Source organism: Diadema antillarum, unplaced genomic scaffold, assembly GCF_040938485.1.
Source record: "Diadema antillarum isolate AM-2024a unplaced genomic scaffold, OU_Dant_1.0 seq00001454_RagTag, whole genome shotgun sequence".
NCBI lineage: Eukaryota > Metazoa > Echinodermata > Echinoidea > Diadematoida > Diadematidae > Diadema > Diadema antillarum.
In genome coordinates, this window is record NW_027272200.1 from 534,491 (window position 1) to 605,347 (window position 70,857).

Here is a 70,857-nt window from a genome sequence, read left to right on the forward strand (position 1 = left end):
ACTGATATGGGTTGTGTGCAGTCAAATCTGTTTGCCCTGCAACTATACACTACCAGTTGCTAACAGCCTGTCTTGCAGTTGCATCAGACTTCCTTCAGGAGTTCCTTTATAGCTGCAGCTTTGTCTGTAGTGATCAGAACATAATTATTTTTGACTAAACATCTTCCTCAAATCGTCCCAATTCCAATGATTGTATAATTTCCCTTCCACTGTTTAACTCGGAGAAAAGCTGCTGCTGAAGTGGAGATAAGGGACCTTTTGGAAGTGTTAGGAACAGAAAATGATGTTATGTATTTTTTTTTTATCAGACTTCTGGCTGCTTTTTCGCCTGCAAAATTGAATTCAGCCTTCATGCTGCTCGCATTTCCGAAAAAAAAAAATTGTGTGTTGATGAAAATGTTATTAATGCGAAGCCTCAATGTAATAGGAAACATTTCTTTTAATAAAGGTGCAGATACAACACGAAAAACATTTGAAAAATGGTAAAAGTAACACTTATCTGAATTTATAAGCATTTTATGAGCTTGAAGCCAATGAGAATGATGCTGTTTGTATTGATCGACTGATGAATACAGAGTACTAGGAATACAAATGTTAAGGCATTTCCTTTTTCTTTTCTTTTTTTTTTTTTTTTGGTTGTATCTGGCTGTTTTCTGTAAGTCATTGGGTGAAACCGCGCAAAAATAATTATGACAAAATCCACTTCCATACAAATTATCACGGTCATATGTTGCTCATTGATTAACATGCCTTTGCCAAAAGTTTTGCAACAAAAGACACAAGTATCAACTAAACATGGATGCAAAACATCGCAGGTAAGGAAAAAGATGTTTGAAAAAATCTGCTGAATGATTTAAGACCAATTTTTGTGTGGTTACACCTTAAGCACACTTTGAAAGCTATATGAGATAATATGACAAGAACATCCTCTAAACAAATGTCCAAACTCATGAAACTTTTGTAGAGTAGCTTATGGATAATCATGATCTTGATGACTTTCCCCCTCCCCCTCCCTTTGCCCCCCCCCCCAAAAAAAAAGAAGAAAAGTATTGCAATATAGACACAAGTATAAGCAGTAAACATGAGGGCAAATTACACGATATAATACATTAAATATCATGCAATCATAAAAATCTTTTTAACGATTCCTACTACATAATTTGAGACTTTGCTGTTGTGTACCTATTGAGCACACTTTGGAAGCTAAGTTGAGATTACAGTTAAATAAAGATATGTTCTATTCGATGCTCCTTACAGTTGTTTTCTGTTCTGAGGTTTTATCTAAAGAAAATGTGAGTTTAATGTAACACAATACTTTTAATCAATGCAAGAATATAAAACTGGATGTAAGGATAATCATTAAGGTTGTGAATGGAATTCTAACAACTTTGCCCTTGAAATATTGGATGTAGAAATTACAGTACAATTAACGTTCTGTAGCTCGTATTCGTATATCTGAAACTATATTCACGATAAAAATTTAAATGGATTTATGCATAAATATAGCTATGCAAATTTTTAGTGAAATATAGGTAATTATTCCTGAGTGGAACGTATTCTACATCAGTGATTCTCAGCAGTAAAATTAAGACCACAGACACCATCACTGAGTACCTTTTACAGATAGAGATATAAGCCTGTAGAGGCATTGTGGCGGCCAATTTGCATTTAATTAAATGCAAATATATGCAGAAAATGTATAAAGGGAAGCTTGAAAGTTACTGCTTATATCATAATTATATTCCCTGACCTAAAAAACATAGGATTAGACACCAGAATCTATTTTCTACGTGTTTTATGTCCAGATATATAGCGACTTATTCTTGAGCGTACTACATTAATGATATACGAAGATACGGGCTTGCACAGGCAATATGGCGGCTATTTTGTATGTAATTATATGCAAATATAAGCAAAAACTATATAAAGGGATGCTTGAAAGTTGCTAAAGATAACGTATTTCTATTCCTTGACCTAAAATACATAGGTTTAGACACCGGAATTTACTTTCTGTGGGTTATATGTCCCGAGATATAGGCATAAATAGGTTGTATGGCGGCCATTTTGAATTTATGCAAATTAGACACTGATCCACCACTCGAATTTTAGGGAACTTTTAATATGTTATTTTAATAGCTCCTCCGGGTCAAATGCAAGTGGAATCGTTTCTGTTGCAATTAGTTGTGGGTCATTTCATATTTTGACTGGACTATTATCGTACGTTTTCGTCTAAGTCATTGTAAGGAAATCATTAATTTCTTGTTTGTTATAATATGTTAAACTAAAAATAAAATATATGAATAATAGTCCAGATCTTTAACATGGGGTGACAGAAGAAGTGGTTAAGAATAGCAATATTATCATTGTATACCCAAAGGTGTCTATGATCTTGAAAATATTAATTCAGCAATTGTCTGCTACATTCATGACACACATTTTCAAGACAATTTCCACTGCAGTGCACAGAAAAATAACATGATATCGTGACATTCAATCTGTTCCTCACAAAAATGAGAAATCTCACTTTCCTTTACACGCGACTACCAGATGGTAGTCGATGAGTTGAGATAATTATTGCCGTTTATACAGTAAGAGCAGTACTGCATTCGCATTCACAGCAGCGATAATTGTAAAATGTCATTAACCGTAATCGAGATCACGTTTGTAGCGAAACTATATACGATCACATTGGTCATTATTGTTACCCGACATTGAAGTAGAACACTGCAGTACAGTAATACATCAAATGACGCTCTGCTTAAAGAAATAATAGAATACGTGTCGCAAATAGGTTTTGTGTGCGTCACTGAGCATAGTCTATATCATACCATTAGGTCCGTCATTGCCCGATGTTCAGGACACAGGATTAGGTATCTCCCTTGCCATTTAGTCCCACGCATGTAGCGAGGGATGTTGGTCATTAGTGCGGCTGGTAGGAGTAACACAACGGAGAATGTACGTTCGAGGTTTAGTCTTCAGCTTCTGTTTTTCAACTAACCATGCATCCGTCAATTCCCCACCCCCCCCCCATAAAAAAATAACGGCAACAATAACAACAAGATCTCAAAATAATGCATTGTTGTTCCGTTATCATTTCGGCAAAGTGGGATAGCTGATGAGAAAACTGATTGAGTGAAATTGGATGGAATTTGGAAAAGCATTTCCGCCAGTCATATCATAACACATATTTTTTTTTTCAAGAGTGCAGTACATTAATACTGAAACCCACAGACTGTCATCGACGTTGTTATAGCTTACTTCAGTATATGGGCTTCCGCTTTTTCCCGTCAAATCACACTTTGTTCTTATCACCTCGCCATAAAGTCAGTCGTGAATGCATATTTTTTTTTTGTCTTATCTTGTTCCAGGATACACAAATGCATTATACCTGGTATATATTTTGTTATTTCCTTGCTTTTCTGGCAGTTCCCACAAACGCGCATTTCATTTGATATGATGCCACTGTTTTTCCACTGTTTTTTCTTTTTTTTCCGTCCTTTCTTTTCACTTCCCATCTTTCATCCTTTTTCGCTTTTTCGCTCTCCCATCAGATTTTTTTTTTCTGTGAGAATCACATCATAACCTTCACATAATGATATCTCTTTTTCTATTTTTTTTTTACTTTTGCCTTTGAATTCATATTTCAGACCTATTCTATATGTGCAGCCAATCAAATCGTCGTATTGCTCAGGATGTACATAACTCGAATAGCTTGATAAAATCGCCGAACATGGATTGATTTTCTTTTTTCTTTTTCATTTCTGTCTCTCTCACAGACTCCCAAATTTCAAATTGTCCCATGTTATCAAAAAAAAAAACATAAAAAGGGCAAGAAAGCTGTCAGCCAGATAAATACAGTTTGTTAGAAAATCGGCTTCGAAATTCAGAGCAGGTGAGCACCTAGGATGTTATCATTGCGACACATAACAGGGCAAGTCAAAATTGCATAGTCATGAAAATTATTTTGTTATGAAAACTGAAATGTAATTCAAATCATTCTTTGACATTAACCCAATCCATGCCGAATTCTGAAATCCCCATAGATTTAATACACAGGCCGCCAGGTTCCCGTATAGGAATGGGTTAATAGTTGGAGAGCAAGCAGCTAAGATGTCATGATTTGAACATTTGGCGAAATAACATATTTCCAGTTCTTCGGGCAGACTACATACTCTGTAACTTTGCAGTTATCTCAGCTTTGATGTCTGCGGCTTTACCAAGAAAATGCGGCGACGATTCTCGTGTCCGCCTACGTAGTATGAGATATGCGAACGCCGTGAGACTGAGCCATATGCATTTGTTTTCTTCTTCTTCTCTTCCTTTTTAAATGCATTGCAGGGTGCACAATGATGGGGCGACACCTATCACAATGACAAGGAGAATCTACCGGAATCAAGTCACCGAGAGAGAGCTCCTTCAGGCGCGGCAGAGAATTATAGTCAAAAGGTGTGAAAAAGCGTCAACGGACATTATCGGCGGACTCGTTGGGAGATGCATTAAACTCCGTCACGCCCTCACCGACAAATGATCAGAATCTCATTAGCGGGAAGATGACGATTTACTGGAAGATGAGATTGTGAGTGACAAGACGAGGTGAGGAGTTTGCAAGGACACGGTGCCGCCTGGTCGGAGGCAAGATGCGCTCTTGGTGGCGAAGGTTGACATCGTGTAAGGTGAGTGATCGTCCTTCTCGTTACTGTGGCTAGAAAATCTCGCAACTTACGAGACCAGTGACGAGACTAGACACGCTCATTTAGCATCCATGGCATGAACGATCAGAACGTGACGCCGTCTATAAAGAGGAAATCCACCAACGCCCCCCCCCCCCAAAAAAAAAAAAAAATAAAAATAAAAAATAATGATAATAATAAACAAACCCCAAAAGAAAGAGAAAAAAAATTCCCTAAGAACGTTCGAACAATGACAAAAATCGGATAAGAAATAAGGAATTTCAGAAAACATTTCTTGAACAGTCCTCATGAAAATTTAAATGTGTGAGTTGATGATGTCATGCCCTCACAATTTTTCATGTACATACGAAATAAAAAACAACAACAGGCAGATTATTACAATATATTGTACAACTTAGATATGAGATTTTTTTCATTTCTGCATAATGAAATGAATGAATTGTGAGAACATGACTTCATCAATTTACTGATTTGAATATTCATAGCAACTAGGCAAGAAGTGTTTTCCGCAAAAAAAAAAAAAAAAAAAAATCAGAATGTCGTAACTTCCTTATTTCTTATCCGATTTTGATCATTTTTACACCGTGCTGCAGAGATTTTTATGAAATTGATAAGATTTTGGAGTGGATTTCTTCTTTAAGTAATTGACTATACGGGAGTCTTGTGGCTCCTATGTAAAATCAGTGGAAATACAAATGTACTAGAATATCGTATTGAATGGGTTCCGTGCAATCATTTTATGGAGGTTGTACCGTAAAGTGATGCGGAAGGCAAAGGCATATAGCTGACACTACGTACGCGTTTGTAAATTACATGGGCGTCACCAGGGGGGGTGCGTTGGGTGCGAACGCACCCCCCTTCAGATCCTTAAAAAAAAAAAAAAAAAAATCAGTCTGCGAGCGACCTCAACGCCGGACGCTAAATAATTACTCTTTTCTATTTTTTTTTTTATATTTTGCACCAGGGACACACACACACACACACACACACACGCACACACACAAACATCGTCGGCAAAAACAATTCGCACCCCTGGTTCTGGCAGCACTGAATTTATACATATCTATTAGTATTCTACAGTGTTACTATTTATCGATACTGTACATCCGTACGATACGGAGCACTTATACACGTTTGCATGTACGTGTGCTACTTACAAGTATGTAGGGACTATGAACGTTACTTCTGACCAATCCATATTGCCAGCCCAAGAGCGAGCCTTAGCCTCATTAAAAAAAGAAATGAAAAAAAAATGGAGGGGCAAGCATACCATTTTGCCCACCCCCCTCCATAATTCCAGAGAGGAGAAGATTGTCTTATCTTTTTTTTGGACAGAAAAACAAGAAGTTAACACCATAGAAATATTGGAGGGGCAAGCATATTTTAATTTTGCCCCCCCCCCCCTAATTAATAATTCCCGAAATGAGAAGATTTTCTTGCTTTTGAAAGAAAACAAAAATGTTGCCCCCATTGAAATATTGGAGGACAAGCGCACCATTTACCCCACCCCACATAATCATAATTCCCGCAATGAAAAGATTTTCTTGCTTTTTTGTTAGAATTCAAGAAATCTGTCCAATCATTTCACCCAAAAGCAGTGGGGTAACTACGGAGGGGGGGGGGGGGGGGGGGCCCTCCCAATCCGCTGGTAAAAAAAAAAAGACTTACCGAAATAGTAGTTCAAGTGTTAGTAAACTGCTTTTGAATGAAAGGGTGATCAAGAAATAAGATATTTTTCTATGATTTATTTTAACCATAATTAAATAGGTATATAGTGTGAAACATTGTTCAAAAAGACTTGACCTGGGCTAATTCCTAACTTTTCCATGTACATGTATATAATATACACACATTTAACACGCACAATTAGTTTAGGGGATGCTCTAAAGTGCCGATTTTGGACATCCTTTCCCCGCTTGGTCACTTCGACGCCACCTCGCTGGTCATACCTCCCCCAGTCATGAACATAAACCCACACTCTTGACTACCAGTGGCGGATCCAGGGGGAGGGGCGCACCGGGCGCCCCCCCCCCCCCTTAATTTCCAAAGCGAAAAAAAAATAATATAGCTTCAAACGGCAGTTTTTGGACAGTAAAATGTCAAATTTTTCAAGCTCGATCGCTCCTCTCGCTCGCATTTAGTCGTAATGCCATTTTCCTGAGGTTGCTGCCAGTAATTGCCGGCAGATGCGCCTGGTGCGCTCCCCCCCTTAATTTCCAAAGCGAAAAAATATAGCTACAAACGGCAGTTTGGGGACTGTAAAATGTCAAAATTTTCAAACTCGCTCGCTCCGTTCCCTTGCATTTAATCTTTATGCCATTCTTCTGATGTTGCTGCCAGTAATTGCCTGCAGTTGCGCCCGGTGCGCCCCCCCTTAATTTCCAAAGCGAAAAAAATATGGCTAAGAACGGCAGTTTTGGGACTGTAAAATGTAAAGTTTTCAAGCTCGCTCTCTTCGCTCGCTCGCATTTAATCGTTATGCAATTCACCTGATGTTGCTGCCAGTAATTGCCAGCAGTTCCGCCCGGTGCCCCTCCCCCCTTAATTTCCAAAGCGAAAAAAATATGGCTAAGAACGGCAGTTTTTGGACTGTAAAATGTAAAGTTTTCAAGCTCGCTCTCTTCGCTCGCTCGCATTTAATCGTTATGCAATTCACCTGATGTTGCTGCCAGTAATTGCCAGCAGTTCCGCCCGGTGCCCCTCCCCCCCTTAATTTCCAAAGCGAAAAAATATGGCTAAGAACAGCAGTTTTGGGACTGTAAAATGTAAAATTTTCAAGCTCGCTCGTTCCGCTCGCTCGAATGTAATCATATTCTCTCCTGATATTGCTGCCAGTATTTGCCCGCAGTTGCGCCCGATGCGCCATCTTAAATTCTAAAGCGAAGAAACATATAGCTACAAACGGCAGTTTGTTTTTTTACTGTAAAATGTCAATATTTTCAAGCTCGCTCGCATTTAATTGTTACGCAATTCTCCTGATGTTGCTGCCAGTAATTGCTGGCAGTTGCGTCCGGTGCACCCCCCCCCCCTCCTTTATTTCCAAAGCGAAAAGATATGGCCCCAAATGGCAGTTTTGGGACTGTAAAATGTCAAAATTTTCAAGCTCGCTCTCTACGCTCGCTCGCATTTAATTGTTATGCCATTCACCTGATGTTGCTGCCAGTAATTGCCAGCAGTTGCGCCCGATGCGCCCCCCCCTTAATTTACGAAGCAAAAAAATATGGCTACAAACGGCAGTTTTTGGACTGTAAAATGTCAAAATTTTCAAGCTCGCTCTCTTCGCTCGCTCGCATTTAATTGTTATGCCATTCACCTGATGTTGCTGCTAGTAATTGCCAGCAGTTGCGCCCGGTGCCCCCCTTAATTTCCAAACAAAAAAAAATATGGCTACAAACGGCAGTTTGGGGATTGTAAAATGTCAAAATTTTCAAGCTCGCTTGCTCGCTCGCTTGCATTTAATTGATGTGCAATTCTCCTGATGTTGCTGCCAGTAATTACCGGCAGTTGCGCCCATTGCACCCCCACCCCTCCTTTATTTCCAAAGCGAAAAAATATGGCTCCAAATGGCAGTTTTTGGACTGTAAAATGTCAAAATTTTCAAGCTCGCTCTCTTCGCTCGCTCGCATTTCATTGTTATGCCATTCACCTGATGTTGCTGCCAGTAATTGCCAGCAGTTGCGCTCAGTGCGCCCCCCTTAATTTCCAAAGCAAAAAAAAAATATGGCTACAAACGGCAGTTTTTGGACTGTAAAATGTCAAAATTTTCAAGCTCGCTCGCTCGCTCGCTCGCATTTAATTGTTATGCCATTCTTCTGATGTTGCTGCCAGTAATTACCGGCAGTTGCGCCCGGTGCGCCCCCCCCCCCCTTAATTTACAAAGCAAAAAAATATGGCTGCAAACGGCAGTTTTCGGACTGTAAAATGTCAAAAATTTTCAAGCTCGCTCGCTCCGCTCGCTCGCATGTAGTCGTTATGCCATTCTCCTGATATCGCTGCCAGTAATTTGTCGTTTCACACCGTCATTCCATAATCCTTTTATAGGGGGTACAACCCCCTCCGGCACTTCCACACCCTTGCTCGCTCCCTCGCATACTAACCCCCCCCCCCCCCACCCCCACCCACCCCCAAGATGAAATCCTGGCTACGCCGGTGCCCTTTCCCCGCTTGGTTTCCCTCAAAAAACAGTAAAAGTCTAGGGATTGAGAGCTTCCTATATTCCAAATGTCTGTCCAAAAAATCTCGTAAACATTTAGTGTCAAAACGCACCCCCCTTGAAAAAAAGATGGTGACGCCCCTGAATTACCGTACTATGAATTATTCTATAATGATGCAGACTTGTGCGGAAAGGAGTTGGGCACTCTCCCAGCTCTTTCGTTTTTCCCTCTCAGTGTATTGTAATTTGATGACAGCAATTATCATACGTAATAAAAACATTTTAGCACATTGCAGAAGGTAGTCTGGTGCCCCGGGCAAGAATGCCTTGCATGTTGCATGAGCGTGCAGCTCCTCAGCAAAACTTAGCCACGGAACATTATGTCTATACATTCACGTAGGTGTTGGAGCAAAGAAAACCAACAACTTTGACCGTGTTTGCACTGATGGAGGCCATATTCCCCGTGCCCAATCCTCACTTGCCCGTGAACATCTTCGCTTTTCAGAGTGTGGAGGCTAAATATTGCATGGGGTAAAAGGCTATAAAGCAGGGAGGTGGAAGAGAGATTCCACCTCCCTGATCAAAAAATATTATAGTGAATGAAATCGCGACGACAATTTGTGATGCGTGATACCCCTCTCTCGCCTCCCTCTCCCTCTCTAATGTTATCTTTCTATCTCTCTTTCTCTCTCTCCCTCCATCGCTGTATCTTCAATCTCCCTTTCTATCTTTCTCTCTCTCTCTCTCTCTCTCTCTCTCTCTCTCTCTTTCCATCATTCCGTGAGCATTAAGTGGTAGCGGAACGCCACGATTTTGGAATCTCGATTGAGCGTTATTGGAAAGTGACTGGCTTGATATCTCATCCATTATATTTCGTTACCATCCACTCCCGTGCACACGGAGAGGAAACAGAGAACAAGGCACATTACAGGAAGAAATAAAATTATCCGGCGCCATCATGTTCACTAAAGCATATGTTGCAACAAAAAAAAAGGATTAAGTTAACGGTCATAGAAATGAAATCAGTTCCGTTTCAGCTGTTATAATAGCAAAAAGCTTTTTAGGAGTCCAAAAGAGTTGCGCCGACTTTGATGCAAACATTGATTGGCCACAAAATGATCCTCTTCCGCTTTGACGCGCCGGCTAATTTTAAATTCTTAGTATGTTTGATTGTACCGTTTGACTTTTTCCAAAAATCATTTCTGTGTGACAAAAACAGGCACAGTATATTAACCGTTTTGTCTAGTTTTGTTTTCATTTCTTTGATTGTTTGCTTGATGGCGACAGAAATAACAGGCAGACAGTTTACAGGGTGCTATGTGATACCAAGATAGGAGGCAGTTTTAATGTAGCTCTGGTAATATGCATTCTGATTTTCGATGCCGTCTATGGCTGATAGTATCAATGACATTAAGGGGGGAGGGGGATACCTTTAAGAATGACGTCATAGTAGTGTAACTTGAATAAAATCCTTCCTCCACCTCCCTTCACTGCCGCCTTTTCCTATGAAAATTAACATGCAGCATCTTGGCAAAATCGGTATAAAAAAGTTCGTACGCTTCCTCTTGTGCAGAATGATCTTCTTATTTCATTATGATAATCATTGATTATCAATAATAAGTATGCTTAAAAGGGGGATATTTCCGTGTCTGTCAGATAAATTGTTTAAAGAGCCACACAGTGCGATCTCCAATCAAGCTGAATTCACGAATTTCATGTTAATGGGTTGCAGGGCCAGAAAAGAAGAGGACAAACTAATAATAATGAACATTATTTTCTACGTCATCTCCCAAATCCTCTAGTTCATCGATCCTTTATTGCTTTCACGTTAGAAAAGTTAGAAGCAGAACGCCAGTTTCAGATCTGCCATCTAGTTTGGGAAGGATTTTTTTTTCTGTTTTGCTGTTTTCCTCATATTTTTCGGTGTTTTCGGCAGATTGGAAGACGCAATCAGTTTCCCAATTTTCAGGTTTTATCATAACCTTGAAAGGGATGAGACTGCCATAATATAGGCCCTAATTCATTGTGAAAATTATTTCAACTTTCATCAAAGAGGGCGGTCCTTTAGCAGAAAATCTTGCCGTTATGTTTTTGTTGTTGTTTCTGTTGTTTTGATAACGGCAGGCTTTTGCCTGTGATACCCTTTCGGTGTGATATTCTTCACCGACAAAGACAGCAATATCTTCCGTTCTTTATCGTATAGACCTTAAGTCTGCGGTCTCGGATAACAACCACATGACAGATTATAGTGCTCTGCTCGGATAAATTCAGTTGAAATCGTGGCTGTGGAGTATTGCATGTGGGCGTATATTATTACCAGTATACTGACTCTCGCGTGCTAGATATGGAAATAAATTCGACATCGCGATTGCAGCTCGACGCGAGCTATTTGCAGTCAGGGGAAGATGGCTTTGATATCGAACGATTTGCGCTTCCCGATATAGGTGTTGTTATTTCATGCCCCCCCCCCCCCCCGTCTCTCTCTTCTCCCTCTCTTCCCCCTCACTCGGTCGCCATTCCGAGTGGTGAATGTTTCTAGAATACGGCGACTGATCTGGAATTTCGTTCACTTGGGAATTATCCAATATTCTTCAACTATGACAGTCAAGGAAAGCAAAAATCAGCCTGCATTGTCTTCTCATCTGTCATCTATATTGCGGTTAATGAACGACTCTGCTACAGTATCTCTCAGAATGTGGAGCCGGTGTGGAATCGATACTCGATATCGATATAAACATCTGCAACACACACACACACACACACACCACAAAAAGCCGCACAGTCCTGGGTGTTTTTGTTGGTCTAATTATTTTGATAATTTAAAGAAGTAAAACGAAATTTCAGCTAGAAAAGAAAAAGAACAGAAATTATGTCTTATCAGGGTCTTGTGGGCCAGAGTTTTTAACGCACTATAAGGCGGTGATACATCGCTCGTGTTAGTGAACAAAAGAGCCAAGGCCAATATCATCTCTATGACACCCCAACGCACGGGAGAAATATTGCCCACCCTGCCTTTCCCGTTCTCGTATAATATTCTCCGTACTGCCCGATCTCAGTGCATGATATTATATCAACGAGCTTCAAACAGTGTGTTAGAAGCGCCTTGCTAATATTTCTATGGTTTGTAAGTAACACTTTCTGCTGAAGGTTCCGCTTTCTGCATCAAGCGTTACCGAATGCGAGAGGGCTGCAGCACATTGTTGTATGGTACACAGTCTGGCTGACGATATTAACAGTACAGGTATATAGCATTGAGTGCTGTGACGTAAATTGCTTAACTCTCTCTATTTGAAGTTATTACAGTATTTCGTCACAGCCTCGTTCCCAGTGAATGTCTGTATTTTAAGGGCACTAGAGAGAAATGTGAGGCAGAGCGTGGTGTATAGGTGGATGCGACTGTCGCCGAAGATAGCACTCCAGGAAATAATAATAATAACAGTAATAATAATAATAATAATAATAATAATAATTTACAATATTTATATGGCGCATTATCACATGAAATGTTTCTAAGCGCTACGGGAAAAAAACACGCTTTTTAAACGTATATATTGAGTATTTGATTATAGAAAATAGTCAGAATCCGCTGCGATCACGGTAATAGCATATAGCTATGATAATGATCAACCCTACTTATATTAGCAATGGAAATTATAGATATTCTTCTTCATGTTATCATCATTATTTTTATCATCTTTTGTTGTCATTATTATTATAATTATTATTATCATTATTATTATTATTATTATTATCATTATTATTATCATTATAATTATTGTTATTATTATTATTATTATTATTATTATTATTATTATCATTATTATTATTATTATTATTATCATCATTGTCATCATCATCATCATTATTATTGCAAAGATAGCAGTATGCAGTCTTTTATACCTCTATAGATATTTGAAGAATGATTAAAATGGACTGAAAGTAACCTTTTTTTTCTGCAGTTCGCGCCATTTCCCCGCCATGGTTTCCCTATTTTTCTCTTGGAAGTGTATTCCAGAATGAAAATAAAAATCACATGTGGGAGCTCAGCCGTAGAAAGGCCAATGGCCTCTGCTGGCTCCTTCATTATCATTCTCTTAAAGCCTTCCCTTTTTTGTCCTCATGTTCTATACTATGATAGAGGTTTGATCGTAAAGTCTATACATAGAATCTATGTCAATTTGTAAACCTACTCTGGCTTGTTAACTTGTGATTGCCTGGAATATGACGTACAAAAAAAAATGCTTGCGTTTGAGATAAAGTCAATTGGGTACGGGGCGAGCTCGAAAGTTATCATTCTAATCAAGCAAAGTTTGATGTAGCCTAATACCATAACCAATGACATCACTCAGTGCAATCTAACCAATCCGCACCCGTCACTGCAAGTCCCTAGGACTGAATTCATCGGATCAGGGATAGGGCATCCATCCCATGCTGACACTGCCAGACCGTAAGCAAACACGGAGTAATGTATGCGCCGCTGTTGGGGCGGGAGGGAAGCACGGAATAGGGCGTGAGAGAGTGATGCTAAATCTGGCGTCTCAAGCGCGCTGTCGCACGGAGGGACCAGCTGTACATTCATCAAATTTAGCAGAAGAAGGGGGATGATGCCGTGATCTACCGCCGAGCTCAATCTCATTTTTATCCTTTCCCTCTCCCAATCTCTCTCCCCCTCCATAAGAATGTCACGCTTTGAAAGGTCACGGCAGTGTTCTCTCGCACAAACTTCGTCCCTCATTTCCTCAGATTTTCTTTTTGTGTCTGATGTGGATAGCTGTATAGCAACAACCATCTTGGTAGCAAAACGTCCACCTAGTTTTAAATGCAAGATGACATCCCCTGGACTTTGTGTCTTTACTGTGAGAAGGAAACTTTTTATGTGACTGTATATCAGTGGATATAGCCTAACGAACTTGACTGAGTATAAGGTCTGCCCATGAGTACATAGTCTAATATAATCAAACAAAGAAGACTGATTAAAAAGAGAACAACAACGATTTTTGCCGTCCGTATAGCATAGTAATCATAAGACGATGCTGTCCTCACCGTAATGCTATGGATTCAGATTCTGCTCATTTAACAGAATGATATATTTTTAGTAGTTTTTGTATGTCTTTCTGGGTATTCCTATAATGGTCTTGAGGTGCTGTATGTGTTCTTTTATTATAATCGGAATTTTGGAGTGTCAGTCGATCAGATTTTACTAGGTGTGGGTGCAGCCTGAAAGATATCTACCAAAATGATAACACTAACGCAGCACATTCGTTACCTTTTTCGATGTGGATAATGATGTTTATCACCCTCTCCCCCCCCCCCCCCCACTCTATCTATCTGTCTCTCATTTTGTGAGAAAGGCTGCTATATATTTGGCGAGTGAAATTTAGATGTCGCTAAACAAACTTATTACGTGACAAGGGTCATGATTTTGATAGCAAAAGAACACATAGTTTGATGATTTTTTTACAATGTTTCATTATTTTGGTGTTCCGCTATTGTTGTATTCTGTTCATATCACAATGTATGGTATGGTCTACATTATTTCTTTGTTGTAAAGTGAAAAAGTGAAGTTCACATGCTATTATATTTCGTCGAAAATGAAGATAGATTTGAATCGAATTAAATTCAGTTGAATGAGTTATCACTGCTTATTTTCGATTATGATTACAAAAGTAAGACAGGGGATTATAGCTTTTCTTACGCTCTGATGTGAGCTGTTGTTCAAACATCAAAGCGAATTAAAGAGGGACAGAATCTCTGTGCATACTGCAATGACTAGTCCTGATTACTTGATGATTATTTCATCTCATACTCTGTCACAATAACATCATGACACTTAAATGCTCTATCAGTAGAAGTATTCATTTCTGAAAAAGAAAGAAAGAAAGAAAGATCTACTCCCTGGTTAACTAACTTTGTATAGGCCATTGTAGGCCGTGTGAAGTCGCTAGCTCAATCATTGCATACAACATGAGTTAGAAAAATACAAGGATATAAAGTTGAATCTTCTTCATCAAGCACCAGTCTACCAAAGCCTCTAAAAAGACGCAGACCTACTCAATATAACACTTCTTTTTATTTTTGGTCTGATTTTGTTCTTTTGATGTTGTTTTTGTTCTTCGTTTTGAAATGAAATGTACCTTTATTGTCATTTCAGACACGGGGTCGCCTGGTACTGCTCACGTTGTGGTATACCGTGGTAGCCGTTACCGTCTATGTATTCTACACCCTGAAGACAGACGTCCACACGCACGATGGGTCCACCAGAGCGGGGCGCTCTTCGGGCTTCTACAGCGTCCTATTTTCGCGCGGCCAGGAAGCCGTCATAGCAGACGACATAGCGGCCCTGCATCTGTACAGAGCAGACGACGTCAGGGTGGCGGGAAAAAGAGCGGATTCGAATGCTGCTCGGGATGAGGTCGTGGACTGGCAAGGGATCGTTCTCAGCAGGTCGAACGATTTCGGCGCTGTTGCCGACTCAGGGAAATCCCGAAATCTTGTGGAACAAAGAACGTTTCATATTTTAGAACAAGAGGAGGAGGAGGAGCAAGAGGAAATAGAAATTGTTGATGCGGGTCGGAATTCAAGACACAAATATGGTGGAAATGACTCTCGAGTGCCAGTGACAACAGCAGTGGATTTAACTTCAGTACACTATTTCAATGCTACCGTTAAGCCAACACCACCTCCCGTTGTCGAGGGTTATTACAATATTCAAACTGGAGAGGTAAGTATAGACGTACAGGACATCACCCCAATTCCTGTATTAACAGATTCCTATCGCAAACCCGTTTGAACTAACAAATCAATCAGATTATATGAAACATAAATATCAAAAGATAAAGTACATCTCTAATGTTCACTTACTCGTACTAAGTTCGTATCAGATAGGGCAAACCGGTCTTTACGAACGCGCATATTATACAGACATTCTCACTCCCCCATTTGTCTACGTTGAAAATTGAATACAATGATTTCATTAATACAATCGATTTGGACAAAGCCGAAAGACAGAACTTTCTTTCGTATATATACGTCTACGCCTTTGTGCTCCCCGAATTGATATACTTTATACAATCACGTGGAGAGGAAATGAAATTCATTATGCACATTTATTGTAATCATATTATACGGTCGTTGTCTCTTCTTAATGCAGAGTCTCCGCCTTCGGTGCTCGCAGTGCGCGCTCGTGTCGAGTTCGGGTCATCTCGTCAACAGTTCGGCTGGAGCCGAGATCGACAGCTACCCGTGCGTCCTGCGCATGAACTCGGCCCCTGTCACGGGTTACGAGACCGACGTCGGCATTCGGACGACCATCCGAATAGTGGGCCACGTAAACCTTAAAGTTCTTAACACAAGCCAAGAGCTTCAGGCGGAGATTCTCCGCAACCAGTCCACCAGAGCTGAAAAGGTTCGTCTACACCTATAATGTCTGACCGCCGAACTTTCTTCTTTTTTATTTCGGTCAGGAGTGGACCTTTGACAGTAATTATTCACGAATGACATCAAATCGGTATTTTTTTATATGATGTTTTAAAACAATTTACAAGGCAAGTGCAAACAAATGCTCATATAGTGCAAAATAGACCCTAATTGTCTGATAGAATAAAATTGATACAATAACTAAGTGATATTGAAGTTGTTGACTGTATTATAATAACTTTATGATAGCAATTTTCTTCACTCACTTCTGTTTCTATCATGATTCTGTGTTTCATACACTCATGATTTTGTCATTTGCCGTGAAGTTCATGCTCACTAAGGTGTTTCGTAGTAGGCCTTGTGCGAACAACTCTGCCGCAATAAAATGCAGCAGATAACATGAAAATGGGTCGTATTAGACATGGTGAAGAATATGTAATTGCCGAATGTTACAAAAATCTTTCAAAATACGTCAGGTTGCTGCTCAGGTTTCATTATAGTCGATCAAAATTATCAAAATGATTCTTTCATGGCCCTCAATCGCCCCCCCCCCCCCATCCCCTGTGAATTGAATAATGTTCATCGAAGTTCAAGACCCATTAAATGCGGGAAACCAAAGTAGACGTCATTTGCCTTGCTTTGTCTCGTCACCGCTGCAGGTCGTAGTTCCTTGGCTGTATAACGTCAACGTTAACAGGGCCTCTGACATGTACTTCAAGAGTGCTCGCAACCTCTCCAAGGTGTACCCAGAGGTAGACTTCTTCCTCCTCACCCCCGATAAAGTCAAGATTGCTGAGAGCCTCTTCCAGACAGAAACAGGTCTAAGCAGGTACGAATTATCTTGTTTTTCCGTCTTTTGCACACACACACACACACACACACACACACACACACACACACGCAAACACAGAAAGCGAGAGAAAGAGGGGGAGGGTAGCCCCGAAGGTATAGAACATGAATGTTACATTCACAATCGCAATAACCAGTTTAAGCTGATTACTGTATACCAATACGACTGACCCGCCTCTGCATGAAGATAAATGCATTGCATCTAACCAGGTGCTAACCATGCAAGCACGTGCACATTCGCGCTCTCACACTATCGCATTATTCGATACATATATGCGCATGAACATGAAAGCAGTCTCCAAGCGTATACCACAAAGCCTTTCGCGTCAGGTAAAAGGTCACGTTATACCCACTGGTTTGTCGGATGACGTAAATTGACTTTGCCTCTCTAGGGGCCGACACCGTGTATGGTATCAGCTGCCTGTCACTGTAGACGCGAAGCGAAATCTAGCAGACGACATATCGTATGCGACTCGCCGATACTTTGTTTGCTTGTGTATTTTGTGTCTACAGTTTCCCGCTGTCTCCTTCTTATTTCCCTCTCCCTCTCAATCTGTCTGTCTCTATGCACATTCTATGTCAATTTATGTGGCAGCATGTACTGATGTTAAAGGAAACCTAATCCTGAATAACGGCTTTGAGTGAATGCAGCAATATTAGTACAACTCAGACATCAGTAAAAGTTTAAGGAAAATCGGACAATCGATGTCAATAATGACGTCATGACGTGTAGTAGTCTCGTTACCCGGCGATGATGACACAGAAACTTTAAGAATTCAAAACTTTGGAATTGTTAGTCCGATTTGCTTCAAACTTTCACTGATGTGTTCTACTAATATTTTTCTTTCACTTTCACTTCTATATTTATCTTTCACTCCATCCATATTATTTTGGCTTTGGTTTCCTTTAACCCTCTGCTTGCTACATTGATTTCCTGTCCATAGGTACTATGTGTGTAATTTGTGCATATTTGATTCACTGGCACAGAAAGGGTTAATCTCTCTTAACCTCTCTGTCTGTCTGTCTATCTACCCATTCTATGCGGCTGATGTTAAAGGGGAAGTCTAGAGAATTGTCATATCATGTAGAAAATAGATCGACGGCTCCATGTATAGATTTGTGGAATTTATTGTGGTCCTTGAGCAGAGAAACTCAAAACAAATTACACTGAACAAGGATGATGACATACTATGATAGGAGGCTCAGATTTCAGAAATGCAGCAATGTAATTTCGTTATAATACCGCTTGCTTAACAGATTTACCTATACAATATTATCTATGCATGCTTTCTTCTTTTATTCTGCTTCTTCGCGTCCCCACTCATGTATTTTTAAGGTGAAGCTGACATGTCATTATCCTTGTTTATTGTGACTTGGTATACATTTTGAAAACATTCATATTCCTTATTCCAATCACTATAACTTCTGACACTCAGGACCCGTGTTTATTTATACAGTAGTTGCTCAAAATAATGTTGAAGTCTGAAAATCATCCTGAGGTCTCCTTTGAGACATGTCTGCTGATCAGTGAAGATGCTGTTTTATCATAACATTGCGCTACTTTGCTCACAAAATGACACTTTGCTCGTTTAGTCACAATTTCAACATGCAGGGTGTCAATAGAATATGTTTCTCCTTTTAGAATCGTTGAATATATATATATATATATATATATATTACATCGGGACCATTCGTGTGCCGTTACCATTGATTGTATACGCCTATCAATTCAGTGATATTACTGCTGTCAATATGCCAAGTTCGAGAATAACGAATCTGAAATCACGTTTTTGGATATTACGTCTCGTAGGTAGTATTATCTATTCCTTTCAATTTAGGCGGCAATCACACGAACCGTGAGAATTATGAGAGAAATTTTGCGACTGTGCCGATTTGTTGAAATGAATAGGGAATATGAAAACAGTCTGACTGAAGCAACAAGGCATCTTTTCCACTGGCAATCTAATATTTTTTTGCATTAAGGGTATTCTTTCTCTTCTCTTAAAGATCTGGATCCCATTTCATTTCATGATGTAGTTGCCACAATATTGAAACATACTTTGATCTTGCAATTTCCATGGTAGCAGCTGAACAGAAACCAATCAGCTGTGGATATTTCCGAGGTCACAGTTGGCAAATGCAAGTACTATTTATATGACTTGCAGTAATTGCAAACCTCTTCTTGGATCAAGCGCGTAGAAGTTAATAAACAAGCATGCAATTAAGAGCCGACCAAGTTAGTGGTCATAATGATTATTATTTTAGTTGAATTAGGAAAATTAGAGTGCGAAATCCGTAAAGGGTTGTTCAACCGACATGTTTTCTTTTTCCACCTACTCTGCAGACAAGAAGCCCGCACGTGGTTATCGACTGGCTGGATGAGTATGTTGTTTGCTGTGGATGTATGTGACAAGGTCGACGTGTTTGGTCTGGCTCCGGAAAATTTCTGCATGTACGTCCATTTCATCGATCAATACATCGATATATTTCTTATGATGCCTATTGCTCGCGTTTCTTTTCTTTCTTTTTTTCTTGTATAGAAGCATGAACGGTAAATCTCTATTTTTGTTTGAGAGTTAATATGATAATGACGTCTTTGACGAAATAGTTTTTATTACGTTTCCAGTTGAGATTCACAGGATTTAAATACAGCAAACACATGCATTGCCTGGTACAGCTCAATGACGTAGTGATGCGCTGGTTATGTTATGCCACATTTTGTTTAAAGATATATATATATATATATATATATATATATATATATAGATTTCTCTCCCCCAATTTTCTTAATTGAACTAGAGGAAGTGACGTCTTTCGCGAAACAAAGAATACAAATCTGTGCACTAAAATGCTCCCTTTTTGTCTTACATGAACCCAGCCACGTGTTTCATTTCGCCAGATAGAGTCAGAGGTACTCAATACGATAATAGTATAATACTTGAGAAATCAGCTGCAGATGATTACATAATCATTTTGATTAATGCATCAAAATTACTTATCATCGGCATCACTTCCACTGTCCTAATCGCCCTGTCTTTTCTCACTCGTTCCTTGTTTCCATTTTTGCAGCGAGAACCCGAATGCGACGACCCTCTACCATTATTACGAATTGGACGGCCTGCGCGAGTGCGACTATTACAAGCGAAGCGAAGAGAAACTGACTTCGGGCCACAAGTTTATTACGGAAAAGGCCGTGTTTGCCCGCTGGGCCACCAAGTTTAACATCGAGTTTCACTGGCCCGCGTGGAACTTGACGAACATACCACGAAACGCTTCCATAGAAACGCCGTTCTTGAAGAGGTTTTACGAAGCGAAAAGGAGCGGCACGCTCCCACGGATATCAAACAGGACTAGAGTTATACGGAAAGTTGTGAAAAGAGTGGTGAAGAAGGTCATTATACGAAGGAAAATCCCCGTTGTGCAGAAGAGACCACAAACATGACGAAAGAGTGGACCCGTGCTACCAACTTTTAAGATTATTTAAACGAAAAAAGAAAAATATGGTGCTATTCTAATCGTATCAATAACTGCAATATTGCGTGTGTAGAAGTTAGTGCGTTTGATTGGGAGACTGTGCCTTGGAAGCGATCCACCTGCTGTTTGAAGGTATTCCCTCGCCTCTCAAGCAAAGGCCATTACGTGGACAGAAAGCCGGAATAAAGACAGAGACCAATGGAGCATACCAAGACTCCATGGATACTGTCGGAATATGGTACAAAATGTGATGGACGCTTTCTTTCTCTCCTCGTTGTCTTCGGTTGCTATATTTTTTTTCTTCTCCTTTTGCATCCCGTCTCCCAGAACGTTAACTGATCGTCATTGGAAGGCACACCTTCTTCGCATTTATACGTTTCTTCGAATTCCAATTAAATGAATTTGAGAGAACATTATATATATTTGACGTACGATGACATAAGATGACGTATGAAAAAAAATATCTATTCGGAGAGGCTTTCATTTCTTCTGTAGAGAAAATTCAAGCGCTTCCTCAAACGTCAAATATTGTGAAGTTACAAAGATTATAGACGTTATATTGGAATGATAGCATCTGGTATAATTACTATAATTGAAGATTAATGAATATCATTACTTTTTATTTTTGCTTTTTAGGCAGCCTGAATAAATTTGAAGAGTAAGTAAAGATAAGGAGCTTGTTTATGGATAGATTTGTGGCTGCTGTTTATCAATGTTCATAAAGCACCCGTCACTGCCAGTATTTACTTTGTTGTAGGCCGTGTAGGCTAGGTGAAGTCACGGCCTTCGTTCTTCATTTCTACTATGCTCTCCGCTGTAGTCGTTCTGACTCTGCTATAACATGAGATGTACACAAGGGTAACACGAATTTCATGCATTTATTTGTGATATCTTGAATCGTCTTTCAAGAATGATTATCTCCAACATCCAGAAGATGATTAATGACGAAAAATTGATAGATATTGACAGAGAAGAGATGAATGTTTTATCACACAGATGATTTTCTTTTCTTTTTTTTTTACTGTAACTTAGTGCCCATTTGCCAACGCAGTGGTTATAACACGCGCACTGATGTATAGCTCTGCTTTCGATTTGCCATTTAGGTGTATGCCTTGTGTATACAGTGATCTGTCTTTCTCTACTGTAAGCTTGAGCAATAACCTTCATTGCACAATATTCTTTCTGCGTAAATTTGCAAAACGCATTCGTAAGTTGTCTTCGACAGTAAAATTGTCTTCTCTCACCTCAGAAAGGACATTAAACGGATTCACTTAGGCTTTTGATGGCGATATGGTAATTAGAAACTGAAATTTTGTCCTCCCACAATCATTACCAACTGTACCGCGAGATGTAGGTGTATATCTCAGACGCTAGGCTTCATTAGTAGTAAACTAGCTCCTTTAATTGATGTAGGCTAGTTGACTACTGCTGTGAATTAAAATTAGGAATATACTAATCAATTTATATCTGCCAAGAAATTATTTAGTCGATATCTATGATAATCCAAATAAAATTAAAAGAATGTCACAGATCTTGCTTACGATGTGCAAAACTGTGTATGTCTTTCCTCTTATTCTTACATAACCATGCAGTGATAATCTGTAGTTTAACTCTGAATATGGAATAGATTTGTGTGCTTAGGTCACTGAGGATTTTTTGCCCGGTGTCTCGTTGACTCTCATCACATTATTCTCTGGTTTGTTTGTTTTTTTCAAATTTTTGGATGGGTTCCATAAAATACATCATTAAGAAAAGGATATAGCCAGTCACTCGTATAACCAAGCACCAGTGTTATACCATGTATAGGTCCTACAATGTACCTGCACGCATCGACACAAAGTATGGGCATCGCTCTACAGTATTTACCACTGTGCATATATACCATTATGTTCTGCCTAATATGACTGTGCTGTGCGATGTTCACTGAAAAATAATGCGTAAGGTGTAAAATGTTGTTTCAGCATTTCCAGCAGTACAGTGTATCCTATACAGGTCAAAAAGAAGACAAGGAAATTGAAATGGCGCGAAAATCTTGCGCGCCGAAAATGTCTAGCCATCAACGAATTACGGTGTATTCCGGTACAATTAGAGCCATTTTGTCTGAGTGTTTTATTTCCCTGACTAAGCATTTATATATACATTACACACACACACACACACACATATATATATACATATATATATATATATATATATATAATATATAATATATAATATATATATATATAATAATATACATGCATATTGTGTATGTGTGTGTGTGTGCTTGTATGTGTTTGTGTATGTATGTTTATGTGTATGTATTTACGTATATGTGTGAATACATGGATATATTTGATCTGAAAGACGGATTGCCATTTTTGATGTCCTCGTCTTCTGTCAGTTTTATTCATTTTAGGTATAAAAAACTCAGAAATTCACGCCTTACCCCCCAAAACAACAACAACAACAACAACAACAACAACATGGAAAACGGGTGATGGAAAGCGACCCCTTGTGGTTCACTCCTGGTGACTGGCACTAGCATGCACACGGTACATAAATCAACTATAGAGGTACATCGCTTCCTTCAAATAAACATGAATGGATGAATGAATGAATGAATGAATGAATGACTGAATGAATGAATGAATGAATGAATGAATGAATGAATAGATAAATTGATAACTGACTGAATGAACAAATCTATATCAATTTAATGAATGAATGAATAAACAATGAATCAAAATGAGAAGTTAGTGCTTCTTAGATATTATTTTTGAAGTGTGATTGAAATAAATAAAATAATAAAAGACTTCGCTAAATACACACATGGACTTTGCGAATCCCAAAATGTACCCTTTATACAACGAAATAGCTCAAGTACAAACGACGGAAAATATAGGAAGTAGAACAATTACTATTAAAGCAGCACACACCTGACGTAAATGTGCCAAATTGATAGTAATGCTGTCTTCTTAACTACTTAGCATTATCCGTGCCAATCCCATGAGCAGTATAAGGGGTGTTCGTTCGAGGGAAACCCTATTGTCAAAGTCCTTCAGACTCTAAAGTTGTCATCACATTATTTTATATGAAAAGCGCCAAATCGATGGTGAATAATATTGCCTGTGGAGACCATAATCATTGAGTTTTGGGTATGGTGTATCCGAATAAACTTTTTGAGGAGGTTTTTGTATTATAGAGAGATAAATAACTCAAGATATACATGACTATTACCATATTGTACGTCTGTAGTTTGTTAATAAACTGTGCTATAGCTGTTTGAGTCACATAACTACTACCGTGACTAGTGGCGGATCCAGAGGGGGGCGCACCGGGCTCGCCTTGCGCCCCTCTTTATTTGTTTTTAAAACAAAAGAAATAAAAAGAAAAAATGAGATGAAACCCGGAAGTAGCACCAGAAATATTGTTAGCGCCCCCCCCCCCCCCCTTTATGGAATTTCTGGATCCGCCCCTTGTGATAGTTGATTTGTGATAAAAAATGAAACGATTTCAAACGAACCTTTATTGCAAACAATAAAAAATCTGATATGAGAAAACAATGTATAGGCCTACATAATATCATGGTCATGTATATCGACGTTTGAACCTATATCCATGATTATGTATAACTTTTGATGGATTTATTTTGTTTCTTCCCACATTACTTAATCCATCTTTAACTTGACAGATTAATCCTTTTTATTGCTATCTTTTTCCTTTTCCCTGCTTCTCTGCTTGATGTTTTTTTTAAATCCTCGTTTTTCGTCTCTTTCTTACAGTTCGCATTTCATTGTTCCACATGCACCTTCCTGTCGTATATAAATATGCAAGATGAATAAATCTGGTTATAAAAATAGTAATAAAAAAGCAGAAAAAAATGTAGGTTCAAAGTCACATACCCAACAACAGCAACAACAACATTATGTTTCCACAGAACAGTGACGGCTGTCGCACTGCACGCATAAGCATGTAGGGGAAGTTATGGTCTTATTATCTCACAAGTTTAATTTCTTTTGGTTTATGTTGAAATACGATGCCTTTGAACAATTAAAATTGTGTAATATGATTATCCTTTCCCACTAAAAGCTAAAGTTTTAGGCGCTTGTTATACAGCTAAATCTATCGGTATAATTCGATACGAAGACACGCATGCCAAATTATATCTTCTTTTTTTTTTCTTCTTTTTCACTTCATCTATGTCACAACAGAATAAATTTCGCTTGTACATATCAACAAGAAACATTATGCAGGAGGCGATTGGGATGACATTATCACAATATAGATAATTAATTTGCATTATCTTGTACAACATAAAGGTCGGAATGCAAGAACAGATAAACGCCATTTTATTTTTATTTTTCTAAAGTATAGGTGCCTAAGGTCATCATCAATATGATACAGAAAAATAAAACCTTTTCAATAACACTGCCCTCATTGGGCCTATAGTATACACTACAAGATGAGTAGTTTTGAAGATATCAAAACTACCGCATAATAATGCTTTATTTTATGTGTTTTTCTGCAGATTAGGAGTCCAAAATATTTCAACTTGATAAAAATGGATATAGCCGTTTTTGCTTCTAATTCTAAACTATTGTTTCTTGAAACCATGAGCAATAGCAGTCCCATTGCAACTTCGTTATTTTATGAGCGGTTTTCTTGGTACTTCTTCAGTTTCGTTTATTTTTTAATACAAATTCTATTCAGATCAAAATTTGAACATAACATCTTAATTTTGGAACTATGGTGGATTGTAATAAAACCAACAAACAGAACAATAGGGCAAAAAAACAACAACAACAGCAACAACAAAGAAGATGGAAGGCAAAGAGATTACACCGAAAAAAAAATCTCTGATGGAAGACTGAAGAAAACCTGTAAGACGATGAAAATCGTCCCTTCACACCTAACTCGATTATGACTAATAGGCAAAATGTCACTGTATCGTAATACATAAAATACAGCTTCCAACTTTCGTATTTTCATTTTTAATTCCATTCTGATACCTTATTGTACTGAGCTTTTTGTTATTTTGTTTTAAGGTCAATTTGAAATCGCTGAGTTTTTGTCTGTAAAGCATTGTGGGGGTCGAGTCCTCAAGTAGGCCCTATTAGGGATTTGATACAGGGCCGCGGAACGTTTTTCAGAGGGGGCCAGGGGGGGGGGGGGGGGGGGTCTGCGGGGTGAAGGGTGAAGGGTCAATGAATGAAGTCGGTCCCATGTGGTTTTACGTCACAAAAGTGCATGAAAATGATGGTTTTTTTTTTCCAGAGTGGGGGGGGGGGGGCCTGCGGGGAAAGAGTCAATGGTCAATAGATGAAGTCTGTCCCAGGTGGTTTCTGTTATATACATCACACGAGACACAAGAGAATGAAAATGAATGCTCCAAAACATTACAACTTCCCATTCGTTGCTGTTGTTTGTGGAAAACATCGCCACCGTGGATGGTGCCCAGGGGCACCACGTTTACAGAATTAAAGGGGGGGGGCACGCTGCCTTCCCCCATTTTTTTCTTTTTATTTCTTTTGTTTCAACAAGAAATAAAGGGGACGTGCTCCCGGTGCGGTCCTCCCTGGATCCGCCACTGGTGCCTCTTTTTAGTTTTTTTTTCCTCTAAACTTGTTTATCACTTTGAAAGAATATTCCTGTATGTATGTAATCCTGTAATTTATCGTAATTCAACAGGCCTACTCCTTTTTCTCGTTATCAAGGACATACAAAGATTTCTTCACTAATGTAATAGGCCTACAATGTATACGATCAAGTATTAATAAAGGATCAAACTACGTAGGAGGAAATAATATCGTCTTTGCTATCGTATCCTTCACACGAAAGTATCGATCACGATCTCAGCGATTATTAAGACCTCTTATCGGAGATCGATCTCTGAGCTCTCCTTCGATCTGCAGGACCCGAATGGATCTATGCAGCATGCATGCGGTGTGCGGTGGTGAGATGCACCCACTTTTGCCTAGCGCCTTCCTAGGCCTACGGCGCGGCCGGCCCGCCAGCACCCACCAGCCAGCTACCAGCCATGCGGCCTCCACCATGCACGGCAGCCATCGCGCACCAGCTGGCTGCTGCTGGCCCATACACCGCTAGCTAGCTGCACTCGTACTGTGTGCCATACCCCGGGGGGGTGTTTCACAAAGATTTAAGTTTGACTTAACTCATGCGTAAATCCCCAAACCCTGCGTAAATCCCTAAGTCCTGCGTAAATTTACGCAGGACTTTGAATCCTGTTTCACAAAGCTTAAGTCATGCGTAAGTCCCACCAAGTCCTGCGTAACTCTACGCATGGCCTGAAGCCATGCGTAGAGTCAGACTTAAATTCCAAAATGGGAAGTTCAATAGCATAATCAACTCCTAATATTCATTAATTTCTTCCACTTTATCTTATCCTGAGTGAGATGGCAGTATTTTTAACAAACTAGAGAATCACTAGTTTCGTAGAGGGTCTACTCCTACACTATTCACTGAACAATGGTCCAAATTAAAAATAGTCATAAAAATAGATCCCTACCTACAAATGTACTGATAGTTTGAACTGTTAAGTTAAACCAAAATTTTAGCTCATAAATAGCTATATAATCTACATGTATCTGGACTTTGGAAATTAATTATATTTCTACCAATCCTTTCTTGCCTGTGTTATCTTCTTAGCTGCTTACCCATGAATATTAATGCATGCCTATCCATTATAAATATCATGCATTCACAACAAATTAGAAAAACCGAACAAATTAGTTAGACCTATACTTGTTAGAAATATTATACCTCTTGTGTACAGGACGGGGCTGTGTCTATCTACACTAACTGGTTAGACCGATAAATTTGTCTCTTGTTCGGTAGCCTAATTGTATCTGTACAGTCTGTAATACGGTCGACTGCATTAACGACCGTATAAAATACAGTTAACCAGAGGCTACCCGACACGAGGCAGATTTATTGGTCTACCTCTACACATGACTGCCAATGAAATTAGCCAAGTTTCCATTTCTACGGTACCAGTTACATCTTAATGAATGTTTTTTTTTTTTTTCCTGGATGTGGAAGCAAACATAACAACCCCCCCCCCCCCCCCAGCATTTTGTGTCAGTTAGAGGAAACGGTTAGCCAATAGACAGTCACCTCTGCCTCGCATCAAAGGCTACAGTAACGTTAACCCCGGGACGCTCCGTATACAGTTACACACTGCGTGTTGGGGCTGGTCGCAGTTACAGTAACGTATACACGGAAAACGTTTGAGAGGTCTAGTAGTTTCTATGCCTAATCTTGATTGATGCAGTTCTCAAACACACTCCAAAATCCAAAAATGCATAAATTCATCAATTACTTCCCAATTCAACTCAGGGCCCAGCAATTGGACTTTAAAATTCGACCAATTGATAGCCATTAGCCATGATTTATTATGGTTCTAACTAACCTTATACATGCAGTCTAGGGCAATCATGCACTTTGTTTTCTTCAAAATCATGAAGATGTGGCACTGTGCCCCTATCTTGATTAATAACACAGTGCACAGACTCTACACTAACTTAACTGTTAGGCATAGCCAGCCTCATAGTCTTAAATACTAGAACTGATAAGAGTTTATATGTGGACATAACTATACACAGCCCAGTTATTCGCACAGCGTATTAACAGCGTCTGGTCGGGCTAATGTAGACATTGTCTAATGACATGATATTAGTAATGAGCAGACTCTACAAATTACAATACAAGTACCGGTACAACACACACAGAGTTCATAATATTCAGTCGATCCTTCCTAACCTTCGATGGATCATCTCTTGCTCAAATTACATAATTTCAAGGACCTACTTACGAATGACTAACAGATTAAGCTACACTCACTTCTGTAGTTACGACCAACCCTACAAATGTAGCTAGTTGGAAAAGAAAACTTCTCTTCGTGTGCAACAAGAGGCTAGCCAGAGTCCTCTTCTACCAAGGTCCACAGTTACCAATTGTGCAATGTGAATGGCTTACGCTGTACAGAATGCAGAGATCATATCAGTGCCAGCTAGCTGCTGCGAGCTGCGCGAGCAACCCCATTCATCCTAACTTTCACACAGCCCAATATAAACATGTGGGACTGGATTAAAGAGGCCTCATGCACAAAACATCTCTTATATCAAAATAATCATCAAACGAGCGGCTATTTATGTACAAAAGAGAAATGATATGAGTCAGTAAATGAGCACTATGAATAACGAATGATACAGTAATGTCATATGAATCGTAGTTGCAGAAAATCAAAGCAATTTCCCTTCCAGAAATTACTCAAAAATCATCAGCAGACAACAAATGGCTAATTTGCATATTTTTGGCTCGTACATTATTATTCAAATCGAATAAGTCAGTCTTAGCCTAAGATTGACTTTGTGAAACAGACTTAAAAAGTCGTACTTAGACTAAGATTGACTAGCGCTAAGTCTGACTTACTAAGTGCGACCTTTGTGAAACAGGCCCCGGGGGTGTTTCACAAAGATTTAAGTTTGACTTAACTCATGCGTAAATCCCCAAACCCTGCGTAAATCCCTAAGTCCTGCGTAAATTTACGCAGGACTTTGAATCCTGTTTCACAAAGCTTAAGTCATGCGTAAGTCCCACCAAGTCCTGCGTAACTCTACGCATGGCCCGAAGCCATGCGTAAAGTCAGACTTAAATTCCAAGATGGGAAGTTCAAAAGCATAATCAACTCCTAATATTCATTAATTTCTTCCACTTTATCTTATCCTGAGTGAGATGGCAGTATTTTTAACAAACTAGAGAATCACTAGTTTCGTAGAGGGTCTACTCCTACACTATTCACTGAACAATGGTCCAAATTAAAAATAGTCATAAAAATAGATCCCTACCTACAAATGTACTGATAGTTTGAACTGTTAAGTTAAACCAAAATTTTAGCTCATAAAGAGCTATATAATCTACATGTACAAACGTGTACCGGTATCTGGACTTTGGAAATTAAGTATATTTCTACCAATCCTTTCTTGCCTGTGTTATCTTCTTAGCTGCTTACCCATGAATATTAATGCATGCCTATCCATTATAGATATTGTGAGGAAAATGCTGTTATTCCCCCCCCCCCCAAAAAAAAAAAAAAAAAAAAAAAAAAAAAATCAATACAATACAATACAATACATGTAGTACATAATGAGAACAGCAATGTTGATATTGTCTTTGGATACAGGCAATGTGTTGGTAATTATTTCAAAATTGCTAACGGTGAACATTGGAATGTGAATAAAATTCTGAGAAATACAAAACAACAAAATTGAGGCACTTTACACAAAATGAATATCACAGTAAAGAAGATTTTATTGAAGAATATGTGTAATAAACAGTGAACAGTGATGATAGAAGACTAGCACTGTAGTAGCAGGATGCACACGTAAATGACAATGTGTAGACGCTAGCTAGGCTACATAGACAATTGCACAGCGTATGTCGTAGTTACCGTATCACGGAATGTCAACAGACGTATTCAGAATTAATGACATAGATTTTGGCTCTTGTAGATCTTTTTGGTATACAAGATCGAATTTTGGAAGAAACTTAAGTCATTTGAATGTTTTTACAAGTATAAAATGAGACTATGTGGTTTTACTGACATGTCTAAAATAAATCGGCAACGGCGAATCCTGTGTGCTAATTATAGCTCAGTCAGAAAACATAGAATAGTACATGTGGGACTGGGGTAAGATCGAGCGTATTCACGTACGAGAAATGGCGTTAAGAAATGTGTAATCTCATTGCTTACCTTTTATGCTTGAGAGAAATAAGTTGGTGAAAAGCCAGAATTTGTTCTGGAAGTGTAATGTCCAAAGATGAAAGTGTAATTTCTGTTGTATCCAGGTTAATTCCCCGGCGAACAATGGTCGCTGCAGTGTACTTCCCAATCGAATTTACCGCTGTGTGTGACGTAGAAACTTTTAGCCAATCAGCGTTCAGAGGCGTATTGTCTGCACTTTAGAGCTCAGGGTCAAGGGGTATAAAAGGGGCCCGGGAAGCTTGAAATTTTACCCTGGCTGAGAAATCTTATGAAGATCTTGACTCCGTACATCCTTGATGCTTTGTTGATGTTACAAGTACAATTGTGATCTGATACAGTCTTGAGGCTAAGTTAGAGCAATTGTAAGTCTAAAATTCTCTAAGTCTCTAAATTGTTGTTAGCATTGTTAGAATTTATAAACTGAGATATGAGGATATAAATAAATACTTAGAAAATATTTGTGATGGTCTTCCTAGTTAGGGAAATTGGAAACAATTTTATTGACAAGATGGATAGCGAATTTAGGGTTTCTTTCCCGTTGACTTAGGCGAAAATGAACTCTGCTTTCATATAGAGTAGGGACAAGTATGGTGCACCAACTGTTTGAGAATATTTTCTTACATGCTCACAGTCTCTTAGGCAAATTTATTAAGAGAGGTTGTTATTTTTCTTTGCTAAACAGAGAGATGGCGATGATGGAAAGCAGGGTCTGGGACCCTGGGATAGGGGGTCATGAACGATGTCTCCTAGGATAGACTCAGTCTAATTATTGTTGTTACTCAAATGGATATCCAGTTTGTTGTTAGAATGTTACCCAGATTGGTAACTGGTGTTTGGAATTTAAACTGCATTAGGATTATAGTTAGTGTTGTCTAGAATCTAACTGTTAGTTCTGCTCTTGTATGAGACGCTCGTTGAGACTTAGACATTTTGCAGAGAAGTGTGAACTTAGAATATTTTGTGGTGTCACTAGTCAGCACTTAGAAATTCTTGGAGAAGTGTGACTTAGAAATATTTGACAGTTGCAGCACTTAGAAATTTCTCAGGGAAGTGTGAACTTAGAATATTTTTATGGTGTCAGCACTTAGTCATTCTCGGAGAAGTGTGACTTAGAAATATTTGACAGTGTCAGCACTTAGATATTATTGAAGGGAAGTGTGAACTTAGAATATTTCATTGTGTCAGCACTTAGTCATTTTCAGAGAAGTATGACTTAGAAATTTTTGACATGGTCAGAACTTAGACATTTTTCAGAGAAGTGAGAACTTAGAATATTTCATGAGGAAGGAACTTTGACATTTTCAGAGTGTTAACTCAGAATATTTTGAGGTGATAGCACTTTGACATTTTCAGGAAAGTGTGAACTCAGGCTATTCTATGACAATGGCACTTAGGCATTTTCAGAAGTGTGGCAACTTAGAATATTCTATGGTGATAGCACTTAGACATTTTTGCAGCAGTGTGAATATTTTTATGAATACGTATGATCATAATGTGATGTGCAGTGGATTGTAGTTCAACATCTTATGAAGACATGAGGTGGTACCATAGTAGTGCTTTTTGCATTTGAAGACTGAATAGGTTATAGATATAGGTTTAGTTTGTGATGAGTGTTGGGCAGATTCCCTTCCCCTTCCCCTCCCCCCCCCCCCTTTCCCTTTTATTCCCTGATGAGGTGAAAGACTGACGGCAGATTCAACAGCTTGATGAGTGACGTGTTACCATGCCGAGCCAGCAGTTGTGATGTTTTCAGTGTCAGAGACTGGGTTCGAGACGAAAGACAAGTTTGATGCTTTAGCTGAAGGTTGAGTCTCAATGATGTTGAAACTACAAGGGCTTAGCTGCAATCTGGCGATTGATGTCCTAGTACGATGTGGTCATGGCAAGCTGCTGTTCTTTCCTCTTTCTTCCCCCCCCCCCCCTTTCCCTCCTTGTGTTTCTGTCCGTTCACTCATTACTTGTAGTAAATTTAACAAGTGTCAAAATCGAGTGTGCCTAGGGCAGGCCTGACTAGTGCACAGTAACGGTCGAAGTGCTGAATTTAGTGTCAGAAGGTGGTTATTTGACAGCGGTGTTTGTGTCCCACCAGTGATAGGTAGGAGTGTGACCCACTTGATGTCTATGCTATCACCGAGTACCGGGTAGTGAGATACCTAGGTTGCAGGGTCTGACACCGACAGAGTGAGTGCAGAACTTGCAAGGAACTGTTGACAGGGCCTAGAAATGTATCTGTGGAGTGTGTGCTGGTTAAAATCCCGGCGGGGTGAGATCCGGATAGTGTCGTGAGACTAGCAGAAAGACGCGTGTTATTTATTCTTGTTGTTTGCGTAATTTATTGAGCTGTGCTTTATAAAGGAGAAAAACAAGGAAGACTGCTTGCAGTCTAGATTTGGAGACAAATGCCAGGAACTGAGCTTAGTAACATCTAGAATGGAGGACCGGTAATTCAATTTAAGTAAAAGACACTATAATCAAAAGCTGATAAAATCTAAGTTCACACTGTGCTGAGTGTAGCGTTAGTAATACTTAAGGTGGTTTAATAAAGTCAGTATGTAAGTAAAGAAATGCACTCATACTTCTCCAATGGGTAATAAAACATAAGAATTGGGGCACAGAGTATAAGTATCAATGTCAGATTTTCTAAAATGGAAACCATCTGTGTGTAAATGTTGAACTGTACAATATTGTAAAGTGTACAGACTATTCAAGAGTGTACATAATTATGTAACCACACTTACGACAATGTACTGAAGTTTGGAATTAAATGTTCAGTGTTGTTGTGAATTCAATCCCTGTTTGTACAGACTAAGTTTAGAAGAAAGTCAAGCGTTGTGTGATGATTGACTGAAAGTCTGCTTAGTGATCTGTGGATGCAGTTGTGATGTGTGAAATAGTCTAAGTAAGAGTAGTTTAGCAGTGTACTGTAGAACAAGACCATCCCACGACCGCGTCCATATACTGTGGACAAACGAACCCGTCATCGAGCTCGAGCCAGTTGAAGTAATCAGTTGATAAGGACTTTATTGTTAAGAGAGAAGGGATTACTAGTAGTTGGATACACTGTAGGAATGCCAGAATGTGTGTGCCGCAATTTACAAGTGAAATCTACACGATAGTTAGGCCTGCTGAACCTATGCTCGAGTGTGGTTGAGAATGCTTAGCGTGCCAGTCTGACTGCGTGTGTGCTGGAAACACGTGTGGAGAACTTGTCGCTGTTTGGAGTGTTGGGTGCAATGACTGAAACGTGCACAGCTGACTCGTGGTATTTAAATATCTACACTAGGCACTAGCTACTCTAACAGTCACGATTATGCACAAAGACACTAAATATCGAATTATCAACTCACCTATATTATGCTGAATGCTTGAATGTTGAAATTCTTAGAAACTTGGCATAGAAGTCTTGTTGAAACAGGAGATTTTAGTGCAAAATCACGAGACTCACCGCATTCAGGTGCTAGTAGTAATGGCTTAGTAGGACTGTTTGGCGGTCAAGTCAGTTATCTCATTTGCATGTACGCACTTTCAACCAATAGCACATACAGTGTGATAGTGGCATTCAGAGTTAAAAAGGCACTTATAAAAGGAGTTTTCCGATTGGTCAGTGTTTGTTATGAATAGATTCTAGTTATTCTCCCTCTCTCTCTGTAGTTCTGCTGACAAATAAGGAAGTTATGTTGTTGGCAAGGCGTGGTTTACCTGAACAAACCTGGTGGCAGCATTACCTTCGAATGAGTGATATTTGTGAGATTTGATTGATTGAGCTACCGTTACGGAGATCTAGCCTTGTTACTGTTTGGTGGCAGATAGGACATATCTTTTAAGATCGCCACCGCAAATTGGTACATGGTCACGATCAAATACCGTTACATATTTTTGGTGGCAGCGGTGGGATGGTCACGTTGCATTAGTTGAGAAATAAATTTTTGTAAGCGGTGGGATGGTCGCATATATCATAGAAGTTAAGATTCTGTAAGCGGTGGGATGGTCACGCTGCATTAGTTGAGAAATAAATTTTTGTAAGCGGTGGGATGGTCGCATATATCATAGAAGTTAAGATTCTGTAAGCGGTGGGATGGTCACGCTGCATTAGTTGAGAAATAAAATTTTTGTAAGCAGTGGGATATATAGTCACGCTGCACTAGTAGAGACTGAAATTTCTGGTAAGCGGAGTGAAGTTTTTACTTCAGAAATTATATTTCTGTGAGCGGTCTGATGGTCTATTGTAAAGGTCTAAGTCAGAATATCTAACTTAGTGAATTTTGTATCAGGACAGTAGAAGAAAAAAAAAAAAAATTGTCGGTGCGGTTACAAACAGGTTGTTAGTTTTGGAAATAGTACTTTGGTTTATAACACTGAGAAGCACTTAGTGGTTAAAAATGAAGTACAGAATTTGTTAGGTGATTGCGCTATCTTGAACACTGGTATTACATGACAAATTGTTGGAGTTTTGGAGAACTTATGCCGTTGTGGAGATATGGCAATGTAGTGACGTTGAAGTTGTGAGTTAGTAGTAGGTGAACAGCAGGGAGCTGTGAGACCTAGGATAGTGATGTGGAGAAGTTACGGTGACGTTGGTGGTGAAGTTTGAGGTTAGGACAGCTGGTCTGTCGAGAGGCTCATGTAGTACCTGTGCTCTGAAATAGACTGAAAATTCTGAGTACTAAGTAATAAAGTACTATTTTTAAATTTGGTTGGGAGTATAGGAGAGTATGAGTGCGTATAACAAAATATTAATACACGTAAGATAGTTAAGTAGCGGTAAAAATGCACACTTCGAACCTTAGTGTAAGTTATAACTCTATTCAAGAACTGGTTGGTTAGAGTTAAGGCGAAAGAGTAGTATATAGGTGAATAGTTGCATAGGGGAGCTTGCTCCTGATTGTTTGTAAGAGACACGTTCACAAACCCCATTTCTACGCTAAAAACAAAAAGGCGGTCATGACTGATGCTAGTCCAGTGAGTCCTGTGACGATGACAGAGGGTACTGGTGGGGGCGATGATGTAGTCACTAGAAGTTGGGCTGTTGATGGTACGGATCCAGAGATAGCTGTCAGAATGAATGAGTATGGTGATAGCATCCCGCCAAGAAGACGACGCGAATATACTGCTAGTCAGTTTGATGCCAACCCCCGCTATGTTGCGAGTGATGTCCCAACTGAAGTGATGATGCGAACTGCAGATGTACATCGCAAGGATGTCATTCCCGACAAGTTCAGTGGCAAGATGCCTTGGGGTGATTATCGCCGTCATTTTGAGGTTTGCAAAGAGTTGAATTCGTGGACTGATTCTGAGGCTGGGCAGTATTTGGCGACTCGTTTGCAGGGACCTGCTTTGAAGGTGTTGTCGAATTTGCCTCCTGGTGCACCCATTTCTTACAAGGACTTAGTGAAGCACTTGGAACATAGATTTGGTCCAGGGGAGCATGCTGAAAATTTCTTGATGGAACTTAGAATGAGGCGTCGTGGGAAAGATGAGACTCTGCAAGAACTCGGCCAAGCCATCCGTGATTTGACTGCCTTAGCTTACCCTGAACTGAGTAATGATGCACGTGAGAGACTGGCGCGTGGACATTTCTCAGAAGCAATTGATGACTCAGAGATTCGTAGTGGCATATTCCGTGCGCATGCAATGACTTTAGATGAGGCAATCCGTGCAGGGCTCGCGACAGAATCCTTTTTGAAGGTAGAGAAAGCTCGCGAGAGATGTAGGCCAACTCGATATGTCAGGACAGTGGAGAACCAGGCCCAGGCTGCACCTGTGAATGACAAAATGAGACATGAAATTGATGAGCTGAAATCTACTCTCAAACAGTTGACTGAAGTGTTGAGACAGAGTGATGTGAGACCAAAGATTGATAGATCTACTGTCACATGTTTTGCTTGCCAGCAGGTTGGACACTTTAGTAGAGAGTGCCCAAATCGTGGAGCTCAGCAGGGAAACGACAGGAGGTCTTCCCTGTTGGCCAGGGGACGGCCCAACTACCAGCGATCAGGCCCACACAACTAGATGATGAACAGCAGAGTGACAGAACTAGGATTTGCACTATCAGTGATGTCAGTCACACTATGTTCATTCCCGTGATGATTGATGACAGACAGTTGCATTTCTTAATTGACACTGGAGCAACAATTTCATTAATTTCTCATGATGTAGTCAGCACAATGCATCAAGCAAATATGTGTCATTCTGCAGTACAGCTTTCTCAAGCAAACGGATCTGCAATTACAGTGTATGGAGAGATTGAAGTAGAGATGAAGATTGGAAGTAGAGTACATGAAGTTGAGTTAGTGGTAGCAGATATTGAGCAAGATGGAATTTTGGGGATGGATTTTCTCCAATGCACCAATGCGAGAATAAACTGTGAAGAGGAGTTAGTTGTGATAGACAATGAAGTTATTTCCTGTGCCAGTATGAGTGATGAGCGAAGCCGTGTTCAGAGAGTTGAAGTTAGTGCTGATGAACTGATTGATGATGTACCCAAACACCTGAGAGACTTGTATATCGAGGCAACAGCCAACATTGATGAGCGACAGCATGCCAAAATAGCCGAGATGTTAGCTGAGTATGGAGACGTATTTGCAAGAGGAGACAATGACATAGGTCGAACTACGATGATGTATCACTCCATTCACACGACATGTAATGCACCATTGCGACAAGGGCCGAGACGTCCGCCTATGGGTCTGAAAGATGAAATCGACAAACAAGTGAAAGAGATGCTGGAACGAGGCATAATCAAGCCATCAAGCAGCCCGTGGTCTTCCCCTGTTGTACTCGTAGATAAGAAAGATGGTACCAAGAGGTTTTGTGTAGATTATCGCCTACTCAACAAACACACTGTGAAAGACTCGTTTCCCCTTCCAAGAATAGATGAGTCGATTGATGCTCTTGATGGTGCAAAGTATTTCTGCACACTAGACTTAGCCTCTGGTTACTGGCAGGTTCCCCTTGATGATGATGCAAAGTTGAAGTCGGCTTTTGTCGTGCCTGGAGGTCTGTACCAATTTGAAGTGATGCCTTTTGGGTTATCAAATGCACCGTCTACTTTTGAGAGATTGATGGAAACTGTGCTGGCAGGACTTCATTGGAAGATACTACTCATTTACTTGGATGATGTTATCGTATTCGGCTCATCAGTGGAGGAGGTGATCGACAGACTCAAACTCGTTCTAGATCGTCTGAGAAGTGCTAACTTGAAGTTGAAACCGAAGAAATGTCACCTGTTCAAGACAGAAGTTCTCTACCTGGGTCACATTGTGTCAGATAACGGAGTACGCACAGATCCTGAGAAGATAGAATCAATCCAATTGTGGCCTACACCTGCCAACACAACTGATGTCAGAAGTTTTCTTGGCCTGGCGTCATATTATCGCAGGTATATTAAGGACTTTGCTGAAATTGCAAGACCACTTCATGTCCTCACTCAGAAAGAGAAGAAATTTGACTGGAGCTCAGAGTGTGAGACAGCATTTCAGACTTTGAAGGAGAAGTTAACAACCTCCCCAATTCTAGCCTACCCAAGAGAAGGAGTACCATTTCTTATGGACACTGATGCAAGCAAGTACGCTATCGGGGCTGTGTTATCACAAGCACAAGATGGGCATGAGAGAGTCATAGCCTATGCAAGTCGAACTTTGAGTCGGGCAGAACAAAACTACTGCGTGACGAGACGAGAGCTGTTAGCGATTGTTCACTTTCTGAAGCACTTTCGACATTATCTCTACGGTCAAGAGGTCCAAGTTCGAACAGATCATGGCGCACTGACATGGTTACTCAATTTCAAGAATCCTGAAGGTCAGCTAGCTAGATGGTTAGAGATTGTTACTCAGTATCGCCTTACCTTGGTTCATCGTGCTGGAAGAGTTCACATGAATGCTGACGGACTGTCAAGACGCCCTTGTTCCCAGTGCGGCCGCCTAAATGATGCCTGTGTAGGAAACAGAGACAGTGAATTAGATACTGATGACTAAGCGTGTCGAGTAGTTAATTGAAATGGTGGAGTAAACTACGAAGTTATTGAAGTTTCAGACATTTGAATTTTAGTGTTGTTGTTGTTGTTGTTTCTTACTTAGATACAAGTTATTGATGGATGATGGCTGAGAATACAGTTTTTGATGTAGATGAGTTGACAGAGAGAGTTGCTGCAATTACTTTGCTTCCCTCTGTGACGTTTGAGAGAATTAGACGAGCACAGCAGCAAGATGCTGACATCAAACATGTGTTGAGATGGAAAGAAACAAATGATGTGAAGCCAGAATGGAAAGAAGCGTCTGCCCTTTCCTCTGCAGTGAAAACCTATTGGGTGAACTGGGATTTACTGGCAGTGCGAGATGGAGTATTGATGAGAAAATGGGAGTCTGTTGATGGTAGTGATGTGACTTGGAAACTTGTTCTCCCTCGTACACTACGACCAGAGATTTTGATGGAATTGCATAATTCTCCAACAGCTGGACACTTAGGGGTACATAAGTTGCTTCATAAAGTACAGCAGAGGTATTATTGGGTAGGACTTGCAAGTGATGTGAGGTCGTGGGTGAGAAAATGCAACACTTGTGCCATGATGAAGAATCCGCCAAAGAGACTTCTTGCCCCTTTGCAGCAATATGGAGTTGGAGCCCCATTAGAGCGTGTTGCGATGGATATCATGGGACCCCTACCTAAGACTGATAGAGGGAATGTCTATGTTCTTGTCATCGGAGATTACTTTACTAAATGGATTGAAGCCTTTGCCATTCCTAACCAAGAAGCTGTGACGGTTGCTAAGGTCTTTGTTGAAGAATTCATTTGCCGATTTGGGATACCCAAAGAGTTACACACTGACCAGGGACGCAACTTTGAGTCCATACTGATGAAGGAAGTATGTAAGTTGTTAGGAGTGAAGAAAACTCGAACTTGTCCTTACCACCCTAAGGGAGATGGCTTCGTTGAGCGATTCAACCGCACTTTGACGACTACACTAGCTGCATCACTTGATCCTGATCGTCATCAGAGAGACTGGGATGAGAGAATACCATTCGCTATGATGGCCTATCGAACGTCAATCCAATCGTCGACTGGTGAAACTCCCTCTATGATGATGTTGGGAAGGGAAACCACTCTTCCGGTAGATTTGACGATAGAATCACCAACACCTGATGATGAAAATGACAAAGATGATTATGCATACAGGTTAAGATGTTCACTACAAGATGCACACGAGAATGCGAGATCAAAACTGAAGTTAGCAGCTTCTAAGCAGAAACAGATGTATGATAGAAACACTGTGATGCGTACATTCAAGAAGGGTGACTGGGTTTGGTTGCAAAGTATCCAGAGGAGAAGAGGTCTATCACCTAAGTTGATGATGAAGTGGCTGGGTCCGTACCTTGTAACCAGTAAACTGTCTGAAGTAGTGTATCGTATCCAACAGTCACAGAGGACCGCACCAAAAGTGGTACACGTTAATAGACTTAAGATCTATGATGGTTCCCCCCGCAAGAATTGGCTTGATGAGACTGTGAGACGCAATCCCCATAGAGTTAGACTGCCTCCACTTAGATATGGGAAGGATGATGAGTAAATGACTAACCAGATCATATTTGTTTTGTTTCTACCCACCTGATTGCTTCACAGATGAAGTGCCGTTTCTGTTCATCGTATTACAACACGTGGGAGGTGTATCGCCAACATCTAAATAATCATCATGAGACAACCATAACGGGCAGATGTAGGATCTGTGGGAGGGAGGTTGAGAATCAGAGAGCGCTCGATCTCCACCATGGAACACACCATCCCCATCGAAGGCTGCCCACCATCCAGTATGGTGTCGCTAGTGAGACGTATCGCAAAAACTGGATGAAGAATAGGTCCCAAATCGAGTTGAGGGGGGAGCGGATAACGAAGAAGGAAAGGAGAGACAAGGAAGAGAAGAAGAAGGAAAAGGAGAGACAAGGAAGAGAAGAAGGAGGAAAGGAGAGACAAGGAAGAGAAGAAGGAGGAAAAGAGAGGCAAGGAAAAGAAGGAGGAAAGGAGAGACAAGGAAGAGAAGGAGGGCAAGGAGACACAAGACGAGCAGAAGGAGGAGCCAAGCAAGGGAAGTAAAGACAAAGTTACAACGGTTGAAGTGGAAGACGAAGGCGAGTGGGAGGAGATCTTCAGTGATGGTGACTCCAGTGATGATGAGGCAGCCAGCAGCCACGACAGTCAGACTGGCAACTCTAGTGACGACGATGGCAGTGCTAAGAATGATGACGGCGCTGACAGCAACTCTAGTGATGACGATGACAGCGTTAAGAATGATGACGACGCTGGCGGCAACTCTAGTGATGACGATGGCAACACTAAGAATGATGAGAGTGTAAGCACCCCGAGCGCGTCTACTTCAGAGACAACTACAAGTTGTAGGAAGCGAACGATCGACCTGCGGGACGAGAGTGACGATGAACTGACCATTCTCCTGAAAAAGCCGTGCGTGGGGATCCGGGTCATCACTCGTATTGAAATCAGGAGCAAGGTTTATGTGACAGCACATGGACAGACGCGGCTCCTGAGAGAGACAGTGGACGTTGTTCACCCGGAATCAGACCTGTGCGAAGTGAAAGAAGAGTAGAGTGTAATATGAACTGTATATAGTTACTGTTGTCGTTGTAAATAAGTGTAGATATATGAGATGTAACATATGTCATATAGTTGGAGTTGTAGGATATGAGTAGGAACTTTATTAATTCTGCTCATTCAGGAAGACATTAAAAGTTATAATTGGGATCTGTAAATTTAAAGGTGGTGGTAATAATCACTGGGACAGTGATTGTCGAGGAGGGGGATAGTGTGAGGAAAATGCTGTTATTCCCCCCCCCCCCCCAAAAAAAAAAAAAAAAAATAAATAAAAAAAAATAAATCAATACAATACAATACAATACATGTAGTACATAATGAGAACAGCAATGTTGATATTGTCTTTGGATACAGGCAATGTGTTGGTAATTATCTCAAAATTGCTAACGGTGAACATTGGAATGTGAATAAAATTCTGAGAAATACAAAACAACAAAATTGAGGCATTTTACACAAAATGAATATCACAGTAAAGAAGATTTTATTGAAGAATATGTGTAATAAACAGTGAACAGTGATGATAGAAGACTAGCACTGTAGTAGCAGGATGCACACGTAAATGACAATGTGTAGACGCTAGCTAGGCTACATAGACAATTGCACAGCGTATGTCGTAGTTACCGTATCACAGAATGTTAACAGACGTATTCAGAATTAATGACATAGATTTTGGCTCTTGTAGATCTTTTTGGTATACAAGATCGAATTTTGGAAGAAACTTAAGTCATTTGAATGTTTTTACAAGTATAAAATGAGACTATGTGGTTTTACTGACATGTCTAAAATAAATCGGCAACGGTGAATCCTGTGTGCTAATTATAGCTCAGTCAGAAAACATAGAATAGTACATGTGGGACTGGGGTAAGATCGAGCGTATTCACGTACGAGAAATGGCGTTAAGAAATGTGTAATCTCATTGCTTACCTTTTATGCTTGAGAGAAATAAGTTGGTGAAAAGCCAGAATTTGTTCTGGAAGTGTAATGTCCAAAGATGAAAGTGTAATTTCTGTTGTATCCAGGTTAATTCCCCGGCGAACAATGGTCGCTGCAGTGTACTTCCCAATCGAATTTACCGCTGTGTGTGACGTAGAAACTTTTAGCCAATCAGCGTTCAGAGGCGTATTGTCTGCACTTTAGAGCTCAGGGTCAAGGGGTATAAAAGGGGCCCGGGAAGCTTGAAATTTTACCCTGGCTGAGAAATCTTATGAAGATCTTGACTCCGTACATCCTTGATGCTTTGTTGATGTTACAAGTACAATTGTGATCTGATACAGTCTTGAGGCTAAGTTAGAGCAATTGTAAGTCTAAAATTCTCTAAGTCTCTAAATTGTTGTTAGCATTGTTAGAATTTATAAACTGAGATATGAGGATATAAATAAATACTTAGAAAATATTTGTGATGGTCTTCCTAGTTAGGGAAATTGGAAACAATTTTATTGACAAGATGGATAGCGAATTTAGGGTTTCTTTCCCGTTGACTTAGGCGAAAATGAACTCTGCTTTCATATAGAGTAGGGACAAGTATGGTGCACCAACTGTTTGAGAATATTTTCTTACATGCTCACAGTCTCTTAGGCAAATTTATTAAGAGAGGTTGTTATTTTTCTTTGCTAAACAGAGAGATGGCGATGATGGAAAGCAGGGTCTGGGACCCTGGGATAGGGGGTCATGAACGATGTCTCCTAGGATAGACTCAGTCTAATTATTGTTGTTACTCAAATGGATATCCAGTTTGTTGTTAGAATGTTACCCAGATTGGTAACTGGTGTTTGGAATTTAAACTGCATTAGGATTATAGTTAGTGTTGTCTAGAATCTAACTGTTAGTTCTGCTCTTGTATGAGACGCTCGTTGAGACTTAGACATTTTGCAGAGAAGTGTGAACTTAGAATATTTTGTGGTGTCACTAGTCAGCACTTAGAAATTCTTGGAGAAGTGTGACTTAGAAATATTTGACAGTTGCAGCACTTAGAAATTTCTCAGGGAAGTGTGAACTTAGAATATTTTTATGGTGTCAGCACTTAGTCATTCTCGGAGAAGTGTGACTTAGAAATATTTGACAGTGTCAGCACTTAGATATTATTGAAGGGAAGTGTGAACTTAGAATATTTCATTGTGTCAGCACTTAGTCATTTTCAGAGAAGTATGACTTAGAAATTTTTGACATGGTCAGAACTTAGACATTTTTCAGAGAAGTGAGAACTTAGAATATTTCATGAGGAAGGAACTTTGACATTTTCAGAGTGTTAACTCAGAATATTTTGAGGTGATAGCACTTTGACATTTTCAGGAAAGTGTGAACTCAGGCTATTCTATGACAATGGCACTTAGGCATTTTCAGAAGTGTGGCAACTTAGAATATTCTATGGTGATAGCACTTAGACATTTTTGCAGCAGTGTGAATATTTTTATGAATACGTATGATCATAATGTGATGTGCAGTGGATTGTAGTTCAACATCTTATGAAGACATGAGGTGGTACCATAGTAGTGCTTTTTGCATTTGAAGACTGAATAGGTTATAGATATAGGTTTAGTTTGTGATGAGTGTTGGGCAGATTCCCTTCCCCTTCCCCTCCCCCCCCCCCCCTTTCCCTTTTATTCCCTGATGAGGTGAAAGACTGACGGCAGATTCAACAGCTTGATGAGTGACGTGTTACCATGCCGAGCCAGCAGTTGTGATGTTTTCAGTGTCAGAGACTGGGTTCGAGACGAAAGACAAGTTTGATGCTTTAGCTGAAGGTTGAGTCTCAATGATGTTGAAACTACAAGGGCTTAGCTGCAATCTGGCGATTGATGTCCTAGTACGATGTGGTCATGGCAAGCTGCTGTTCTTTCCTCTTTCTTCCCCCCCCCCCCCCTTTCCCTCCTTGTGTTTCTGTCCGTTCACTCATTACTTGTAGTAAATTTAACAAGTGTCAAAATCGAGTGTGCCTAGGGCAGGCCTGACTAGTGCACAGTAACGGTCGAAGTGCTGAATTTAGTGTCAGAAGGTGGTTATTTGACAGCGGTGTTTGTGTCCCACCAGTGATAGGTAGGAGTGTGACCCACTTGATGTCTATGCTATCACCGAGTACCGGGTAGTGAGATACCTAGGTTGCAGGGTCTGACACCGACAGAGTGAGTGCAGAACTTGCAAGGAACTGTTGACAGGGCCTAGAAATGTATCTGTGGAGTGTGTGCTGGTTAAAATCCCGGCGGGGTGAGATCCGGATAGTGTCGTGAGACTAGCAGAAAGACGCGTGTTATTTATTCTTGTTGTTTGCGTAATTTATTGAGCTGTGCTTTATAAAGGAGAAAAACAAGGAAGACTGCTTGCAGTCTAGATTTGGAGACAAATGCCAGGAACTGAGCTTAGTAACATCTAGAATGGAGGACCGGTAATTCAATTTAAGTAAAAGACACTATAATCAAAAGCTGATAAAATCTAAGTTCACACTGTGCTGAGTGTAGCGTTAGTAATACTTAAGGTGGTTTAATAAAGTCAGTATGTAAGTAAAGAAATGCACTCATACTTCTCCAATGGGTAATAAAACATAAGAATTGGGGCACAGAGTATAAGTATCAATGTCAGATTTTCTAAAATGGAAACCATCTGTGTGTAAATGTTGAACTGTACAATATTGTAAAGTGTACAGACTATTCAAGAGTGTACATAATTATGTAACCACACTTACGACAATGTACTGAAGTTTGGAATTAAATGTTCAGTGTTGTTGTGAATTCAATCCCTGTTTGTACAGACTAAGTTTAGAAGAAAGTCAAGCGTTGTGTGATGATTGACTGAAAGTCTGCTTAGTGATCTGTGGATGCAGTTGTGATGTGTGAAATAGTCTAAGTAAGAGTAGTTTAGCAGTGTACTGTAGAACAAGACCATCCCACGACCGCGTCCATATACTGTGGACAAACGAACCCGTCATCGAGCTCGAGCCAGTTGAAGTAATCAGTTGATAAGGACTTTATTGTTAAGAGAGAAGGGATTACTAGTAGTTGGATACACTGTAGGAATGCCAGAATGTGTGTGCCGCAATTTACAAGTGAAATCTACACGATAGTTAGGCCTGCTGAACCTATGCTCGAGTGTGGTTGAGAATGCTTAGCGTGCCAGTCTGACTGCGTGTGTGCTGGAAACACGTGTGGAGAACTTGTCGCTGTTTGGAGTGTTGGGTGCAATGACTGAAACGTGCACAGCTGACTCGTGGTATTTAAATATCTACACTAGGCACTAGCTACTCTAACAGTCACGATTATGCACAAAGACACTAAATATCGAATTATCAACTCACCTATATTATGCTGAATGCTTGAATGTTGAAATTCTTAGAAACTTGGCATAGAAGTCTTGTTGAAACAGGAGATTTTAGTGCAAAATCACGAGACTCACCGCATTCAGGTGCTAGTAGTAATGGCTTAGTAGGACTGTTTGGCGGTCAAGTCAGTTATCTCATTTGCATGTACGCACTTTCAACCAATAGCACATACAGTGTGATAGTGGCATTCAGAGTTAAAAAGGCACTTATAAAAGGAGTTTTCCGATTGGTCAGTGTTTGTTATGAATAGATTCTAGTTATTCTCCCTCTCTCTCTGTAGTTCTGCTGACAAATAAGGAAGTTATGTTGTTGGCAAGGCGTGGTTTACCTGAACAAACCTGGTGGCAGCATTACCTTCGAATGAGTGATATTTGTGAGATTTGATTGATTGAGCTACCGTTACGGAGATCTAGCCTTGTTACTGTTTGGTGGCAGATAGGACATATCTTTTAAGATCGCCACCGCAAATTGGTACATGGTCACGATCAAATACCGTTACAATATCATGCATTTACAACAAATTAGAAAAACCTAACAAATTAGTTAGACCTATACTTGTAAGAAATATTATACCTCTTGTGTACAGGACGGGGCTGTGTCTATCTACACTAACTGGTTAGACCGATAAATTTGTCTCTTGTTCGGTAGCCTAATTGTATCTGTACAGTCTGTAATACGGTCGACTGCATTAGCGACCGTATGAATACATTTAACAAGAGGCTACCCGACAAGAGGCAGATTTATTGGTCTACCTCTACACATGACTGCCAATGAAATTAGCCAAGTTTCCATTTCTACGGTACCAGTTACATCTTAATGAATGCTTCTTTTTTTTTTTCCTGGAAGCAAAAAACAAAACAAAATAAGACATAACAACCCCCCCCCCCCAGCATTTTGTGTCAGTTAGAGGAAACGGTTAGCCAATAGACAGTCACCTCTGCCTCGCATCAAAGGCTACAGTAACGTATACACGGAAAACGTTAGAGGTCTAGTAGTTTCTATGCCTAATCTTGATTGATGCAGTTCTCAAACACATTCCAAAGTCCGAAAACGCATAAATATATCAATTACAGTGTACTTCCCAATTCAACTCAGGGCCCAGCAATTGGACTTTAAAATTCGACCAATTGATAGCCATTAGCCATGATTTATTATGGTTCTAACTAACCTTATACATGCAGTCTAGGGCAATCATGCACTTTGTTTTCTTCAAAATCATGAAGATGTGGCACTGTGCCCCTATCTTGATTAATAACACACTGCACAGACTCTACACTACTGGTAACTGTTAGGCATAGCCATGTTTAATTGATAGTCATACTAATACTAGAACTGATAAGAGTTTATGTAGACGTAACTATACACAGCCCAGTTATTCGCACAGCGTATTAACAGCATCTGGTCGGGCTAATGTAGACATTGTCTAATGACATGATATTAGTAATGAGCAGACTCTACAAATTACAAATACAATACAAGTACCGGTACAACACACACAGAGTTCATAATATTCAGTCCCTTCCTAACCTTCGATGAATCATCTCTTGCTCAAATTAGACTATGTCTACATAATTCCAAGGACCTACCTAATGACTAACAGATCAAGCTACACTCACTTCTGTAGTTACGACCAACCCTAGCTAGTTGGAAAAGAAAACTTCTCTTCGTGTGCAACAAGAGGCTAGCCAGAATCCTCTTCTACCAAGGTCCACAGTTACCAATTGTGCAATGTGAATGCAGAATGGTTTTACAGAATGCAGAGATCATTCATATCAGTAGTGCCAGCTAGCTGCTGCGAGCTCGCGAGCAACCCCATTCATCCTATACTTTCACACAGTCCAATATAAACATGTGGGACTGGATTAAAGAGGCCTCATGCACAAAACATCTCTTATATCAAAATAATCATCAAACGAGCGGCTATTCATGTACAAAAGAGAAATAATATGAGTCAGTAAATGAGCACTGTGAATAACGAATGATACAGTAATGTCATATGAATCGCAGTTGCAGAAAATCAAAGCAATTTCCCTTCCAGAAATTACTCAAAAATCATCAGCAGACAACAAATGGCTAATTTGCATATTTTTGGCTCGTACATTATTATTCAAATCGAATAAGTCAGTCTTAGCCTAAGATTGACTTTGTGAAACAGACTTAAAAAGTCGCACTTAGACTAAGATTGACTAGCGCTAAGTCTGACTTACTAAGTGCGACCTTTGTGAAACAGGCCCCCCATGCCAATGACACGTGCACTATGAATAGGCATAGCACCGGAAACGGGTCTGTTCATACTGAATCATAACATTGATAGCAATGTTGAGTAGAAAGTAGCCCTCGTCTATATTTCCGATCAGAGCTGCCGTTTCTCCCCATGTGCGCTAAGCTGTAACCTGTAGGCTGTAGGGTCTAATCACTTTGGTCCTACTCTATACAAAGTAGACAAGAAACATAGAGTTTCACGTCAGAAGGAAAGCAACGGTCACTCAGCCTTCTCAGGAACTCGGTAGCTATGCCTCGATATTTGGCGCTGGACTTTGCGTCAGAGGTAGGTTTAATTTGAAAATGTAGATTCTACATTCATTATAAACTTGCCTGGACTTCGTGTTTCATGTTTCTGATTTTCGTCGAGATGTAGAACTCCAAGTGATTTCAGTTTATTTAACCATTACTCCACGTAGAGTAGGTCTAACGTAGACTCCTAATGTTAACGACAGTGTTTTTGCCCCACATAAAAAAGCCGGAATGCATCAACATCACATTGTTTGCTTGTTTGCCGTTTCTAGTTTTCTACACCTAACCTGGCGTAACGTTAGAATAGATGCCTGTTAAACGCTGACGTTAGAACCCATCTGCTCAGTGCTGTGGTGTGGATATGTTGTCTAGAAAACTAGACCATCTAGTCTCATAAAGTCATTTAACTCATATCAACTTGTTAATGTAACGTTATGTAACGTTAGGGCCTAGGTTAGTGTTCAGGCACCGAGACTAGCTAGGCATATGCAGAGACTCCAACCCCAAGCACCTTCTGATCTGGAGATTCTCCCGCCCGAAACCCCTAGCAAACGGGAGACTCCGAGATGATTGTGTGCGAAGCGCGAAGTTCCTGGGGTTCTAGATGTTCTCTGGTGCTATCTAAGGCTTATTTTTTCAACATACGATAGCAATAATTAAGAAATCCTCTCCACCGGGAGACACAGAGCCAGGGCGGGAGGCATCAAATCTCCAGCGGGAGAACGGGAGATTTTGCAAAACTGGGTTTTCGGCGGGAGATCTCCCGTCGAAAACGGGAGAGTTGGAGTCTCTGCATATGTCTACTTACGTTAGATTCTAACGTTAGTCTACTCTAACGTTAGATAGATTGGGGCTAACGTTAGACACTGTTCTATAGTAGATAGTAACGTTAGTTAGACCTCTAACCACCACTAACAGTTAGAGTCTAACGTAGCCGGTCTAACTGTTAACTGTTAGACATCTCATGATCTAACGTTAGATCTAACATTAATTTAGAAACAGATTAGGGCCTAGAATCTAGACCTCTAGCATTATGTCTAACACTAACAGTAGAAACAAACACTAACAATAAGTAACAGTGGTAGACCTGACGATAATTAAGTCGATATCTACCATAGATAAGAACAAGTCAAGCGTTTCTCTCTCTGTAACATTCCGGTCATTGCTAGACTAGTCTAGATAGTGTAACTATAGATCTAGATCTAGTTGACAGTCTAAACGTTAAAACGTTAGATTTTTAGAATTTATCTATTAAATCTAATTTGCTCTGAAACACTGCATAAACATTTAGATAGATACCAGGTAGACTCTAGTGTCTAATTCAAATTCATCAAAAAATATTTTCCTGTTCTGTTCTGGCCGTTTGACCTAGTATACCGAGTATGTCTAACGGTTAGATCTAACATTAACACTAACAGTAACTTCAGATGCTAACCGTTAACACTAGAACAGTTAGACCTCTATCTTTGTTAATCTATCTTTGTTAATCTTACTGCCAAATGATATTCATAATGGACTCTAACGTTAGACCTCTTACGAAGAGTAGGGATCTAGGCCCTACAGGCTACAGTATCTTAAGCCTAACTGTTGCCTAGTGTTGGGTCAACCCCAAGAACTAAGATGTGTTACAATAAACGGTAAAACGTTAGATCTAGACCTAATGTTAGTAAAAACAACAACAACAAATTAAAACAAAAAATAAACAAATAATAAATGCCAGTCCAGGCCATGGTTAGTGCATGCAAAACAGTTTGGCACTGAATGGTTAAAAAAAAACGAGTGAACATAAAAGTTACAAGACGGCAGGTCAAGAGTATTGTCTAGACACAAGTTTTCATCTCTGTGTGAATGTGGACGCTAAGTCTAGACAACATTATTTTATATACTTAACTAGATTATTAGATATAGAACTAGAAATAGAATCTAGATATAGAATCTACATGTAGATGGGCAATTCCACAGTAAATGGGTAGTTTTATGCACTCTAGACATAGAGCAATTTCATTTGAATATATTTGTTTTAATCATCTTTTTTTGTTTATTTCGCGAATGAATGTGGCAAGGTGAAATAAAATATTCAACCTCGTTGAGTCTTTTTGTCATTTTTTTGTGATCTGCTGGTTTGTTTGTTTTTATTTAATATTGTTGATAAAGTGCAAATTTGAAATAAAAATTGACATAAATTGTAACTTGTATAAAATAAATTTTCTTAGAAGACACGCACCCTGGATGGATTATAATTCAAAATTTATCGTCAATGCACCGAGAAATCATTTTCTTGTTCGCCCTGAACGATTACACGAGTTTTGAGAGAGTGGAAAGCAAGCTGGACCAAAAAGGTCGGCGTTCTGTCCTACTTCAGTTACGTACGTTCGGCCTCAATTTCGTTTGGTTTCCAGGCGTCAGAGTGCAGTTATTTTGTGTTACATACACTTTGCTGACCACAGTTTCAAGTTAGGTTTCACTAGTTCAACAGAAGATTAAATCAAATATTTAATATCCGTATTCAAAGTTACCAAATTCAATTTTCTGTCCACGCCGCGAACGTACGTAACTGCTGGTTGAGACACTCCAGAGTCGTTCGAGTTAACACGGAAACGCCGACACTACCCTGAAGTTAGACATCTGCTTTCGGTTTCGCGCCAAAAGCATAGCTGTCTTTTCAGAACATTTAGTTATCTAGCTTCAGCTTCCGTTTCTAATTCTGTCCAGTATGTTACGTGCGTTCAGTGGGTACGCTCCGCTTGGTGGGACGCACGAACGGTGGACAGAATCGACAATCGGTCTTCGTTACGTGTGTTCGCACGCGCGTAACTCAGACAGATCGTTCCCATGTCTTGCTTACCTGCTCGTTTCGCGCCGTTCTGTCCGAGGTTGCGTATCGTTCGCATGAAATTTCCCGTGTTATGTCTGCATTGCGTACAATCCAGCATCGACTGCTCAGATCTGAATATGACGGAGGTGATTACGACTCTCGCTGACAAAAGGTAAATTTTGCATTTTAGAGTAGAATCTTCCGTATTTTTAGGATTAATGGCCCTGCTGGCATTATTAGAAATTCTTTTGAGATTCTCTGTATGCTTGCTTTCACTACTCGTTTTCGAGTTCACACGGACGATAACTGAGCCAAGTCCCACATGTGTTATTTTTTGTCAGTAAATTCTTCGTTGCTTCCAGCTTCAAACAATCTTTCTTTTCATCTTTTCGTAATATTTTTTCCTCAAAATAAAACCAAAATGACAGTGACAGAACAGAAATGAACGAAAGCTAAGTCAAGAGTGGTACTTAAAATGGCTGAATACAAGTTTAACTCCACTGTCCATCGTGAGCTGACGCACTGTAACCGTGTTAACGTTAACTCGCTATTCAGTTTACGAAACGAGTGTAACTGTAACATTTTAATATTGAATTTCGAAAGCCAGGCTAGCGCTACGCTAGTGACATGAGTCCTAAGTGCAAGTGTAACCACACGATATCGTTAGTGTATGTAGACACCCATGATCAAACAAGTTAGAAAAGAAAATTTACCAGGCCTACATCGGGACTTGACTTGATTTATTTCTGCCTAAGCAAAGTGCAAACTCGACTTCTAACGTTGTTAATGTTGTCCTTCAGCCACATGAGCTCATGGATTGCAGTTCTCTCATGATATGATTAATTTATTTAGATTCTATTTCTATGTTTTGATATAGACTAGACAACTAGCAACTGATGTGAGAAGCTGTGCTGCCCTGTTCTGCACCTTTTACTTAGTAGTGATTCAATCTGTGTCTTGAGTGACCAGAGCGTCCCTTTGATCATCATGCTGATGCCCAGCCTGTCTGCTTTCCAGTGTTACGGTGAGGTGTATATACATATTTTTGTGATTTTGCGGGAGGGCTCGTTGGAGCTAAGTGACCCTGACTCAATGTACAATATGTCCATAACACCCTGTCTTTTGTGGCCTGGACAGTTACCTGTGCAGAGCCTCATTCCAGCTGTCGCACCATCCACCATGCATGTTTGCTCTTTGCTGGCCTGTGTCGTGTCCTAAAAACGATCCCTGTCATGAAATCAGCCCCAAATCTTTCTGCTCTAATAAATATATGACATGACCAAAGTTCCGCAACTTCACTTTGCAGAAATTCTGCGATGTTATGTTTATTTACAGAACTATTTTGTATTTATTTAATGAAGATTATAAATTTGTATTGCATACATGAATTAATGAACACTAAGCAAATTGTGTAGGAGATATTAAATCTCTTTCTACAGTGGAAAACAAACATTACAAGTAACAGTAATACCTTTCAAAGAAGCCATGACCTCCATATTTTTAATGCCGTGCTATTATGTATTGTAAATATTTTATTTGTAGATGTCATAGAACTGGTACATGTGTAGTCTTCATTTTGTTGTCTTCCATGATATTTTGGTCCATTGTCATGTAGCCACATGTGTGCATGCACTGTATTTTGGGTTTTCTTCTGATACGATTATCACTATAGAAGCTGCGTGGCCCTGTTCTACAGCTCGTGGTGGAGATTTTCTGAGTGCCCAGAGCATCCCTTCATCATGACTAGCCTGTCTGCTTTTCAGTGATAAGGTGTGAATGCATATTTTAATTTCATTATGTAATCTTCCTTTTTTTTTTTGGCCAAAAAGGCTGCTACATTGGCACTCTTAAATATATTAAGGGTGCATAATATATATATATATATATATATGTATATATATATTTTTTTTTTCCAGACCATGACAAAAAAAAAAGTTCCTTTTATGTACATGACTAGTTCTTATTCATTTTTAAAGTATATAAATTTATAGTGCATACATGAATAAATGATTGCAGAGCAATTTGTGTAGGATGTTTGTAGGAGATATTGAATTGCTTTCTACAGTGTGAAACAAACAGTGATTGTTACCCTTCAAAGATAGAAGCCATGGCCTCCATATTTTTTGACACTATGGCATATTCTTTTTTATTATAAAGATTTTATCATAGATATCTTTTTGAATGATTATGTACAATTATAGTTAGCCCTCCTTTTGTTGTTTTTGGTAATATCTTTATCCGTTGTCGTGTAGCCATATCTGTGGTTATCGGGGTTTTCACCCTATGTTACTATCATTCTATTTATAGAAGCTGCATTGCCGTGTTCTACAGCTTTTGGTGGAAATTTTTTAAATCTCTGAGTGCCCAGAGCATCTTTTCATCATGCCAAGCATGTTTGCTTTCCAGTGATAAGGTATGTATGCATATTTTCATGAAGTTGCAATCAATTCTCGGTATCGCCAGTGCGCATAAAAATTCTGTGCATGCTGAAGAGCTCTGTCACAGATACACTTTGGGATTCTTTTGTGCCCTTGTTCACTTCTGGTTGTCTCACGCTAAGAGGTCGCAGTTCCCATATGATTCAAAGGAGTTAATTGTCTGCTTTTCCATTGCCATCCCTTTTTTCTTGGTTAAAATTCAGCTTAAAAGAGTTGGAAGTTTTTAAGTTTTACTGATTCAATGTGCTGGTCACATGATGGAAAGCGAAGAAATCTTCAACAAAAATACCTCTGGATAAAGATAGAGCATGATCTGAGTGCATGAGCAGCCAAAACCAGGTCAAGTTTGTCCTGTAAGCTATCTCATAATGCATCTAAAACACTGCTCTCCGCACGGCAACTAGGTATTGGCGGTACCAAGAATTACACCTATCCTTTTTTTTTTTTTAAACTTTGGCCAGGAAAGGTTGCTAGGTGGGTTGATAGATTGGAGGTCAACTTTTATTTTTCTATGATAAACATACATTGCTTTTATGTACAGAAGTATTCTGTATTTATTTCCCAAAATCTATAAATATTGCATACATTACTAAATAATCAAACAGAAAAGAAATTCAAGAGGGCAAACATTGTGCAGAGGTGTTGATACTCAATTGCTGTCTGCAGCAAAAAATAAATATTACACATTACCTTTCGAAGATAGCGATAACTCACGGCCTCCTCCAAATTTCTATAATCCTATACAAGTGTATTCAAAACTTATTGGAAATGTTTTATTATTAGATGTCTTTGAATGAAGATTGTTAGATAAAACACAGCTCTTCAAATTGGATGGCTACACATACTTTTGTTGTCTACAGTAAGTTTTTTTTTTTCTAAAATTCCATTTAAAAAAAAAAATAAGAGTCTACTGTATTTGTAGTTTGTGTATTTTATTGCTTGGTTTACGGAATAACTATGCAGCAAAATGTTTTAACTATATTTCAATTGCGGGTGACATGTACATGGCTTTTGAACAATCTTTTATCTGCACTCAGTATGTAGGAATATTCCAAACTTTCAAAAATTGTGATAAAACGAACTCAATATATGTATTTGTTGATTATGTATGTATAATTTTTTTTTTTTTTAACAGGTAAAAGACATCCTGGATGATGACTTGATGGGGAAACCAAGGCATGGAGTTTTCAAGTGGTTGTTCAAAGACAACCTCTCCGGAGAATCTACAAACAATATCCTGTGCAGAATGCCTGATCCCATTCTCTTGGAGGAGCAAAGCACCACAAGACAGCAGTTGTTGTTGTTTTTTCTTCAAGTTGTAAACTATATCAGATATGACTTGAGCTTTTAATTTTTTGCAAGATACAATGTACTAAGAAACCACTTATGAAATTTTTATGAGCATACAATTCTACAAGGAATTCAAAGTTTAGCTTATGAAACATGGTCTTCAAATGGCTGAGGTATGAAACCACAAATTAAACCAATGTTAATTAAATAGAAGATCTGGGTTTCAACTTTTATGAGGATCACTTTGTTCAACTTTCTTTTTGGATATCTCAGCCTTTTCAAAACTGATTTTCACTTAAGTAAATTTTCAATGCCTTTAAGAGAACCTATATGCTATTTCAAAAAGTTAAAAGCTGAGTCATCACCTAAATCAATACTTACCATCCCTTTTGTTGTAAAGCAAGATATAAACAGGGATACAACTGAATAAAAAAGTTGTTACATTAGCTGCTTTGTTTCTTACTAGGGCTGATGAACATTAAGGCGATACAAGAACGAACAATGTCAGTTTTTATTGTGTTCAGAGCCTGTATGTTGATTGAGTTTGGAATATGATGACTGAAATTCCAGGATGGGCCTTATACACCATTTGAATGCATATACTATGTATCGAATGGGCGGGCACAGAAAAAGGGTGGGTTTTTTGTGCGTGTGTTTTTTTTTTTTGTCTAATTTACAAATCAACGCATAGATTGTAAAGTTAAGAGTTCTCCGACAGTACCTGAACATTTCGGAAAGTGTTATTCTTCGAAAACAGTTGATGGCACATTAACTTTTTTATGTTTCTTACTGTGACTGATTTACATTAAAGGTCCAGTTTACCTTTGGGAGCAGTGATTTGAAATATGTTCAAGATATCACATTTGATGCATATAGTGTCAGTCTGTTGTATCACAATATCCTACCATTTAAAATGTTTGCAATAAAGCTGAAAGTATAAGGAGATATCAGTATTATTCTTGATAAACCATATGTTTCTTAACTATGGCTGATGGACATTAAGGCGATAGAAGAGTGAACAATGCAAGTTTAATTCTTGTTTATGGAGCTTGTATGAGCCTAGATATACCATATAAAAATGTACACTGCATTGAATTGGCAGGCAAAGAAAAGGGTGCTTTCAAATTCATGGAATTTTTCTGTCAAGATGTTTTCATTGCTGTCAGGCAGAAGCTCGGTGGTCTAGTGGAGATGACGCCTGTCCGGAGATCAGGGGGTCGTAGGTTCAAATCCTGCTCGAGTATGTACGTCCATGATTTTTTTTTTTTTTTTTTTTTCTGCTGTCAGGCAGAAACTCGATGGTCTAGTGGAGATGACGCCTGTCCGGAGATAAGGGGGTCGTAGGTTCAAATCCTGCTCGAGTATGTACGCCCATGATTTTTTATATCATGGCTACTATAGAAACACTGAACAATTCAGAAAGTGTCATTCTTTGTGTATTGATTTCCTATTAGGATTATTTCCTTAATGAATGTTACAACTATTCATTTTCAAATGAATGTAAATTGAAATGAACAGATTTAACTGTTGCACTAGTTATCAAATAACAGTTTCTTTTCACATTGATATCAGCTATTGGTACATTAACTGCTTTATGTTTCTGACTGTGGCTGATGGACATTAAATGCAATAGAAAAATGAACAATGCAAGTTTTAATTCTTGTTTCCAAAGCCTGTGTGTTGATTGAGTTTGGGATGTGATGACTGAAATTCTAGTTAATTCCTTATAAACTGTATCAATACATTTGTATGTAATTTTGTATCAGTAAAAAAAAAAATCACTTTAGTTTTAAATTTGGACAGGCAAATACAATCCACTTGATTTACATGTATGTGTATGTAGGAATATCAATTCAAGGTGTAGTGGACACGAAATGGTAACTGCTGACCCAATGACAACAGCAAAATGCTCCTTTGCATACAGTATTTCGATATTTCAGCCTTTGTATATACTGCACATTGCGGTTTAAAATGAACTACACAATATACTGGAGAATGGGAGTGTATTGTATACCTTGGAAATTAAAAAACTCTGTAAAGTTCAAGTTTCTGTCCTACTCTTGTGTTACATACGTTCACCACTAATGCAGTGATACATGTCATATCATGTACTTTGGAATTTCAAGAAACTCTATGCCAATGAAGCTTTGGCTTTTCCTCACACACACATGCACCCATACAGATATGAATATGACAACAGTTTGCCCGATTATGGAGGAACTTAGTACAAACATGATCTCACCTTTCGGATATGATGCACAAATTTTCTGGCATTAATCATGAATGCACACTTCAAAATGACACAAATAATGAATGTTTTCACAAATATGGACACCCTAAATTGTTCTTATCATAATGTATCAGCACAATAAATAGTGTCAGATGATTTGAAATCAATATTTGTATTCTTTGTATGAGGAATCCATCATTCCAATATTTCTGTCCTACTCTATGTGTTACACGCGTTCGCCCCATAGCTATTACACATGTCTTACTTACATACCCACTCAAGCTCTATTTGAATACAAAGTTATCTTTTCCTACTTAAAAATATTTAATATAGGTATTAGGCAACCAAACTCTGAAATATGGATACTCTGAAGACAATTTTAATTTTTCATGTTTTTCCAACCTAAAACTACCCATTTACTGTGGAAATGCCCAGATCTATATTGATGAAAGTAATTGTTCAGATCTATGGTGGTTCTATATATTCAAGTTTGGCCCTGACAAATTTCATATTAGATCTACAGTCAACATCAAAATAAAGAGTGATAGACCCCATCAGAAAAATAGAAAAATCATATCTGAATCTTTATCTGTTCCCACAATCCGTAATGCTCTCTAGGGTTCTTTCATTTCAATTATAAATCTTTTGATGGTACAATAAGAAATAAGAATTCCAATGCTCTCTAGGGTGCTTTCATATCAATTATAAATCTTTCATGGTACAATTAGTTTTAGTTGAAATAAGAATTCCAGACTTGTGATAGGACTAAACAGTGATGTGTGAAACTTTAAATCCAACCACATTCAAAACTGCTCATCTGACATCTAGTGCTACAGGACCTTTTCAATTTTAAATTACATTTAGGCCCTACTTAGTTTTGTACAAACCTACACACGTGTATCATGCGGATTATGTTGGTTTTTGTCTCATTTTTTCTTCCGTTTGTGTGTGTGTTCTTTTTTGTTTCAGGCGACAAAATATCGTCGAGGATTCTTCAACAAATTTCTGCTGGTCCTACCATCATGTCTTGAGCATGATGCAATGAACCTTGCTGATTATAGCGAAAGACTCCCATGGACTCAAATACATTGTAGGTGCTCATCAAAACCTTAACCCCATAGATACTCACCCAAGAACAGAGGCGGATCCAGAAGGAGGCGCATCGGGCACACGCCCCCTCTTTATTAAAACAAAAGGAATAAAACAAAAAACGGGAAAGGGTCCCTTTTAATTTTGTAAAGATGCCTCCCCTTTTTGGAATTCCTGGATCCGCCCCTGAAAGAATGCAACATTTTCCTTGAGTTAGATTATAAAAAAAAAGAGCAAAAATAAAAATGGCAGGATTTCATGCTCATACTGGAAAACTGGCTATAGATCATAATCATTGATGATAACACACCATTCAAAACATTAAAAACTATATTGACTAATGCCAGGTAAAGATGACCATTCATGTAGTAGATGTAGTAATACATTCAAATCGTGGTCAAAATACAACATAATATACTTTGTGAAGTCAATCTTGTAGATGCCCTTTGCAGTTGAAAATACAGGAAAAGTCATGGATTATTGAGGATTGTGGATGCTCAATTTTTTTTTTGAATGAGCTGAAACTCTGCACTAATAAAACGTAGTTATCAATCTATGCTGTAAAAAAAAAAAAGATAAGTCACTGAAACAAAGGAGAAAATGTATGAACAGCCCATAGTGGTATTATCCCTGGCTTTTGCATGTACAATTGAGAGTTTGTAAAAACTTTGATCTTGTTGATTTTCATGATACCAGCTTTACAGCTTCAAAATTCCTGTATTGACTAATTATTAACTTTCCTCTTGTAGCAAAGGGACAGAAGATAATATGGACTTCACTCAGCAGGATCTCATTGCAAGAGGACATTAAGCAAATTCCTTCACTCAGTGTGCAAGCAAAGCAAGACCTTGAGAGCTTTGAGGAAGAGACTGTTTGCACAAAGTAAGACTATCAAAATGTCTGTACAATTGAATAGTTGTTAAGTATTCAGAAAGTCTACATAAGAATGAATTTTGAAGGAAGCTGGTGCAGTGTGTCACCATTGATCCTGATATTAAAAATGTCTCAGATTGTAGTCATTGTTGAGTCTCTCAATGTTTTACAGTTTGTCCCGATTGAAGTGTGTTTTAATAGGATGATTGTTTAAATTGACTTTGCTTCAGATGGCCCTTAAAATTTCATACTGAATAAAATTAATGTCCTTTTAAGTTGTCCTGGATGTATTACCCTATTGAAAACTAGTCCCAAGTATACTTGGGCAGGTGTCTATGGTAGATGCGTATTATAGCAAAATCAGCTCGCCCTCATTGGGTTAATCTTATGTCAAATGAACAAACTTTGGACAGCTACTCATGATACACACTACTTATCACAAAGCATACAGTTTTTTGTTTTGTTTTGGTTTGTATGTTTGTTTGTTTTTTGGTTTTTGGGGGGTTTTTTAGGGGGGGGAGGGTAAGGTTTTCATCACTCATACAGATTCATACATCAGCTTTCTTTACCAGCGGAATCAAGACATGCTTCCCCATTGGTTTTTGTGTGTCAGTTTGACATGCAGTAATAAGTTGGACAAGTGGTGTACATTGACACATTTTCTAAGGTCTGAATCAAAGTTACATAACCATATTACTTTGCAGGATATAGCTCCACAAACCTTGCAGTTTTTGACATCTCTGAACATTTTAATTTTTTTTTTTTATCATGCTTTCACTTTCTCTTCCAGATCAAAAATAAGTGAACAGGATAGAATCGGCAAAAATCTAGAACTGGATATTGTCCCCAGCTCAAACCCAGACTCTCCTCCTGTGGACTCTCAAACTTGTGAAAGCATTCAGTCTAGATTTGTGGACAAGAGTGCTACTGCTGTGGTACCACCTTATGAAGAAGCTACTCCATTGCCCCTAGAAGGTTTGTAATTCAAACAGCATAATTATTATCATTTGTATAATTTTCAAAATGAATCTCAAAGTATGCAGCAAGAAATGCTTTTACCACACTACATCTATGTAAAACAAAGCCGCCATTTGGGATTGTTTTCATTAATATCACAATCTAGTTGTAGAATTTCTGTGGTAATGGATCTTGGCTTCTTAGTTTACATGCTTGAGCCTTCTGTAGTCTGCAGTTGTTCTCTCAGAATATTTTGATGCTGATGATGTGCCATGGTTAATCATACAACTCGGCATATCAAAACTTTTAAATATCAGTAAATTGATATATCAAACTACAGTTTAGTTTATAATCATTGTTTCTCACTTTACCGAGTTTTGAACACACTCTTACATGTTGACTTAACTTAATCATTCCTCAGTCAATAGACAGGTTTTGAAAAAAAAATAAAAAAGGGCAAAATGTCACATTTGTTCTTTCTCTGTTTTCAAGATGATGTCACTGCTAGATTTCTGCTCGAGGATACTTTTGGCTCACCAATGACTGTCAAGTCGGTTTCAAGCAAATCGTGTGAGGAACTCTGTAAACAACTCGGGAAGAAGACTGTTAAAGACCCATTTGCAGACCTTCCAGCTCGATCTAAACTTGAAGTACTCCAGCCAAGGTTCGGCCACAAATACTATTTTCCCACTTCCTTTCTTTTTCAATCCAACTTCATAATGTCCTTTAACATTAGTGTAGACTGCTGTATGTTATACACAGATAGACCAAGTTCCTCTGTTACCTACCCTACTGAAATCGGGTCTAAATTATTCTGATTTTGAAATGGATGTATGAGTATCCTCTGGAACAAATACATGCATTGATATAAGTTGACAAATTATTGTGATATTCCTGTACTCATCCATTTATTCACTCCATCCAGAGACACTGAAAATGCCATTACTTCTTTGGAATCATCAACTGAGGGGAGAGATAAACTAGCTGTAGATCTACAGAACAGTGGGACAAAGACTAGACATGAGGTAGTACAATATTTATTTATTTGTAATGTTTAATTCCGTGAGTAGCCCTTCCCAAAGATTTGTAGGTTTGTGCATGTGTCTATTCTACATACATGTAAATACATGTGTTTTGAACACTTAAATCATAAGAGGGAAAGGTGGCAAACAGCATGCTTGAAATTCATATTTACATGTGGATGAGCAGCTTATAGAGAGGCAGTCACTTATTACTGTTGCTGCACATTAAACCCTATAAAGAGTGAGACAAAAAAAAAAAGAAGAAGCAGGATATAATATATGTTTACTAATGACTTTCAGTAGTTGATCTAAATGTCTCAGTGCAAATATGGTCTTCTGACTGTTGCTTTTTTGTTTGAAAGAGACATGGAAGCACCAGAATTATGTTTGTTCATGCAAAAATCTAGTATCAGGGCTTTGACTAGTGTTTCATCTGATTATGGTTTAGGAAATGCTGTTGCCTGATGTGTTGACCACTATGGGCCTCGCTGTGCAGCTGCCAGTTATCACTGAAATCCTTTCACATGAGGAAAGGCTGGAGGCAAGGATCAAGACACAGTTTGATTGGTCAGAGACAGGTAAGATAATTACATTCATCACATAATAATGACAGCGTTGCATTGCTTGAACAACAACCGTGTTGGAAGTTCTCTGCTTGTGAATACCAGGGTTATGGTATGGCAGAGCTACCAAGTCTCAGGGATTCTGCGTGAGACTCGAGCATTTAGGGTCCGTCTCATGATCTCACGCATGGCACCCATTTTTCTCACGCACTGGGTGAAGTCTGCAACTTGGGGCTATTAATAATGAGCATAGCTCAAAGGATTAAAGTAACAGTTGCAATTGAAGGTATATTTCCCTTTTGTTTTTCAAAATAAGTAAAGTATGCACCTGATCGCACCATTAAGAGCTAAAAATTGAAAAAGCTCCCTACTAACCCCTCCCACACCCTACTAACCCCTCCCACACCCTCGCTCGAGCGCATGTGCGCGTACCAAGACGTTGAGTCATGAATATCTCACTCATAAAAATTTTTTGAACTTGGCATCCCCGGTATTGTGGTTATTGGTTAACTCATACACGTGCATATTATATCAGTTTCAGGCCTCAAAGTTTTGCACGGTCTTTAATGATATAGGGCCTTAAGCTGTACAAAGAAGCATGTGGGCTTCTGCTTGTGCTTGATGGTGCTCTGATGAAACGAGAAATACATACCTCGGCTTTGTTGACACATATTTCAGTTTTATGCTTTGTTATGAAAGGAAAGTATATACAAATACTAAAAAAATTAATAGATGTGATGTTAGGAGCAATGCAAAATAATGTCAAAATACTTACAAAATCCTGCCACTAGGTATGTTATTGTTGAGTTGTAGTGTATAATACAAACTGTACCCAAGAATTAACCTTATTGCAGTGTTAGTTTATCGGTTATTGTGAAATTATAAAATAGGATTAGTTTGTCACAACCGATATACATCCTTACCTTATACTTCTTGGAATTAATCCCTATCTAAGAATTGGCCGTTAATATTGCTGCAGATAAAATGTAATTAGCCTGCAGGGACCCTTCCTTACCATGATCCTCCGATATCTGCATTGTTGGCCTAGTGCTCTTCTGCAAAAGTCACCATTTGATTTGCGTTAACTTGCTTCTCTTGTTTATCGCCACCGTCAGGACTCCTTCCTCCCCTCAAGGATATCAGAGCTCCATCAGTCGAGACCTTGCCAAGTATCCCTACTTCAGGCCCTGATCATGTTACCCTGAACAATGATGGTGAGATAGCCGTGCACATCAAATGCTTTTCCTTGAAACTCTCAATGGAATTATGTATATCATTGGTTGTTCATGTTTCAAAAGTATCTAGAGTTTGCCGACTATGTCATTATCATCACTAAATGATAGAATATACTGTATCTTCTCTTTCTTTCCCCCTCCTCCCCTCTCTTCTACTCTATCCCCTCCCCTCCCCCCCCCTCCCACTATCTCTTGCTCTCAATCTCTCTTTCTCTTAATCTCTCTCTCAGCATCTCTGTTTGTTTACATCTTTTGTTAATCTTTCTGTTTGAAAAGCTTCACTACCTCTGTATGGAGCATTTGAATTTCATAACAATTTTCATGATGGTGTCATAAATGTCCACAGTGAGAATATGTTTCTAATTATAATTATTTGTGCTACATTGATATCATTAGAACTTGACACCTGACCATAAAAGACCACAATATCTTCTCAGAATGTTATGCAAAATTTGTATCAGTGAAAAAAAAAGCCTTGTTTGCGGAATTTAATGCTAATTGATTGACTAATCTACAAAATGCAAACTGCACTTAACTTCTGGTTCATTAAATCTTCTTGCAGTACAAAACGATGTTACTCATTTTCTTTTTTTCTTCCTAGAGAATAACAATACATTGTAGTTTCTTTTTCTCAATGTTATATCTTTGATGATCATGACACAACATGTGGTTTCAGTGCAAGCTACATCAGGGGATAACCCCTTCATCTCCCTTGAGAGTCCCACAACACCCATCGATGAGACAGCAGGGAGTACAAACACTGGTCAGCTGGAGCCACAGAGTAAACTACCTCTTACTCCCACTGACTGCTTGTGAGTCTAGGCCTATCACACTTAAGATTTATCCCTACATAACAATAATTTGAAGCATATTATTAGAATGTGTTTCCTTTGTGAATAAGAATAGGAAAAGTTTGAGCCTATAATTATCATTATTGCGTATTTCTACTCACATTTGGGTTACTCCATTGTCTATAGGGCATGCTGTAAAACACACAAAGGTTTGAGCATATGATATTGCATAATTCTTATCAAAGGTTACTCCGCTGTTGAAGTCATACTGTAAAAAATAAAAAAATAGAAATATGAGTTCAGATTAACCACACATTTGTCAACCCATTGTTTACTTGATCATTGAAATACAACTGTAGTTCTTTACCAGTCAGGTCCCTTTTTCTTTCAAGTGAATATTAGTTACGTGTCTGACTAGAAGTAATATAATTCGATGTGATGTAAGTCAGCTACTTTCCTTATTCAATAACCAAGACAAAAGTGACCTTATCTCCCCGCCCCCCCCCCAAAAAAAAAAGCTATAACATGTATGCGGTTTTTGATATATTTGATAAGTGAGCTACTTGCTGGTTGTTCATCATTGTGTGATAAGTACACTATGCTACTAAGAATCATAATATGGCCCAGTTGCTCAAAGCTAAAACTCACCTGTGAACATCTTGCTGAGATATAGTACTGTACATTATCTGAATTGCAGTGACACTACAATAGTTTCTCCAACAACAAAGAAAAAGACTGAGGAGCAAGTCTGGAAGTCAGAGCAAAGCCTGCATGACACTGTGGCACTGAGTCTAAAAGGTCAGTCAATCAAGATGGCTATCACATACCCATATCAGAGATGTCTATAACTGGTATATTTTTACAATGTAAGGATGTTGTGGGTTGTTATTTGTTTTTAAAGAAAAGGAAATATGCTTTTTGAATGAAGTAATCACTTGTTTTTTTCTGCGATGTGATTTAGTATTACTTAGTAAGTCCAAGAAGTTATCATATCTAAGGCCAAAACATGATTATAACTGAAAACTGCCTTAAAACTGTGATGAAAATACTGTCACTTTTGCCCTTCATCTGCTGCAAACATCATACAAATATATTTTGGACATGCCACTGAGTGAGATAAGAAAAAAAAATGAAAACAAGAAATTACATCATGTATCATTTGTATCGTTGCAATAGCAGATGAGTGGGTAATATTCTTGAATTATTACTGTGCAATTCCATCAGTGTAGATGCTTTCTGCTGAATGTATGGCCTGGTTGTTTTACATTTTAGAATAGATCTATGTGTGCATGTATACCTTTGCATGCAAATAATGGTGTGATCTTGCCCAACAGTTCCCGACAGTAGGATTACCGACATTTTCTCGGAGGCGACTTCTATTCCCGTGCTGCGCTACACCGTGAGCAAGGAGAAGGACGGCAACGATGCTGAGCTTGCATTACCATGGCAACCGCTGCAAGTGCCCCCAGAGACGATGAAGCGGTACAATAGATCTGTGGAGAGCCTGGAGGACGACAAAGGGCAGCTGCCTAATTTGGCGGTAGAATCATGTGCCCGGGAGACACCAGTGCACTTTCTTGAAGTCTCCGTAGGTAGGCTGTCTAGCATTAATCTGACACATCCTTTTCCACATGGTGATGTTTCAACATTCTGATTATTCTAAAAAGTGCATGCATGGGAAATAGATACACTGAAATTGAGGTTCATTGTTTTCATTGGTGTGAAATCAATTTTATTTGCTGCTTTTCTTGTAACTGAGTACTTTAATGTTATTTCTTAATTACAACTTTCTATTTATTGCAAATTTGATTTTCAAAATGTGTTTTTTGTATCAAATCAGTTTACTATGTTAAGTCGATGAAAAGGATACATTTGCACTTCAAAGAGCAGTTACCTATAGCTGAGCTAACTGTCACAATACTCAAATGGGGAGGGATGCAGTGTGGTAGATGAGAAAGACGTTTGCAGATATCAAACTGTTAGTCACAAGTAGAAATTAGTTATGTTTGAAACAATATCTTAATTTTTGGCAGACAATGGTGTGGTCGATGCTCCTCTGGAACACATTAAAGTGTCTTGTGAAAAAGGACAAAACATGAAGGACACAAATTTAGGTAAGTGCGTATACTTCTTTTTGCATCTTTTTGCATGTTTTATTTGTAAATCATAATGATTTAATCTAACAAGTGATAAACTGAGTTTGCTTTTTTTTCCAGTTACACTTTACTAATGCATTGTATTTACTCTGTGTCAAATGCCATAGTATGATGGAAAGGGAGAAGTCTGGTACTCTCGTATCCATTTCAAAGAAATGAATTTGAAAGGAAAGAAGACAGGTGTTCTGGGGGGTGTTTCATCAACGTTTGTCGGCGCTGACAACTTGAATTACCATAGTAACAGTCAGTGACCAGAGCATCTCAGCCAATCAAAACTAAGGATTTTGCTGAAATTGATCAGCGCCGACAGTTGTCGGTGCTGAAAAGCGTTGATGAAACACCCCTCAGTTCCATCCGTAAACTTCAGTAAATATTGTGCAGTGAAAAATATAAGCCTAGCAGTCTGGCAGCAAGCACTTTATGCACATCAAGTACATTCAATAGGTTTTAGCTTTTGTTCGTTTGTTTTTTAAGTAGCCTTTCTGCAGTGCGAAGACATAGTGGCTGACACTGGCAGCAATTCTGTACAATTTTGCTTCCAATTTGACTTCAATTTGATTTGACTTTCCATCCAGAGCTTGATGGCAGGCATCAAATGGCTCAAAATGGCTTAATAGCTGTACATGTTACTTTTTGTCTCTTACTGATCATATCCTGGTGATAGTTTTAATGCAACAACAGTTTATAGTGCATATACCAAAGTAGGCTTTATAATTAAGTATTAAAATCATGTTCTACTCCAGAAACCAATGATAGCTCGGTCACAGTAATGGTTCACATTTTAGTATATATATATTTTTTTCTTGTTCTTCTTTTTTATCACATAGGCATACCCCACTTTTCTTATTTGGCACCATTACATCATCTGGTCTTATCTTCTATCCATTCTCCGTTTCTTTTTCACAAACACTGATTACTCAGGGCTTACAGCCAAACAAGCTAGCTTTCATGTTCTGTAGGTCCCGTCATACTTCTCTTTGATCAACCCCATTTCAATTTCGATTTTGACCATTTATCATTACATGTAATTACTGTGTTATCACCATGTATATTGTTTGTTTTCTGCACATTGTTTACAAGGTAAAAGAACTTGTTTGATTTCTGTTGTAATGTTCATAAATGAGAACTATGAAAATAAATGAATTGAATTGAATTGAATTGAATTGAATTGAATTGAATTGAATTGAATTGGATCAAATAGCCATTTCGTCAATCCGTTCATTTGTTTATTTTTTTCCATTTCCAACGGAAACATACAGTGTATAGATATTTTATCAAAATTGAATACATACATCACATCACAAGTCCTATGAAAGATTGTTTTTTTCCTTTGGTATAACCTGTCTCTCTATTTAGATTTTGGTTGTTCTACGTACTGTACAGAGTAAACAGTGAATACCTTTTGGTGTGGGTGTTTCCATGGATTTTGCAATCAGCTGAACTGACATGAAAATAACAATGTGCATATTCAAGGGATATATCAAAATATCTAGTGTACAAATTTACTCCTTTTCTATGAATTTGTAATGAGCAGATGAGGCCTATGGGATGAGCCCAGTTTGATATACTCAATTTGCAAAAGTTTGCCCTTTTAACAGAAAACCCTAAATAAAGGCAGTGCTTCATCTTCATTGAGAGTATTTATCCTGTGATACACATGTAGGATATTCACCTGGTGACGTCAGCGAGCAAAAAATGCCAATTGTCAAAAGGAGTGATGAGAACCCCATCGATTCACACAAGTGTGGTCAGAAGCACAAACATCCAGTCAAAATGATAGGTTCAGAGACATCAACCATTGAAAGGCAATACTCTGGACAACCTATCACAGCATCGACCACATCCAGTGAATCATCCCAATCGGTAGTGGTAGTGAAGGATGATGGTGGAAGAGGTCGTCAGAGAAGAGAGATGGCCGCTGATCCCCTGGCCGACTTCCTGAAGCTCAGAAATAGATTGTCTGGGTTGGAATCGAGGGTGCCGTCTCATCCCCTGCAGCCTCCACGGCCAGCAGCTCCCAAAGAGGCAATGACAGGTTGCTAGTGTTTCATTTGTCTTTTCCTGTTTATACCAACCTGTCGATCAATAAAAGGAGACCCAGTTTTAACAATTGTAACTCATTATAACAGCTTCTTGTATAATGTAAATATACCAGTAGAAAAAAGGGACTGCCTCGCTTCATTTAAAGTGGTAGCACATTGTAAGCAAGCTTCTAAAACTGTTATGACTGGGCTTTCCTGTACAACTGTGTTAACTTTCATGGGTGAAGGACCTACATATTGCACTGTTCTAAAAGATGTTCAGTTTTTTTCTTTCCAAATGTCATATTTCCAGACCCTTCCATACTCTTGTCAATTTTCATTTGATTTTTGCTTTCAAGAATTCAAATCAAGAAGGGCCTTTGATTTGTTGGAGACACAAAACAAAGTACACAATCACAGCACAAGAAAATGTGCTTATCTTATGCAGATGGCAACATACCATATGTATAATCGATCCAACCTGCAGTGCTAAAACTGATATCTCAGATATTATGTTATTTAACTTTCCATGGACAGGTAGCAAGGAGGAGTTAGTGGTGGAAAATCCAGACACTAAAGCAACAGTGGTAGTGCCTGACATACCACTGGAATCACCAGCTGTCAAGCCAGAAAACAAGAAAATTAAGAGTAGGCTTGTTGAAGTAGCTCTCACAGGTGAGTAATGATATCCATAAGCCATCAGATTAGCTCTGTAAATGATGAAAAGAAATGAGAATAGTATAACATAATACATACATAGTATGACATTATACATACATACACATATTGCATACATACATGTACATACATAAATGCAAACACACATTAACAATGCATCCAAAAAATACAAATATGGTGCAAAAGTGATTATAGAGCCTATCTTAAATTCTTCTTTTCATGATGAAAAAATATCTGCTTTGATACATTTTGTCACTGTGGAGAGTGAGTATGAACTGTATTCTATGGCATCTGTCTTTATAAACTATATATGTGAACCAAGTCAAAGTTTTCATCACACTTCAAAATACATACGCACATACATATATGAATACAAACATTAATGCTGACAATATATCCACAAAAAAAAATACAAATCTGGTGCTAAGGTGATTATAGCGAGCTAACTTAAATTCTTCTTTGCAAGATTACAAAATATCTGCTTTGATACATTTTGTTACTGTGAGGAGTAAGTATGAACTGTATTCTATGGCATCTGTCTTTATGAACTATATATGTTAACCAAGTCAAAGTTTTCATCACACTTCAAAATACATACGCACATACGTATATGAATACAAACATTAATGCTAACAATACATCAAAAAAAAAATACAAATCTGGTGCTAAGGTGATTATAGTGAGCTGACGTAAATTCTTCTTTGCAGGATTACAAAATATCTGCTTTGATACATTTTGTCACTATGGGGAGTAAGTATGAACTGTATTCTGTGGCATCTGTCTTTATAAACTTAACATGCGAAGCAAGTCTATGTTTTCATCATATATCAACTTTCCATGGTATGCTACCAAGTTCAGTCAGTGTGTCATTTGATGGTAGCGCATAATTTTCATTTGCTTTCACACGTAGTCCTTGAGATACACATAATCTGCTGCTTATTGAATACCATTTCATCGATTGACAGCACCATTTCTTGAGATGGTCAGGATGCTGGAGGAAGCTGCTAACCCAGTGGTCAGTCATCTACACAAGAAGGGGTCACTCTCTCCATCCTACACATTCGCCAACCTCACCATGGATATTACCCGCTTTCTCCTGGTTCAGCACAGCAAGCAAAATGATGCAGCTAACCCAGAAATAAGTATGACATTTCTGGCTTTCTCATGACTTATGCACTGGAACAAGGACATAAGTCCCTGGTTTTAATGCTCTTCTGACTCTCATCTAAAGGTATCATGTAAAAATTTAGATTTTTTTTTATTTTCTTCCCTTATGAGCTCATTGCTTCCGAAGAGATATATCAGTTCATCAAAACTTGATGCCTGACTTGAATGGTTCCTCTGAACAGTGAGATAATCTTATGATTTTATATTTCTGATATTACTTGCTGCTAAATTTGTATTCTCTTTATGTGTGTGTGTGTGTGTGTTGTGTGTGTGTTTTCGATTTCATCATCCATTCAAAATGTTCTGCCCACATGACAAAGTTTCAAAATGTTCCATCTGTATGAAAAAGTGTCGAAATTGTTCTTTATTCAAGACCTTAGGAATGTTATATCAAGAAAAGATACATGGAAATCAATGCTCTGAAGATTATATTGGCATGTTTTGACTGTGAGTTTTGCTGATTTTGTGTGACTGCCCCTATCCAGAGGAAGAGTACCAGGATAGCTACAAGCACATGATTCTCTTGCACTGCTACGTCACTGCAGCAAACATGATTACTCACTGTGATGCTGTCACGGCCATCATGCACCTGGGCACAGTTAGCGAAACCTATCATGCCATTCTGCAAGGTACACATAGCAAGACGGCAGCCATAGTCATAGATTTGTCTACCATAGAATCACTGACAAGGTTCACTTGTAATAGTTATCATGCTGTGTCATGTGGAGATAATCTTCCGTTTTGTCTTTCTCCTGTTTGAGGGGGGATGTGTTCATTGTATCATGGTGCCAGATGCTACATAATGCTCGATGGGAGTTCCTAATGCGGCAGATTGTAGTAAGATATCCAATTTTCTAACCTGATTATTCTACCCTTGTCCTTCACTGCTGAATTGACCATATGTATTATGGCTTGTGTAAGGAGTTTATAAGTTATTATTGGCTTATAAAGTGTTTCAGTTTCAATTTGACCTTTCAGCAAACTCATCCCCTGCTAATTTTCATGATATCAGTAATTTAATGTGCTAGACGGATTAGGATCATTTATATCAGAGCTGAAATGTAAGGCAATCTCCTCCGAAACCAAATGTCAGTGCCGCCTTGTACAGACTCTGCTTTATTCCTTAATTGGAGTGTAACTGCAGACCTAGCAAGCACATAATCAAAAATTTCAAAGAAAACTTGTGCTTGTACTAATCCCATAAAGTTTTGCTATTACATTGAGAAAAAGAATCCAAAATCATTATTGTATGTGTGATTTTGTATCGAATGCCCTGCAATGTTCATGCTTCAAACTGATGCCTATCTGCCATCATTCTATATCAACCCATTGAAGACTAGCCCTGAGTATACGTGTACATGGGCGGGTGTCTTTTGGGAAATATGTGTTAAAACAAAATCGGTTTATCCTTAATTGTTGGCTTAGTACCATAATAACTATTCTTCCACTACATCAAAGGTTGCATGGAGCAGTTGAGGGTTGCTCTCTTTAAGAAGCAGTGCTTGCTGCCCGGGAATGAACTACACCCAAAGCTGCGTGAGCTGGCCAAGCTTACAGGAGAATGGTTCCAGAAGAAACTCAAGAAAGAAGGCAGAGATCATGACCCAAAGGTTAGATAAATTAGTATATGGAGTGAAAAATATGATATATTGTGTTCAAATAGTTGAATTTCCCTTGCAGTCAGACTTTCTTTTTTCAATCTCCTTCTTTAACTTGCCTTCATCATATGCAGGTAATACCGGCATTCGAAACAGCCATTTAAGT

General features: G+C 38.9%; 1 protein-coding gene and 1 long non-coding RNA gene across 2 annotated transcripts; both read left to right on the forward strand.

Moving 5' to 3' along the window:
- The first annotated feature begins 4,637 nt into the window (after window positions 1-4,637).
- Window positions 4,638-20,551, forward strand: LOC139709608 (alpha-N-acetyl-neuraminyl-2,3-beta-galactosyl-1,3-N-acetyl-galactosaminide alpha-2,6-sialyltransferase-like). The gene is made up of 6 exons (XM_071621567.1): window positions 4,638-4,673; window positions 14,996-15,565; window positions 15,995-16,249; window positions 16,920-17,089; window positions 19,454-19,561; window positions 20,179-20,551. The coding sequence occupies exons 1-6, from the start codon at window positions 4,638-4,640 to the stop codon at window positions 20,549-20,551; spliced, it is 1,512 nt and encodes a 503-aa protein (XP_071477668.1).
- A 31,705-nt stretch (window positions 20,552-52,256) lies between these two features.
- LOC139709613 (uncharacterized) lies at window positions 52,257-54,586 on the forward strand. The gene is made up of 3 exons (XR_011709411.1): window positions 52,257-52,353; window positions 52,891-52,996; window positions 54,157-54,586. It is a non-coding gene; the product is annotated as an uncharacterized lncRNA (long non-coding RNA).
- The last annotated feature ends 16,271 nt before the right edge of the window (window positions 54,587-70,857 follow it).

Excerpts from the sequence above, each read along its gene's own strand:
- LOC139709608 (XM_071621567.1), top strand. The coding sequence starts at position 4,638 with ATGCGCTCTTGGTGGCGAAGGTTGACATCGTGTAAG. Across the intron at positions 4,674-14,995 it reads GAAGGTTGACATCGTGTAAG|ACACGGGGTCGCCTGGTACT; the intron begins GTGAGTGATCGT and ends TTGTCATTTCAG. Across the intron at positions 16,250-16,919 it reads AGTCCACCAGAGCTGAAAAG|GTCGTAGTTCCTTGGCTGTA; the intron begins GTTCGTCTACAC and ends TCACCGCTGCAG.